Below are 60,948 nucleotides of genomic sequence, written 5' to 3' on the forward strand. Positions count from 1 at the left end.
GACAGGATAAATAAACTAAATAGCATGCAAAGTATTAATCTTCTGTTAAAGTGCAGCTTGGTGGAACTTGTTAGCTCTTTCTGATCACAGGTTCCATTTGCTTAGCTTTCCTTAGCTCAATTATAGAGGTTTGTAATGTTGTAGACAGGGTGAATGCACAGAGTCTTTTTCCAGGGCTTGGAGAATCAGCAACTAGAAAGCATAGATTTAATGTGAGGGGGGGGGAAAGATTTAAAAGAGACTTGAGGGGCAACTTTTTTCACACAAAAGGTGGTATGTATATAGACTATAAGACAGTAAGACCATAAAACATAGGAACAGAATTAGGCCACTTGGCCTATTGAGTCTGCTCTTCCCTCTTAACCCCATTCTCCTGCCTTCTCCCTGTAACTTTTGATGCCCTGAATAACCAAGAACATATCAACCTCTGCTTTAAATATACTCATCTGTGGCAATGAATTCCACATATTCACCATCCTCTAGTTAAAGAAATTTCTCCTCATCTTTTCTAAATGGACGTTCCTCTATTCTGAAGCAGTGCCCTCTGGTCCTAGACTGCCCACTATAGGAAACATTCTCATCACATCACTCTATCTAGGCCTTTCAACATTTGGTAGGTTTCAATGAGATCCTCCTTTACTCTTCTAAACTCCAGTGTGTACAGGTCCAGAGCCATCAAAGGCTCCTCATATATTAACCCTTTCATTCCTGGAATCATTTTTGTGACCCTCCTCTGGACCCTCTCCACTGCCAATCTTTTCTTAGATAAGGGGCCCAAAACTGCTCACAATGCTCCAAGTGCGATCTGACCATCATCTTATAAAGCATTACAACCTTGCTCTCATATTCTAATCCTCCTGAAATGAATGCTAACATTGCATTTGTCTTCCTCACCACCAACTCAACCTGCAAGTTAATCTTTAAGGAATCCTGCATAAGGACTCTCAAAAATCTCAAGATTTTTGAATTTTCTCCCCTTTTACAAAATAGTCTACACCTTTATTCCTTCTACCAAAGTGCATGACCATACACCTCCCTACTCTATATTCTATCTGCCACTTCTTTGCCCATTCTCTAAATCTTTCTAAGCCTTTCTGCAGACTCCCTGCTTCCTCAACAGTACCTGCCCCTCCACCTATCTTTGTATCATAATCAGTCTTGGCCGCAAAGCTATCATCCAAATACTGACATTTAACGTGAAAAGAAGCAGTCCCAGTCCTATCCCTGTGGAACACCACTTGTCACCGGCAGCCAATCTAGTGATTCTTGAAAGATCATTACCAATGCCTCCACAATCCCTTAAGCCACCTCTTTCAGAACCTGGGATATACACCATCTGGTCCAGGTGACTTATCTACCTTCAGACCTTTCAGCTTCCCAAGCACCTTCTCCCTAGTAATAGCAACAGCACTCACTTCTGACCCTGCCACTTTCGAATTTCCATGATACTGCTAAAATCTTCCACGGTGAAGACTGACACAAAATACTTATAAAGTTTGTTTGCCATTTTTGTCCCCTATTACTACCTCTGCTATCTCATTTTCTAGTATTCTGATATCCACTCTTGCTTCTATTTTACTCTTTATATACCTGAAGAAACTTTTGGTACCCTCTTTGATATTTTTTGTCTAGTTTACCTTCATACTTAATCTTTTCTCTCATGTTTTTGTTTCATTGCCTTCTAGTGGTTTTTAAAAGCTTCCTAATCCTCCAACTTCCCTCTAATGTTTGCGATATTATACACCCTCTCTTTTGCTTTGATGCTGTCTTTGATTTCCTTTGTCATCCACATTTGACTCATCCTCCCTTTAGAATACTGCCTCATCTTTGGGATATATCTATCCTATGCCTTCTGAATTGCCCCAGAAACTCCAGCCATTGCTGTTCTACTGTCATCCCTGTTAGTGTCCCCTTCCAATCAACTTTGGCCAGACCCTCTCTGACAGCTCTGTAATTCCCTTTACTCCACTGTAATACTGATACATCCAACTTTATCTTCTCTCTCAGAAACTGCAGGGTGAATTCTATCAGATTATGATCACTCTCTCCCAAGGGTTCCTTTACCTTAAGCTCTTAAATCAAGTCTAATTCACCAAACAACATCCAATCCAGAATTACCTTTCCCCTACTGGGCTCAACCACAAACTGCTCTAAAAATCTATCTCATAGGCACTCAATAAATTATCTCTCTTGGGATCCAGCACCAACATGATTTTCGCAATCTACTTGCATATTGAAATCCCCAAAGACTATCGCAACATTGCCCTTATTACATGCCTTCTGTATTTCACATTGAAATTTATATCCCACATCCTGGCTACTGTCCAGAGGCCTGTATATAACTCCCACCAGGGTCTTTTTTCCCTTGCAGTTTCTTAATTCTACCCACAAGGATTCCACATCAGGTCCTATGTCATTTCTTTCTAATGATTTGATTTCATTTTTTTACCAACAGAGGCACCCCATCTCCTCCTCCTACCTGCCTGTCTCTTCAATACAAGGTGTATCCTTGGATGTTAAGCTCTCAACTATTATCTTTTTTCAGCCACGTCTCAGTGATGCCCATAATGTCATACCTGCAAATCTCTAATTGTGCTAGAAAATCATCATCCTTACTCTCTATACGGTGTGAATTCAAATATAACACTTTTAGTCCTGCTACACACATCAAAGTTGCTGGTGAATGCAGCAGGCCAGGCAGCATCTCTAGGAAGAGGTACAGTCGACGTTTCAGGCCGAGACCCTTCGTCAGGACTAACTGAAGGAAGAGCTAGTCAGAGATTTGAAAGTGGGAGGGGGAGGGGGAGATCCAAAATGATAGGAGAAGACAGGAGGGAGAGGGATGGAGCCAAGAGCTGGACAGGTGATTGGCAAAAGAGATATAAGAGGATCATGGGACAGGAGGCCCAGGGAGAAAGGGGGAGGGGGGAAAAACCCAGAGGATGGGCAAGGGGTATAGTCAGAGGGACAGAGGGAGAAAAAGGACATTCTTTCTCTCACTCTCCTTTTGCTCCCTCTGCCCCTCTGACTATACCCCTTGCCCATCCTCTGGGCTTCCCCCCACCCCCTTTTCCTTCTCCCTGGGTGTCCCGTCCCATGGTCCTCTCATATCCCTTTTGCCTATCACCTGTCCAGCTCTTGGCTCCATCCCTCCCCCTCCTGTCTTCTCCTATCATTTTGGATCTCTCCCTCCCCCTCCCACTTTCAAATCTCTGACTAGCTCTTCCTTCAGTCAGTCCTGACGAAGGGTCTCGGCCTGAAACGTCGACTGTACCTCTTCCTAGAGATGCTGCCTGGCCTGCTGCAGTCACCAGCAACTTTGATGTGTGTAGCTTGAATTTCCAGCATCTGCAAAATTCCTCGTGTTTTCACCTTTAGTCTTGTATTCATCACCCTTTTTGATTTTGCCCCCATGTTACACTTCAACTCATCCTACTGACTGCAATGTTGTCCTGTCGTCTGCCTGTCTATCCTCACAGTCTTACTACACTCTGCATTGACTTGCATACGGCCATTCTTAGCCTGAAAACACCTGATCTTGGAAGCTGAGCAGGCTCAGGCCTGGTTAGTGCTTGGATGGGTGACTGCCTGGGGATACCAGCTGCTGTTGGATATATTATATTGTGTGTTGTTGCAACGTAGCAGCTAGTGCAACGCTATTACAGCTCAGAGCGTTCCGGAATATCCAGAAGAATTTCAAGGAGTGGTGCCCCAGTAAGGTAGCATCCATCATTAAGGACCCCCATCACCCAGGACATGCCCTCTTCTCATTACTACTGTTAGGAAGAAGGTACAAGAGCCTGAAGGCACACACTCAACAATTCAGAAACCGCTTCTTCCCCTCTGCCATCTGATTTCTGAATGGACATTGAACCCATGAACACTACCTCACTACTTTCTTATAGTTATTTTTGCTATACTTATTTAATTTAACTATTATATATTCACGACATATGACATATGGATCTTAAACCTGATTCTGATTCTGAGTTCAGAGTTCATTCCTAGCACTATTCTGTAAAGAGCATTTGGAGTTCTCCCCAAGGAATGTGTTTGTTTTCCCTGGGTGCTCCGGTTTCCTCCCACAGTCCAAAGATGAACTCGGTAGGTTAATTGGTCATTGTAAACTGTCTTGTTAGCTTCGGGTTAATCAAGGTTGTGGGATTACTGGGACAGTGTGGCTCAAAGGGTGAATGAGCTTACTCCAGGTTGTATCACTACAATAAACACCAACTACCCCATCCTTAGCCCTGTCACTCCAGTTTCCACCCCTCTGCCAAATTAGTTTAATCCCTCCCCAACAAGTCTAGCAAAATTGCCTGCAAAGATATTGGACCCCTCAGGTACAGGTGTAACCTGCCCTTTTTGTACAGGTCATGTCTTGCACAGAAGAGATCCCAATGATCCAGAAATCTGAAGCCCTGCCCCCTGCACCAATTCCTCAGTCACTCATTCATCTACATCATCATCCTATTCCTGCCCAGATTAGCATGTGGCACTGAGAGCAATCCAGAGGTTACTCCCTTGGAGATCCTGGTCTTCAGCCTCTTCCCTACTTCCCTACGCTCACTGTGCAGGACCTCTTTTACCGCTTTCTACACATATCATTGGTGCCAATGTGCACCGTGACCTCTGGTCCCTCTTGAGAATCTTCTGCAGCCACTCTGAGACATCCTGGACCCTAGCACCTAGGAGGCAATACATCATCCTGACGTCTCTTTCGTGGCCACAGAATCTCCTGTCCATTCCCCTAACTATCAAGTCTCCTATCACTATCACTCTGCCTAACTTTCCCCTTCCCCGCTGAGCTGCAGAGGCGGCCACAGTGCCACTGGCCTGGCTGCTTCTCTGTGCCCCAGCAGTATCCAAAGGGTTCACTTGTTCCTGAGGGGAATTGTCACGGGGGAACCCCGCACTGACTGTTTACTCCCCTTGCTTCTCCTGGTGGTCACCCATCTACTCTCTGAAACCTATTCTCAGAAGTCTGCTTTCTAAAGGTGCTAGGGTCCAGGATGTCCCAGAGCACCTCAGTAAAAGACTCATCCATGAAGTTTTCAGCCTTCCAGATGGTCTCCTGTGCATCCAGCTCCTGCTTCAGTTCCTTGACCTTGTCAGTCAGAAGCTGAGATTGGATGCACTTCCTGCAGATATAATCATCAGAGAGACCATTAGGTACCCTAAAAGCCCACACCTCACAGGAGGAGCATTCCATTGTCTGAACTACCATCCTGTCTACACGTGTTATGCCCCTAATTTCTCAAACTTAAGTTCTAGCCTGCACCCGTTCTCCCCAAAGCCTGTTGAGTCAAAGTCTGACCACTCTAAGACTGTCTAATCACACAATGGCTGCTCTGCTCAAACCCCGCTTCTTTTTATTGCTCCTTGCTAATTAACCCTGGTTTCTATTAACCCAAGCAATCTCCCACTCCACAGACAAGTCCCAAAGGGCCCCGCTCACTTTTTAAAACTGGCGTGTAAAGTCCACAAGGAACTGTCTCCAACTCGCTCTGTGGTCGCCTACTCCACAGAAAGGTCCCAACAGGCTCCATTTGCTCTTTAAAGCTGGTGCATAAAGTCCACAGGGTACTGTCTCCAACTCACTCTGTGAAGGTGTAGGAAAACATAGAAGATATAAGCTATTTGGCCATTAAGTCTTCACCATTCAATCATTGCTGATTTTTTTTCAACCCCATTCTTGCATCTTCTCCCTGTAACCTTTAGCCCCTTGATCAATTAAGAACCTATCAATCTCTGCCTTAAATACACCCAATGACTTGGTCTTCACAGTCATCTGTGGCAATGAATTTCACAGATTCACCACACTCCAGCTAAAGAACTTCCTCCTCACCTCTGTTCTAAAGAGACGTCCCTTTTTATCCTGAGGCAGATATGGAGTGGGCTGCCAGAAGAAGTGGTTGAGGCAGGTACGTTGACAACATTTAAAAGGTACTTGGACAGGTACATTGGTAGTTAAGGTTTAGGAGGTTATGGGCCAAACATGGGAAAACGGAACTAGCTTTGAAGGGAATCCTGACCTGCATGGACAAGTTGGGCTGAAGGCCTGTTACTGTGTTGTCATACTCTTTGGCTCTTCAGTGATTACTTGGTTGAAGCAAATTGTCAATTCAGTATGAGGTCATCCTCAGCTACAGTATTGTACAAAAGTCTTAGGCACATATAGGGTGCCTAAGGCTTTTGCACAGTACTGCATATTGTTAAAATAGAAAGGTGGTTGTGAAACAGAAATAAAAGTACTTAGCTTTTATTAGCTCAGTTGTATTAAGTGTTACTTGGTAACTGGAAAGACATAATATACAGTAGTGTGCAAAAGTCTTAGGCACCCTAGCTATATACAAAATATGTGCCTGACTTTTACACAGTACTGTATATTATGCTAATTGAATTGATGTTTCAATGTTCATGTGACAAATAAAACTAATTTTTATCTATCCTGATCTAAGTTTTCTGGATATTGGATGGATCAAGGGATACGAGGATAGGGCAGGAAAATGAGACTGGATGTTGTTGAGTGCCAGAGCAAGTTAGTAAGGCTGAATGGCTGACTCTTTATCTACTTCTTATGTTTTAAATAGGTCACAAAAAAACTGCATTTGTTGCATTCTGGCAGAGGAAGAGGGCAGATACTGTTACAGCAAGAGATTTGATCTATTCTAATTTGAGATCATTGTGCTGATTGCATCTGAATTCTTTGAGCTTATTTCCTGTTCCTCTGCTGGACTGATGTGATGAAAGACCGTGGGTTTTGAGCATTGCCATTATTGCTCAGGATAAAGAGCTGCAGATGATTTAATATTCGTGTTATAAATGTCACTGGACAAGGTTCAGTGGAGTTGTAAATTGTGTCAAAATGTCTAACAGCAGAACAACTGGGAGGCCCTGCACTCTCTTGTCCAAAAGGCCTGATCCAAGTCTCATTCCATAAGTTTTCCAGAGAACAGCTGCAATGAGCAAATATTGAACTTACAATGTCCGGAAGACAAAGCAACAAGAGCAATTCTTTCCGTTGTGTTTACAGAAACATTAGAACTCTGTTCAAGAGGTGAAACCTTCCCATTTTCACTATGACCCAGAGACCAGGGATAAATCTTCCCAATGTGCTTACAGTGTCACTGAGACTCAGCAACGGACAAGATTTACTGTGTTTACAGTGCCATGGACAACAGCAACCAGAGGAAACCTTTACTCTGTGTTTCTAACATCAGCAAGTCACAGTAAATAGAGTGAATGTTCAAACTGTGGTGATAATGTAAGTAAGACACAGTGACCAGGGTATTTTCCACTGTGCTTACAAAGTGGTCATAAGGGATGGAAATTGATCGAAGAGACAGGAGATTTTTAATGCAAGGGCAAAGCACACATTTGCAAGGTAGGAGGGCGTGTACACTAACTATTTAAGGATAATAGATGATAGAAGAGCTTCAACAAAGCCCAGTCACAAAGTCCCATGACCAGTGGGAACCTTCAGAATGTTTTTTTTGAAGACCTCAATGCTTTTATGCTTGCTTTGACCCTCAAAACATGGATAAGCCTTCACCTATCCCACAGCCCCCGATGACCCTGTGATTCCAGTCTCTGAGGCCAATGTGAGAGCATCTTTCAGGAAGGTGAACCCATGGAAAGCATCTAGCCCAGTCAGAGTACCTGGGCGAGTACTGAAGATCTGTGCTAATCTGGCTGGAGTGTTCTCTGAGATCTTTAAACTCTCACTTTGGCAGCCTAATGTACCCACCTACTTCAGACAGGGTTAATTATACCAGTGCCCAAGAAGAACATGGTAATCTGCCTCAATGACTATCATCCAGTAGCACTCTGATGAAGTGCTTTGAGAGGTTGGTGATGAAAAATATCAACTCCTGCCAGAGAAGCGACTTGGATCCACTCCAATTTGCCTCCTGTCCGAACAGGTCAACAGCAGATGCCATCTAATTAGGTCTTCACTCAACCCTGGAACATCTGGACGGTGAAGATGCATACATCAGGATGCTCTTCATTGACTACAGTTCCACATTCAATACTACGATCCCCTCAGAACTAATCAATAAGCTCCAAGACATTGACCTCAATAGCTCCTTGTACAAATGAATCCTTGATTTTCTCACTTGCAGACCCCAGTCAGTTTGGATTGGCAACATTCCCTCCAAAATCACCATCAGCACGGGTGCACCACAAGGTCCCCTGCTCGACTCACTTTATACTTATGATTGTGAGGCTAAGCACAGCTTCAATGCTATATTTATGTTTGCTGATGACATTGCAGTTACTAGCCAAATCAAAGGTGTGATGAATCAACATATAGGAGGAAGACTGAAAATCTGGCTGAGTGGTGCCACAACAACAACCAAAGAGCTGATTATTGACTACAGGAGGAGGTAACCGGAGGTCCTTAAGCCAGTCCTCATCCAGGGATCAGAGATGGAGAGGGTCAATAACTTTAAATTCCTCAGCATTATCATTTCAATGAATCTGTCCTGGGCCCAGCACGTAAGTATCCTTACACAGAAGGCACAGCAGCATCTCTACATCTCTACTCTCTTAGAACTTCTTGAAGATTCAGCATGTCATCTAGAAGTCTGATAAACTTCTATAGATGTGCAGTGGAGATTATATTAGCTATTTGCATAACCACCTGCTTTGGAAACACCAATGCCCTTGAACAGAAAAGCCTACAAAAAGTAGTGGATACAGCTCAGCCCGTCATGGGTAAAGCCCTCCCCACCGTTGAGTACATCTACATAAAGTGCTGTCACAGGAAAGCAGCGGCTGTCTTCAAGGACCCCACCACCCAGGCCATGCTCTCTTCTCACTGCTGCCATTGGGAAGGAGGTACAGGAGCCTCAGGATTTGTACCACCAAGTTCAGGAATGGTTATTACCCATCAACCATCAGGTTCTTAAACCAGAGGGGATAACTTCATTCAACTTCCCTCACCTCAACACTGAACTGTCCCCACAACCAATGGACTCACTTTCAAGGACTATTCATTTCATGTGCTTGATGCGTATTGCTTATTTATTCATTATTATTATTTTGTTTGTTTTTTTTCTTTTTGTATTTGCACACTTTGTTGTCTTTTGCACGTTGGCTGTCCATCCTGTTGGGTGCGATTCTTCATTGAATCTATCCTGTTTCTTTGTATTTACTGTGAATGGCCGCAAGAAAATTTCAGAGTTGTATATGGTGACATATATGTACTTTGATAATAAACTTACTTTCAATTTTGAACTTTTTTTCTAGGACATGAGGTTCTAAAGATCAAGAGAGCACAGGAAATACAGGAAGGTTTTGACAGGACCGGTATGTCTAGCCATGACAAAAGATTGGAAAAGCTGAGGGGGTACTTAACTAAAGTGTATACCTTCTTGAAGGCTCTAGGTAGAGTAAATAAGATCTAATTTCCCTTCGCTGAGGGGCCCAAAACTTAGTGGCACAGAGTTGAACTAAGTGGTAGAGAGATTAGAGAGGTGATTGGAGGGGGTGGGGTTGTGGTTCAGAACTCACTGCCAGAAATGGTGGTGGAGGCAGAAAATCCACATTAAGGGATAAGTGGTGGAAAGGATGAGCAGCTTCAAGTTCAGCACTGTCAGCATCTCAGGGGATCCATATTGGTCCTACATATTGATGCAATCGCAAAGATGGCACACCAGCGGCTCTGCTTGGTTGGGAGTTTGAGGAGGCTTGGAATGCTGCCAAAGACTCTCACAAATTTCTGCGTATGTACCATGGAGAGCACTCTGATTGACTGCAGCACCACCTCATGCAACCTCTGCTGTCTACCCAGCCCGCTCCATCACGGGCACAAGCCTCCCAGCCATCGAGGACATCTTTAAGAAGCGGGGCCTCAGGAAGGCAGCATCCATCACTAAAGACTCTCACCATCCAGAGCGTATCTTCCTCTCATTGCTACCATCAGGGAGGAGGCACAGGAGTCTGAAGACACACACTCAACGATTCTTCCCCCATGAACATATGAACACTACCTCACTATTCTTCTTTTGCACTTTTTTATTTGATTTTGTAACTTCCAGTAACCTTTATACTTTGGACTGTACTACTGCCGTGAAACAGCAATTTTCATGACATCTGTCAATATTAATAAACCTCATTCTGGTTCTGAAATACTCATCATGTTGAACCGGTACTGACAGGCGTACCTCAGGCATGACTTGCAGTGCTGCAGACCCAGTGTAGGAAGGTGTGGTTATGCTGCCTGCTTCCTTTTCAATCACAGGTACACTGAGCCACCTGGCCCTTCTTTGCTGCAAATTTTCCATGATGTTATGAGCAAAGAGAATCTTCAGAAGGTTTTTCCAGTGTCATCTAGATGCCCAATAACCACACTGAGTGTGCAACTCTTCAAAGAGGTAAAGATGGGGAAATTTAATACTAAAGAACAGTATTGACATCAGTATTTACCAAAGATAAGATGTGGAGGATAGGCATATTAATAAACTGGGACATTTCAAGGTAAAGGAGGAGGTAGTGTTGGGTCTCTAAAGGAGCATTAAGGTGAATAAGCCCCCAGGACTTGATGGACTGTGTGGTTCACCCAGATGAAGCCAATGGTGGTACGGCCCGAGGAAGTAGTAAGAGTGATGGGGACCCCCAAATTTCCCCGAACGCCTGAGGGCAAGGCCCTCTTAGCAGACACTCCAGAAGACCACGAGGGGGAGTCGGGGTTTCCTGCTGGGGTACTGGTGAGGCCTGAATTGCAGAAGCCCTCGGTTGTACAGGCGAGCAGAATGGCAGTGATCGTCAGGAACACTACGAAGAGGGAGGTCACCTTCAAGCGGGAGATGCCCCTGGCGCATCTGTTCCCGGTGATGGTAATGTCTGGTGACCCTGTGAGACGCGCCGGGGAGAAACTATTGGAAAAGGGGGGAAAGTTGACTGCTGAGTCATTCAACTTCGGGGACTCCCTGGTTCCTGCGGGTTAGAAGAGGAGGTTGGTAGAGAAGATGTTGAAGCTGGAAGGTGTCTCTTCCACTGATGAGTTTGATGTGGGTTGTTCCAAGAGCACTCGTCACACTATCCGGGTGACCAAGGACATCCCGTTCAGGGAGAGGTCGCGGCGACTGGCCCCTGCAGAGGTGGAAGACGTTCGGCAACATTTGTGTAAGTTGAAGGGAGCTGAAAAAGGCTTATGAATTAGCTGGAGCTGCGGCTGCCAAAGCAGAATCGTGGAAATAGAGATATGATCAAAAGGTGAGGTTTTCCCAACTCCCGCCGGGAACTTGGGGCTACCTGAGAAGCACAAGTTGGCTGACCACTGGGTGGCCACACCCTATGTGGTGGAGAGTCTGACGCCAAACCTACCAGTTTTCCGGGTTAAACCAGAGGATGAGAATGGGCCTGTCAAGGTTCTCCATCGGAACCACCTGTTGCACCTGGGACAAGAGGTGCAGGTTGACCCAGATCCTGACCTGGAGCCTACACCTAGTAAGAGGACTCTGCAACAACGTGGAGCAACTGAAGGGCCAACAGCAGGAGAGGTTAAGCTGGCCCCTACCCCTGAAAGGGATACTGATTTGGAGGATGAGGACCTGGAGGTGTGGTATATGCTGCCTTTTGCTAATTCCCCATTGATTGAGGAAGAGACTCCCAGCCCTTCTCTCGCTGAGGCAGATGAAATTGGGGGGGCTATCTGTGGACAGTCTGGGTTGCAGCGAGACGCTGTAAGGGATGAAGTGGGGCTTAGCCACAGGACAGAGGGGTCTGAGTTGCAGATGGGCACGAGTTGCCTCGCCCAGTAGACCAGAAGTATCCCCAGTAGCGTCGGAACATGAAGAGGTAGCTGAGGCGGGTACGGAGGTCTCACAGAATCAGGAGACCACCCTATACGCTGGCCTATGTAACACCGGGGGAACAGAGTGTAGCCCCTACTGCTTTGGAGAGCTATGTCACTGCCTTTTATACCTGGATTGGACTTTGTGTTTTGCAGGAAGGGTTGGCAAATTATCTCAAAGTCATGAGGACTTGACTACATTTGGCGGGGGGAAGAGTGTAATGACGTGGGAAAGGTTTCACTGCTAATGTAATAGTTTCTCTGTAGCAGCAGTGTTTGGGTTATGACTAGAGATAACAGGGGCCTTGGAATGTGTGCTGGCCAATGGGGAGGGGTGTTTTTCTTTCTTGTGGGCCCGAGTGAAGGTTTTGCGGTCTTTTGCTCGGCAGAAGATGGAGAGAGAAGATGCCAGAACAGGGAAATTGTAGACTGCAGGACAGAGTGGACTTGGAATGGGGTCGGGAGTTGACGACGCCTGGGGGAAATCAATGGAGAATGAACAGACGGGAAAGCAGTGAGCTCCAACATTGCACATTAGACTGTTTCATGAAAATGGGCCCTTTTACTTTTTTGTTTCTTTACTAACCCTATAGTCAAATTAAGAAGTTTGAAGCTCAATCCTTTAATTGTATATTGTGTACTGTTTGTTATTTCATGGTACCGATTTGTAACAGGGGACACATCATGCAGCATCCACCCAAACGAGATTTCTCAAGTTTGACTGGGCCGAAGGCTGTCTTCCCCTAGATTAACGCTGCTAGCCTAACCTGAGGGTCACACAGGTTATTGAGAGAGGCAAGAGATCAGATTGCTGGGGCCTTGACCAATATCTTCATGTCCTTTCTAGCCAGAGCCAAGGTTGCAGAGGACTGGCAAATAGCTAATGGTCCAGGGAACCAGGCATAATCTTGAAAACTATAGAACCATGTCTCATGACATAACATGAGTTGCATGTCAGTGGTAGGGAAGTTACTAGAGAGAACTCTTAGGGATAGGATTTATGAGCACTTGGAAAACCATGACCTAATTAGGAAAATGCAGCATGACTTTGTGCGGGGCAAGTCATGTCTTCCTGAGGTGACTGAGTATTTTTGACAAGATGACAAGGGTGATTGATGAAGGTAGAGCTGTGGATGTTGTCTACATGGATTTTAGTAAGGTGTTTGAGAAAGTCCTTCATGGTAAGATCATCCAGAAGACCAGGCATGGGATCCATGGTGAATTGGGCGTTTGGATTCAAAACTGGTTTGCCCATAGAAGGCAGAGGGTAGTGGTCATTAGGACTTACTTTGGCTGGAGATCTGTGATTAGTGATGTTCTGCAGTGATCTGTACTGGGACCTCTGCTGCTTATGATGTATATAAATGACCTGGATGAATATGTAAATAGGTGGGTTGGCATGTTTGCAGATGATACGAAGGGTGGTGGTGCTGTGGCAAGACACTTAACAGTGTTGCTGAGCAGACGGATCTTGGGATCCAAGCTCATGGTTCTCTGAAAGTGGCTACACAAGTTGATAGGATGGTTAAGAAGGCATATAGCATGCTTGCCTTTATCGGTCTGGCATTGAGTTCAAAAGTCAGGAAGTTATGTTGCAGCTTTATAAGACTCTAGTTAGGTTGATCTGGAGTATTGCAAACAGTTCTAGTTGCCCATTATATGAAGGATCTTGAGGCTTTGGAGAGGATGCAGAAAAGGTTCACCAGGATGTCTCCTGGATTAGAGGGCATGTGCTATAACAACACATACAAAAAAATAGAGCAACACATTAGGTCAGGCAGCATCTATGGAAATGAATAGTTGTCATTTCAGGCCGAGACCCTTCTTCAGGACTGAGAAGGAAGGAGGAAGATGCCAGAATAAAAAGGGAAGGAGGCTAGCTGGAAGGTGATAGATGAAGCCAATTGGGTGGGAAAGGTGAAGGGCTGGAAAAGAAGGAATCTGATAGGAGAGGAGACTGGACCATAGGAGAAAGGGAAGGAGGTGGGGACCCAGGGGGAAGTAATAGGCAGGTGAGGAGAGGTAAAAGATCAGAGTGGGGAACAGAGGAATTGTGGGGGGGGGGGGTGGATTTGTTTACTGAAAGGAGAAATCGATATTCATGCCATCAGGTTGGAGGCTGCCCTAATGGAATATAAGGTGTTGTTCCTCCACCCTGAAGGTGGTCACATCATGGCACAGAAGGAGGCCATGGACGGACATGTCAGAAAAGGAATGGGAATCAGAACTAAAATGTTTGGCCACCTGGATGTCCTGCTTGTGGTGGATTGAGGGGGTGGGGTGTGTAGGTGCTTGAATGGTTGACTACATTAATGGGACTGTATTACAGACCACCCAACAGTCCGAGGGATTTAGAGGAACAAATTTGCAGAGAGATAGCAGACTGTTGCAAGAGATGTAAAGTTGTTATAGTAGGTGATTTTAATTTTCTGCATATTGCCTGGGAATCCCATACTGTAAAAAGATTAGCTGGGATAGAGCTTGTCAAGTGTGTTCAGGAAAGATTCCTTCATCAGTACCCAAAAGTCCCAACAAGAGAACATGTAATACTTGACATGCTATTAGGGAATGAGACAGGGTAGGTGACAGTATTTGCGTAGGGGAATACTTTGCATCTAGTGATTACAATACCATTAGTTTCAAAGTAATTATGCAAAAGGATAGGTCTGGTCCGTGGGTTGAGAATCTAAATTGGAGAAAGGCCAATTTTGATGGTATCTGAAATGATCTGACAAGTGTGGATTCGGACAGGCTGTTTTATGACAAAAGCGTACTTGGAAAGTGGAAGACCTTCAAGAGTGAAATTTTGAGAGTACGATGTTTGTATACGCCGGTCAGAAAAACAGGTAAAGATAACAGGTGTAGGGAAACTTGGTTTTCAAGAGATATTGAGGCCCTGGTTAAGAAAAAAAAAAGGAGGCGCCTAGGAGGTATAGGCAGGTAGGAACAAATGAGGTGCTTATGGAGTATAAGAAATGCAAGAGAACACTTTAGAAAGAAATCAGGAGGGCTAAAAGGCGGCAGGAGGTTGCTCGAGCAGACCAGGAGAAGGAGAATCCCAAGGGATTTAGGGGAAATCTTAAATAATTTTTTTGCATCTATATTTACTCAGGAGGTGGGACAGAGTCCATAGAGGTGAGGCAAAGCAACATCAGCTTCATGAACCCTATACAGATTACAGAGGAGGAGGTGTTTGCTGTCCTGAAGCAAATCAGGGTGGATAAATCCCCAGGGCCTGACAAAGTGTTCCCTCGGACCCTGCAGGAGATAAGTGCAGAAATTGCCAGGGCCCTAGCAGAGATATTTAAATCACCCTTAGCGACAGGTGTGGTACCAGAGGATTGGAGGATAGCCGATGTTGTTCCGCTGTTCCAGATAGGCTCTAAAAATAAACCAGGAGACTAGAGGCTGGTGAGATTGACATCAGTAGTGGGAAAGTTATTGGAAGATATTCCAAGGAACTGGATATACAAGTATTTGGATAGATATGGACTGCTTAAGGATAGTTAGCATGGCTTTGTGCATGGTAGGTCATGTGATCAATCTTCCAGAGCTTTTTGAGGAAGTTACCAGGAAAGCTGATGAAGGCACGGCAGTGAATGTTGTCTACATGGATTTCAGTGAAGCATTTGACAAGGTCCCGCATGGGATGTTGGTCAAAAAGGTTCAGTTGCCAGGCATTCAAGATGAGGTAGGAAATTGGATTGGACATTGGCTTTGCAGGAGAAGCCAAAGAGTGGTAGTAGATGGTTGCCTCTCTGACTGGAGGCCTGTGATGAGTGGAGTACCAGAGGGATCAGTGCTGGGTCTGTTGTTGTTTGCCATCTATATCAACGATCTGGATGATAATGTGGTTAACTGGATCAGCAAATTTGCGGATGACATCAAGTTTGGGGCTGTAGTGGACCCAGCAAGGAAGGTTATCAGCAGGATTTTGACCAGCAGGAAAAATGGGCTGAAAAATGTCAAATGGAATTTAATGCAGATAAGTATGAGGCATTGCTCTTCAGTAGGACCAACCAGGGTAGGTCTTACACACTGAGCACTAGGGCACTGAGGAGTGTGGTAACAAAGGGATTTGGGAATACAGGTCCATAATTCATTGAAAGTGGCATCACAGGTAGATAGGGTTGTAAAGAAGGCTTTTGGCACATTGACCTTCATAAATCAAAGTATTGAGTACAGGAGATGGGATATTATGTTGAAGTTGAAGTTGTATAAGACATTGGTGAGGCCTAATTTGGAATATTGTAAGCAGTTTTGGTCACCTGCCTACAGGAAATTTACAGAGATGTTGCTGGGTCTGGAGGGCCTGAGTTATAAGGAAAGATTGAATAGGTTAGGACTTCATTTCTTGGAACATAGGAGATCGAGTGGAGATTTGATAGAGGTATACAAAATTATGAGACGTATCGACTGGATAAATGCAAGCAGGCTTCTTCAACTGAGGTTGGGTGGGACTACAACCGTAGGTCATGGGTTAGGGGTGAAAGGTGAAAATTTTAAGGGGAACAGAGGGAAACATCTTCCCTCAGAGGGCTGTGAGAGTGTGGAATGAATTGCCAGCACAAGTGGTGCATGCAAGCTTGATTTCAATGTTTAAGAGAAGTTTGGATCAGTACATGTACAGTAGGGGTACAGAGGGCTATGGTCCCGGTGCAGGTCGATAGGAGTAGGCAGTTTAAATAGCTCGGCACATACTAGATGGGCCGAAAGGCCCCTTTCTGTATTGTAGAGTTCTGACTCTATATAGACTGTATATTTGCCAAGTAGGCCCAGAAAGAAATGCAAGTTTCCTGTGCTGTACTTTTCTTTGACTCTATAAAAGAAATCAGTTAACAGGCTTGTCTCCAGAGATGATCAAGAAAGTGGATGTACGTGTCAGAGATGGACCAAGTGAATTTAATGGCAGGGTGGAAGTTAGAGGCGAAGTTAATAGAGTTGCTGTACTCAGCATAGGTGCACCAGCGCAGTCGACCACGTAGCTGGAGACAGAGGCGAGGAAAGAAGAGCTCGACATCATTGCGGGTGCAGAACTCACCAAGGTGCGGACAAAGGGGATGAAGGTGATGCCTTTTGCTGAGGACAGAATGTTTTACCTCAGAGAGAAGGTTGGAGGGAATTGTAAAGACATGGCAAGGATTAGAGCTGGAATCTGGGGGTGGGGGGAGGGGAGAGGGGAGAAGAGATAGTTGGTGGAGTTGGTGGTGCTAAAACAAGGTTGGACAAACTTGGGTTATTTTCTCTGGAGCATCAGAGGCTGAAGGGAGATCTAATAGAGATTCATAAGATTGAGAGGCATAGGTAACGTAGGTAGAAACATCTGATACCAAAGGGCATGCAGGGGCAAGTTTGAAGGAAATGTGAAGGAACTTTAAGAGAAATTTAGATAGACACTTGAATGTGAGAGAATTGGAAGGGTATGGATATTGTGTAGGCAAAAGGGATTAGTTTAGTCGGCTATTTGATTGCTAATTTAATTGGTTCAGCACAACATTGTGAGCTGAATAACCATTGTGTTCCTGTTCTGTGATGTTCTATATTTTATGTCCCAGTACTAATAAAGATAATTTTAATTAAGTTTCGGGAGTTAATATTAACTGAACTTTAACCTGGCTTCAAGTGTGGGTACTGCAGGGTTGGTGAGCTAGAAGCCCAGCTTTGGCTAATGTTAAACACAACAGATTCTGCAGATGTAATACACACAAAATGCTGGAGGAACTCAGCAGGTCGGGCAGTATCTGTGGACAGGAATGAACAGTCAATGTTTCAGGCCGAGACCCTCCAACCTGATGAAACATCAACTGTTCATTCCTCTCCATAGATACTGCCTGACCTGCTGAGTTCCTCCAGCGTTGTGTGTGTGTTTCTCTGGCTACTGTTGCCACTTCAGAAGGCATACTGTTGCTTCCTTTGACTGAGTCATCACAAGATAAAGCACCACCCTTTCCACATAGATTGTTGCCTCCTTCCTGGTGGACATTCACTCTCAGGGAAAGCCTGGCACCTTCTGAGGCAATTGCCTTGTTTGGGCCACTACACATCGCTCAAAAACCAGACCTTGAGCAACATGCTTCAAAAGAGTGTGGCAAGATAATCACTGGCTTCTTTAAATTAAAGTTCAACCTCAAAGGCTCTGAATATTTCTTCAGCCAAACAATTGTTCAGTCTGTCAAATGTTCATGCAAAGGCTTTTGGGTTTTTATTGTACATTTATTTCCTGTTACCAGAGCGAAAAAAAAAGAACATAAGCAGGTCATAGAAAAAAATTTCCAGGAATCTCTTGAACAGGAAGCTGCAGTGAGATACAAGTCTGTAATCTGCAAGGCTTGTAACTGGTGGAAAGTTAGTCCACAGCTCAGTGGAATACACCGCTGACAGACACAAAATCACTTGGCCGAAGTACCAGCGTACATGAAAAAAAAAGGAAACCTATTCCAGCATCCAAGACTCTGTGTGGCCACATTCACAAGTACTGGTCGCAAATTCTTACTCTATGGTTTCCAGGAATTACAAGGATTTGCACTGTCCAAAATACAGACATGCCAAGCAAAAAATAATTTTGACTTTATGAATAATTTAATAAATTACTCTTGGGGATATGAAGTAGTACAATAAATTATAGTAGTAGTGATTGGCTTATGATGTCTCTGATGTGGAGCACCCTTCAATTGTGAACAGTTTTGGGCCTCATCATAGAAGAGATGTGCTGGCATTGGAGAGGGTCCAGAAGAGGTTCACAAGGATGATTCCAGGAATGAAAGGGTTATCATACTACTGATGGCACTGGGTCTGTACTCGCTGGAATTCAGAAGGATGAGGGGGGATCTCATTGAAACCTTTCCAGTGTTGAAAGGCCTAGGCAGAGTAGATATGGAAAAGATGCTTCCCATAATGGGAGAGTCTAGGACAAGAGGGCACAGCCTCAGCATAGAGGGGTGCCTTTTCAAAACAGAGACGCAAAGAAATTTCTTTAGCCAAAGGGTGGTGAATTTGTGGAATTTGTTACCACAGGCAGCTGTGGAGGCCAGGTCATTGGGTGTATTTAAGGCAGAGATTGATAGGTTCTTGATTGGACATGGCATCAAAGGTTACAGGGAGAAGGCCGGGAACTGGGGTTGAGGAGGAGATAGAAAAAAACGATCAGCCATGATTGAATGGCTGAGCAGACTCGATGGGCCAGATGGCCTAATTCTGCTCCTATGCCTTCTGGTTCTTATTATTATGTGTACCAAGATGTAGTGGAAAAACTTCCTTGTGTGCCATCCTTGGTGTCCACATTTCCGATGATCTCACCTGGTCCCTGAACTCCTCCATTCTGATCAAAGAGGTGCAACAGCACCTTTATTTCCTGCGGAGCATCAAGAAAGCTCCCTCTGTCCCAGGATACTGATGGACTTTTACCGCTGTACCATTGAGAGCATACTCACCAACTGCATCTCAGTGTGGTATGGCAATCGTCCTGTATCGGACCACAAAGCACTCCAGTGGGTGGTGAAAACTGCCCAGCGGATTATCAGCACCCAATTGCCCACCATTGAGAACATCTACCATAAACGCTGCCTGGGCAGAGCGAAAAGCATTATCAGGGATGCATTTCACCCTAACCATGGACTTTTTAACTCTCCTCCCATCCGGTAGGCGCTACAGGAGCCTCTGCTCCTGCACCAGCAGGCACAGGAAGAGCTTCTTCCCTGAGGCTGTGACCCTGCTGAACCTCACATCACAGCACTAAGCAGTATTGCACCCATATTGTACTGTCTCAGTACTTTTATATTTGTGTGCTGTAGCACTTACTTTATATTCAGAGTTATTTTGTAAATAACACTAGCATCTGACCAGAAATGCAAAGAGTAATTACATTTCATTGGCTTTGTATCTGTGCTCGGCGCAGTGACAATAAAGTTAAATCTAATCTAATACACAAGTATATCAAAGCTTTAATCAAAAGAATATGGAGTTACAGTTAGAGAAAGTGGAGTGCAGGTAGACAAACAAATTGCAAGGGTCACTACAAGATAGACTAGGAGACCAAGAGTCCATGTTATCATACAGGTTTGTTTAACAGCAGGATAGAAGCTGGCCTCATGTCTGATGGTACCTGCTCTCAGATCTTTGATTATGCTTTACTGAGGCAACAGGAGGTACAGGTGGAATCTATGGATGAGAGGCTGGTTTTCATTCAGTGCTCATCTGAAGTTACACGAATTGCAAAAAGAATCCCTGCCAGTACTTCCTCGCCCTGTATCAAGACACTTATAAATAGCTCCTCTCTGAGCACTGCAGCTGCTGGTTCTTGCTGTCCGTGTACTAACTCATCGCCAGACCACATCCTCTCCGTTGTTTCATCAGCCTATACACCTGGAACAACAGTCTGCCACTCTACAAGTGCTTACGCTCACTCTGCCCCCATGTCAATTTGTCCAGGAACTAAGCCACTTGCAATCTAACACTAATAACTGGTTACAAAACAATTGCTCTGACTAATTGCAAGTCAAGCACTGCCATTTCAGGACCAGATGCTGTGGTTCTTCACAGCCATATGGAGTGGATACGGGTTGATGAAATGAACAAAATGCTGAAGGTTTCACTTCATGTCTTCAACCCCCCCCCCCCCCACTGTTGAGTCACCTGATTGAAGAGGACTTCACTTCCAAAAATCACTACCCCTTCGTCCTCATGTGTGACTGGAAAGAACACAGCAGCAAATATTCCTCGGAAGATTTCAAAACTTTTATTGTCAAATCTTGTATTTTACAGAGAGTTTCAGAAATCTGAGTTCTGTCACTGCTTTTAAATGAAAACTTTTCATACAACTTATCACATCATAAACCTTAGTAAAATACATTAAAATAAATATTAAGAACATTAAACAAAGGAAAAAAGATATTTACAAAATATTACAGAATTATCTGCATGATAATAGTGACATTATGATTTGAATAGATTGGAACAGAAATTATGAAGTAAAACTTGGAAATTATGCCACACAATTATTGTACAAGTCCTTAGCTATTAAATTCTTTCCTTTGATATAAAGGCTGAAGACACAGAGTCTGATATGAATGTTTAACAATATCATAGTCACGGACAAAACAAAACATCAGTCCAACATGCAACATTACTGAAGACACTGGGGTATAAACTCAATAACATGGCCAATCAGGCAAGATCCTACTCGGTGGCGGTTGCATGCCAGGGAGGAGGGTGCCTCATACCTCATCAGAATAAATCAGCAAAGCCACAAGGGCCGATTCAGTGCCCTGATTTTGCCAGCCAGGGCTTTTGCCCATGCTGTGAGGATTATGAATTGAGGGAGAGGGAAGACAGGGGTGGAAGGGAAATGCAAGTTGAGGGTACCTTCATTGGGCCTTGAAGCCAGAAGAGTCATCCTCAAAATGCAATGTGCTGGAGATTTAGGATTTTTTCTTCTCTGATTGGCCTGAGTGATTTCTCCACAGATTACTGATTAAACTGCGATAAACAATTGAGGCTCCTGGGTTCCTTTCAGGCCACCTCCAATAGCAGCCAAAAAAACTTCAACCAATTTAGAATGTCCCCTAATTGGTGTGCCATAACTAATTTGGCCATTACTATCCATAAAACAGGGCCCAATGTTGACTTTACACCCCACTGCTACAGCATGTGTAAACTGAACATTTGAATGTGACTTAATTGAAGGCTCCCTTCCCTTGTCACAAGATTTACAATTTTAAGTAACACACTTTATTTTACTAAAATGGAGATTTCAATGTTCAAATTCCACCCCACCCTCCAGTGTAGATGTTGCTTGTTTATTATGAAACTGAGCCTCAGAAACAAGATGTTGCTCGGAACACACTGGAGATTGTTTCCACGGATGCTGCCCGACCTGCTGAGTTCCTCCAGCGTGTTGTGAGTGTTGCTTTGACCCCAGCATCTGCAGAGTATTTTGTGTTTAAGATGTTGCTTGGGCTCTCAGACCTATTCTTCCATTCGTTACAAATCATGGCTGATTTTTATCTTAACTCTATTTACCCACCTCGGCCCCATGACCCTTACCTAAAAGAAATCTGTCAACTGCTGTCGTAATACTGAATTGAGACCAGCTTCTTCTGTAATTTTCTTCTTTGCACAATCTGAAAAGGGCTGCTAAAATAGGTACAGTTGGTAGGGCGTGGCGGCAGTTCAATTAAAACAAGCACTCTTCTTCAAGAGAAAACTGATCACATATTGTCAACCCTAAGCCGGATATTCAACAAACCATACCATGTCACAAGACACCCAATTTTAACCAAAGCCTAATATCACACATGCTTTAAACAGGTTTAATAATGCAAGCAGACAGCTACATTTTGGAGGAAAGCTTTAATCTTGTAATTAGGTTCCCTCTTTGCTTTCAATTCAACAAACATTTCATAGGTTGAGTGACCCTGGGGCTTTTCTCTTTGGAGGGAAGGAGGATGAGCAGTGGTTTGATAGATATGTACAAGATGATAAGAGGAATAGATCAATTAGACAGTCAAAGATTTTATCCCCCAGGTCCAAAATGGCTAATGAGGGGGCATAATTTTCAGATTACTAAGTATAGGGGGAGGGGACATGTTGGAAGTAGGCCGGACACACACACACACACACCCCCAAGAGTCAGGGATGGTGGTGAAGACAGATACATTAGGGCCAGTTAAGAAACTTAGCAGCATACGAATGATGCAGGAGTGAAGGATTAGGGTTAAAAGGTCAGCATGATATTGTTTTAAATTCCATGTCCTATATATAATATTGCAGTCGGGAGATTGTTTCTGCTTATGAGGGTGAGCATTATAGCAGTCACTGATGGTTCATTGAGAAGTTCAGGAGAACTTTATCTGGAACTTGGGAGTGGTTGAGGTGAATGGGGGAAATACTTGTGGAGAGAAGGAGAAAGGAATGAAGGATATGCTGATGGAGTGACACAAGATGGAATAGGATGAAGCTTCTGTGTGGGACCGAAGCATCACCATGACCCATTCGTGGTCAATAACTTGCTTCTGTTCCATATAATGATCTCCAAGAAACACAAAACGGCATAAGATTCTTGATTAGTTAGGGCATGAAGTGGAATCAAAGGTTATGGCGATAAGGCAGGAACTGGATACTGATTGTGGATGATCAGCCATGATCACAGTGAATGACGGTGCTGGCTCAAAGGGCCGAATGGCCTACTCCTGCACCTATTGTCTATTGAAGGGATAATGGGCAGAGGGGAGGCAGGAGATTGGGGCTGACAGGAAAAATGGATCAGCCATGATGAAATGGCAGAGCAGACCTGATGGGCCAAATAGCTTAATACTGTTCCTATATCTTAGGATCTGATAAAACCATGGGGAGATCCGTACTCAGACCCACCCCACAGGGGAAGAGGTAATGCTCATGTTAGCTTATCTGCCTCCAGAAGGTTGAGCAAAACAAGTAGGAGAGAGAACTGGGAACAAACCCATTGCAAAAGGCTTCCCCCCCCCCCCTTTCAAAATAGGCACAATTTAACTTAGAATGTGCAAAGCAAGGATGCTCATGGAAATTTTAACTGAGATTGTGAAGGAAAATTGGATAAATAGAGGGCACAACATTTGTTATTCAAAATAGCCCTGGAACAATGCAAAACAGAAAGAGCCTTTGATGTGGTTTGATAGCACTGCCATCATGCCTAGAAGGCACAGAGGCATTCTGGACCCTCTAGCACAGAAAGGGATTGGACTGGCCTCGTATCAACAACTTGCCAGGCACAAATAATAGGGCCAGACAGTTAGCTAATTACATCTTCACAAATATAGACAGACCTTGCATTTACTTTGCGCCTTTCACAACCTTGAGCTATCCCAGGTGACTTCCAACCACTGAGCTGCTTTTGAACTGTCGTCACCAGTTGGAATTAAGAAATGCAAAAGGCAATTTATGCACAGCAAGCTCCCACAAACACCAGCGTGACAAAAAAAAAGTTTTACTGACACTGCTTAGAGGGACATACACTTAGTGGCCACTTTATTAAGTATGCCTGCACATTGATGCAAATGTCTAGTCAGCCCAATCATGTGGCAGCAGCTCAGGGCATAAAAACATGCAGACATGGTCAAGAGGTTCAGTTGCTGTTCAGGCCAAATATCAGAAATGTGAACTAAGTGACTTTGACCATGGAATGACTGTTGGTGGCAGATGGGGTAGTTTGAGTATCTTAGAAACTGATCTCCTGAGGTTTTCACACTTAAGTCTCTAGAGTTTACAGAGAATGAAGCAAAAAACAAAAAAAAACATCCAATGAGTGGCAAATCTGTGGCTGAAAATGCCTTGTTCATGGGAGAGATCAGAGGAGAATAGCCAGATTGATCCTAGCTGACAGGAAGGCGACAGTAACTCAAGTAACTACGTATTACAACAGTGGTGTGCAGAAGAGCATCTCTGAACGCACATGTCAAATCTCGAAGTGGATGGGCTACAGCAGCAGAAGACCACACTGGGTTCCTCTCCTGTACCTAACAAAATGACCACTGAGTGAATATCGGCCAGGATAACTCCGCAGTCCTTTTAAAAAATGCCACACACTCATCTACACAGAACTCCCCTCTCCTGGATGTGCAATCTAGAATTTGTACTCAAGTCTCTGAAGTAGGATTTGGCCCTGTAATGTCCAGATATGCTCATAGTGCCTCAGTTAAGATCACCTCCTGGGTCTTTCTGACATTGTCTGTAAAAGGTTACTCTGGGTGTCCCTAAACAGTGAAACACACTGAAATCTTGTGCCAACATTTGCAGTAAGAGGGCACCAGGTTCGGTTTTGAGTTTCTTTCCAAAAAAAAAGTTGGGATTAGTTACTTGCGTGACCTTCTATTGGCCCATCTCAAAAGGTCAGCGCATGTCAGCCCTTAGAAACCAAACATAATGGAGCAGAATGCGCCTCTCGGGTTAGCTGTACTCGACAGGATGTGACTGCCCTTCAGTCCGAGCATTGTTTGGTGTTGCTGCTTGGCTTCCTTTCAGCCGAGCCCTTGCTGTTTTTAGACTGTTGCATATGATGCTGGCACCCACCTAACACCCCCTCCCCAAACCATCTTACTTGCTGTTTTAACTGTGCTCAAGTTGTGGAAGATTCTGGTTGAAAACCTGACAGCTTCCACACATGTATTAACAACAATATAAAGCTTTTCAACATAACCAGTGTCTGCAAGCCTTTGCAGTTGCAGAATAAAGCCAATACCAAGAAACTATTTAGAGATCAGTATTCAGTGAGGCAATCAGTTTAGACCTGCAGTAAAAGGCTACTTAACGAGGCAGTACCCGGTCTCTTCAATTGCTATTCCTTTTAACCATTCAGTCCCACAGGATTTAAGAATTTATTATGTTTCGACCTGCTGTTCAGTCAGATCGAAATGAACGAAACAGTTCTAAGACCCTTGTGAAATCCCATCAAATCAGTTCTATTACGTGAGCCAAAACAAATTTGAGTGACAAACTTTAAGCATTAATGCTGTGCGGGGGGAATTCAATTACAGGCAAACTCTAGTGGATTCTTTCTCTGGTCACCTTTGGGATACAAGTGGCTGGAGGCAATTTCTTCATGACAATAATCATGAGGGTGGCAGAGTCCTGGAGTGCTACGACTGACCTCATTACACTGGGGGCTAGGCAAATGGGAAAATCACCCCAGGAATTTCATGTGGTTTTGTTCTTCACTGAACCTTTCCACACAAGGTGTACTCCTGACAGTTAAGACAACAAAGGCCTTGCATTTTCAAAGAATAGCTCTCAACGACCATGTGACATCCTGAAGGAACAGGAGTGTTCAGGAGTGTTGCTATTGCTGTAATGCTGGAAACACAGCCACCAGCTTGCAGGCAGCAAACTCCCACACAAGCCAGAGATAATCAGATAATCTTTTTTTTAAAATATAAAATGAGTCAGGGAAAGCATTAGCCAGGAGAAATCCCTTGTACTGTAATAGCTTAATGGGATTTTTTCCTGCTAGCATGAACCAGGAGATAGTTTAACATTTCTCGACACAACAAGACCAGACAGTGGAGCAGTCTTTCAGAATGTCTAGGCTGTCATGAATTATATTCTTTCTCTTTCAATTTTGCACTAACTTCATGTTTATTATGTTGTTTATTTTGCACATTTGCAGGTATAATATTAATTTATGTTTATCCTTCTCTTATAATGCACTCTGCTGCTGCAAAAAGCTGATTTTAATGATACTTAATGACATATACCCTGGGCATGTATGGCTATAACAATAAACTTGAACTCTCTGCCTTAAATCCACAGTTTTCTGCTAAGTCAGAGATCACAGACAAAGGTTTGACTGTGGAGCTCCCACAGATGAATTGTTCTCACCACTTAAAGAAAACATGAAAACTGGCCTTTTGACTGGCCTATGATTCTAGGTTGGAAGTGGGAGATGGGGAAGAGAGGGTCTGTCAATATTAGTGGCATAAATTTTTGCTGTCATTCACCAGTTAAACTGTTATAACACCTCACCGCCTGACTTTCACTCCATGGGAAGGGGGGTGGGGGAACAAATCAGCACTACCATCTCCAAAAGCAAAAAAATTTATAAATGAAATTTGGGCAATAGCTGTGTTATTCTAGCAAAACATGATATCAAAGAGCATTGCCCGTGAGACTTTGCTGTGTAAATTTTTACCCTTGACACAGCTGAGATTGGAGAAATTAGCTTTGTCACATGGACATCAAAACATACAGTGAAATGTCTCATTTTGCATCAAATCAGTGAGGATTGTGCTAGGCGTACCACAAATGTCACCACTCTTCCAGCGCCAACAGAGCATGCCCAGAACTCACTGACCCTAACCCATACGTGTTTGAAACCCGAGAACGTACAGTGCGTGCACCTGACAGACGAGCAGATGGAATCGAATGCCGGTCTTACAGCTGGTGCTGGAAAGTGCTATGCTGGCTCTATGCTAAAGTTAAAAGAGCGACGCTGTGAGGATTGGCTGCACAGAGTTTTACCCCGACACAGCTGAAGTTTAATCTCGTTGGAATGTGCAGTAGGTACACCACAGCTAGTTGGGCATCTTAGGCCACAGTGTGGAAAGATTGGACTCAGACTGGGAAAAGAAGTTTGGTACAAAGTCTGAGAGCTGTGGACTTGGACCTGGCTTTAAGCCACTAATTCAGACATTCAAATTGGTTGAATAACTCAGGGGTGCCATTTGACACCCACACAGAGACTTTGTGGAACCCCTTCCTTCCCTGCAGCCGCACCCCACCAAAAAAAAAAATGCAGCCAAGGCTGCAGCCAGTTGGAAGCAGCTTCCCAGTTATTCCCTCCTTACAGCTCACTTTTTTGACTGAGCACCCTCACGAACTTCACCCACTTCTGATTTGCGCCATTGGAAGTGCGCTGGCAGCTCTGCAAGGTCGTCCTGCGATACGGGAGAGATCACTTAGCAGCAGCCAGTGCGAGAAGACTAAATGGGCCAAATGGCCCAATTTTGCTCCTAATAAAGGGGACGTGGCAGTCGTGAGAGGACAAAAGGAATAAAAAAACCTGTGTGCTGTGACCACGGGTAGCATAGCCACTAAATATCAAGTTCCTTTACCACAAGCAGAACTAAGAGTGAGGTCAGATCAGCCAGAAACCTCAAGGCAGACTGTTCACAGCTCACCAAACAATGGAGCTGTAATGGAAACAGCTTAAAGGTCAGTCACACCCACCCTCAAAATTCAACATAAAAAAAAAGAACGTGGACATCAAGCAGCTAAAGTGGCAAGAGCCAAGCTCGGCAGATGAACTTAATGTATGTGGGCTGGAGTGTTGGAGTGCTCAGGTCAGGAAGGTACACAGCTGACTCTCAAGCTCACTGGGGTAGTTTGTGTTCAGTGAGAGCACTCCAAGTTAGCTCAGGTGCCTGATCTCTGTATGACAAAGGCAGTGTTGGGATTGAGACCAAAACGCGGCTCTGTTTCACCGTCCTGCTCTTTGGAATGCCGTGAGGCCACTCCTTTCCCGCACTTGAGCAACACTGCTACCACCTTACCCGAGAGGAGGGAGAGCGATCACAGGGTGAAGCAGCATGGGCGCCCATCAACCCCTCAAACTTGGCCTCTATATTGATCCCAACCCCTCTCCTTCCCACGGAACCCCGTAACCCTTGACTACTTCCTCTGCCTCAGAAGGTAGGACGGACTGCAAAGTGTTAGAATGAAAGCTTGTGCTTCCAAAGGAAAAGCGTGGAGAAAGCACAAACGACCACTGCAGTCTTATCGGACTTATCCCAAAGCTCAAAAGCCATTAAACGTATCTCTTACCCTCCCCTCAGTCACATCCTTTGGCACAGACACTGTCCAGCTCACTGTTGAACTTGCTGATCCTGTGCAGCTCCAGAGAGTCCTCAGGTGCATCTCCCCTCTTCTGGCACCCAGTCCGTAAGACTTCCGGTGGCAGCAATTAGCGTTGAGAGTAGGAAATTTAATAAATAGATGCACAGCCACATTGCCTACAAATGGCTTTCTTCCTCCTCCACTGACCGGTTCAGTCCTGGGATATACTTGAGCAGTCTCTTCCGCAGGCTCTTCCTCCTGGGCTTCCTCGGAAATGTCCCGAAAGCAGCTTGGTTGTTGCATTTCTCCCAGGAGGTGGAGGAGCCATTGTGCCCAACCCTGGCGCTCACACTCCGTGTCAGTGGTTTCTTGGCAAGGACCACCTCGTTGCTGTGAGTGCTGTGGTTGTCTTCGCTGCTCATCTCTAAGGGGTCAAAGACACAAGTCTGATAAATGGGCTCGTCGTTGCCCTCCATGGTACTGGTGCTGCTGTGGGTACTGCCACTGGAGTGGCTCTGTCTTTGGGCCCCTGGGCTGGAGTAGAGGCCTTGACCATAAAGGCTGGCTCTGACCGATTCGAAAACGTCATAAACACTTGGATCTTTTGACACGACCCCTGGAAAGAGGGCACAAACACCAGGTGGTAAGGTCGACAGACTAGAAGGCTTGCCACACCTACGCTTCCAATCAGGCTCCAAAACACTGGCATCATTTTACCCGCGTGCCTTCCACTCTTGCCACTAAATCCGGCGCTTTGGGTGCCAGTGCGTCAGCCACTGAGCTCGTCCGGCAAGGAACCGAGCAATGGCCCGATGGGCATAGTGACCATAGGGTATGGGCCTGGCACAGCCAGAGGCTCGGGAGCTGGAACCTTGCCTGCAAAGAATTCAATCCATCTGCGGAGTTCAGTGCTGGACATTACCTAGGTCCGCTTTGCATGAAAAATAAGAGTGAAAGCAGTCATCAGGAGGCATGGGAAGGGATGCTAATCTCTGGTACCAAATGAAAGAGAGCAATTGCTGGGACTGTGTTTGGAGAGGAGGAGGAACAGTGGTCTTCTAAGAGGACTGTCCCCGCCACTTAAACACTTCTACCTCATTGCAGACAGCCGCCTGTATTGGACAATTTGCCAACACCGCAGGCACTGGGTGGCAAAGGCAGTCAACGCGTGTTAAGCGCGGCAATTTTTTTGCGGACTGTTCGAGCAGCTGTTCGCGCTTTGTTGCGATGTGGCTGTGCCCTTCAGTAGGCAACCTCCCCCCTCCTCCCACCAAATCTCCAACTGCACAGGCTGCAGGCTCTCTCTCCCTTCTGGTTATTATGGGCTGTGGGATGAATTTCTGGCCAGGCCTCCGGGAAATGTTTCTGGCCACATCACTGCTATGCACAGTGGGCACATTGCACCAGCCCACCACAGGCCACAGGGAGCGTACCCAAGCCAATGTTAAGACAATGGCTGCCCACAATCTCACCATGTGTGTATGCATTTGTCTAAAGGCAAATGCACATTACATCCATCTTGACCAACAAACCTATGGATAAATGTGAGGAACTACAAACTAGACATCCCAGGTGAAAACTCAATCCCATCAGCCTGAGCGCCAAAATGACCCTGCTTCACATCCTTTATTTTACAACCACGGTTGTGCTTGCTGCCTCTTATGCCTCTCGGTTAAAATTGGGATTAAAGCACAGTTGACCAGAAAATCCTCACACTATCCGACTCGAGCTACAGTTACCCAATAGAATCAGCTCCCAGTGCCTGGCCTCACCAAGGAGGAGATGCGGAGTTCACCTACCATGCACCAGTCTCTGTTCCTGGGCCATTAGGGATCTGTACTCCTCCCACTTCTCCTGCAGTGTTTGCTGGCAAAGAACAACAATAAAATCTCACATGAGAGAAAACAAATAAGCTTGCTACAAATGCAACACTAATTCATCTCCCAATCTACCTCACTGTGCCCCCTTGCACTTTATCTGTCGCCTCTCACTACACTTTCTCTGGAAGTGCACCACTGCATTCTGTATTCCTCGTTATGACCCTCATCAGCCTGAATGGCATGCAAACAAAAGTTTTTCCACTGCGTCTCAGTGCCTGTGACAATAATAAACCAACTATCAACAGCAATTGGTGAGCAAGTCACCATAGAGAGCCAAGAGGTGAACGGAGGATGGAGGAAGGGGAATAGGAAGAGTGGGGTGGAGACAATGGGGGAGGGATGCTGAGGTTCTTCAAATAGACATGACAGCTCTGGCAAAAGGCCCAGTGTGACGAATCAAGGAATGGGAAGAGGCCCCTCTACAGACTATGTCCAATCCTGATTTATTACAGAGTCTACCTGGTCTACTTATTACCTCTGGTGTTCAGAGAGGTGAGACACGGAGAAGTGGATGTTGAAATGATCTCAGCTTGTCTGCCATTAGGCTTTGTCACTACCCAGTCTCAGACTAGATCAAGGGATGGACTTAAGGGCATCACACTGGCACACAAAGTTCCTGACACCAAAGTGTCCTTGTGCATCAATGTGCCTACATTGTGATGCTGTTCCATGGGCAAGTGTGAAACACACTGAACCAAGTCAGTATGGCTGGGTCACAGAACCAGGTTCTGGCGGGATGTTGGAGGACCTATTAGAAGGCGGGCCTGTTCCTCAGTCACCTCTACCTTGTGCATAGAATGGCACTGAAGAGGTGAGATCCAACAATCACTGACCTTGGAAGATCTAAGCACTTTCAAGATCAAGAGGGAAAGAACTTCTTGAGATTTGATGAGAAATCAAAACAAACTCTACGTCCTCTCGCCGTACAAAACTTTACGACCCTCAATCTCACAGATACTAATTCAGGTCTTCCTCTAACCCTGCTAATGCCAAATAAATACAGGATCCCATAGTCTCCAGAGTTTGCCCTCATCTCAGATCCTGTTGGAAATGTGATGATATTGTGTGTCGTGTCTCCTAATCCAGCCTTCACATGGACAATATTCCATGGCCCACAGATAGAACCAGGCAGAAAGCGATTTACCTTCAGGTATTGCAGTCTGGTTTCCAGCTCCGCTCGTCTGATGGAAGCTCCGTACACAGTTTCAAGCCTGGCAGTGGAAAGGTACCAGTCAAACACTGAAGGGCACATATTCCAGATATTACCTTTCCACACCAATTTCTTCTTTTGGCTATTTCTTTTGTGACACTGTCTTATTGCTACCATGGACCCGTGGTATTCCTCTAATAGGCCACTCCCAGTTCTATCCTGCTGCTCCTCTACAATCAACTATTGGCATACAGAGAACGAGGTGGATATCTACATAGTCACTCCGTGCCTCCCATCCTTAGAGGAGCACTCTCCCAACCCATTCCTCCCTCTGATGGCCCAGTAAGCCATTAGACAACGAGACATAGGAGCAGAAATCTGCTCCACCATTCAGTCATGGCTGATTTATGTTCCCTTTCAACCCCATTCTCCTGCCTTCTCCTTACTATCTTTGATGCCTCCAATAATGAAGAACCTATAAACTTCTGCTGTAAATATATACACTGACATGGCCTCCATAGCCATCTGTAGCAAAGAATTACACAGACTTCCTACCCTCTGGCTAAAGAAGTTCCTCCTCATTTCTGTTCTAAAGGGATATCCCGTCTCTTGCACCGAGGTTGTCCTTCTGCTCTGAAACTCCACTACTATAGGGGACATCCTCTCCACATCCACTCTATCTAGGCCTTTCAATATTCAATAGGTTTCAATGAGATTCCCCATCATTCTTCTAAACTCTGGCGAGTACAGGCTCCAAGCCATCGAATGCTCCTCATACATTAAAACTTTCATTCCCATGATCGTTGTCCTGAACCTACTCTGGACCCTCTCCAATGCCAGCACATCCTTTCTTAGATAAGGGGCCCTAAACTGCTCAACACATTATGGTCAAAATGAAACACATTAGAAAATTTGCTGAGTGAGGCATCAGTGTCATCCAAGAGGAGATTGACTCATTGCTTGAAACAACTATATTAAGATAATATCAAGGGTTTCCATGGAAACATACTGTATGAGGAAGTATATCAAAAATTTAAAAAAAACAGAAGAGACCACTGGGGTTAGAAGTTAGGCCTCACTTGCATAACACTTAACAGTCTTGGGCTCCCTTTGCAAAATTTGGCCTTATGGAAGGCAAGTGTTAAACTCAATGACTGCAAAGTGTAACCACGACAGTAAAACGCCAGAGGAACTCAGCAGGTCAGGCAGCATCTATGGAGAGGAGTAAACAATCGACAGTTCTGGCTGAGACCCTTCATCAGAACTGGAAAAGAAAAGGGGAAGAAGCCAGAAGAGAAGCTGAGAAGTGATAGGGAGAAAAGGTGAAGGGCTGAAAGAGGAATCTGCTCGGAGAGGAGAGTGGACCATGGGAGAAAGGGAAGGATGAGGGACACCGGGGGATGGGCGTGTGGGGAGAAGGAAAAGGGATAAGAGGGGAGTCAGAATGGAGAATGGAAAAAGAGAGAAGGGGGAAGGGGAGAAATTACCTGAAGTTAGAGAAATCAATGTTCATGCCATCAGACTGGAGGCTACCCAGACGGATTATGAAGTGCTATTCCTTCAAACTGTGAGTGGCCTTATCCTTCTATCTTTGCAATAAAAGTAACGCTTCAGATTATGTGAATAGGAGTCAAATGGAGCACAGGCCACCCTGAGATTGCACTAGTGACATCAGTAGCCTTCCTCCAATCAAGTGCCTTCTATTGATCTAAACCTAATGGAAGATAATTGTAGACAGCTTTAGAATAAGGATCAGCACCAATCCTTGTGTTTAATTACCTCAGGCAATTCCCAGATGACTTGATAAGATCCACAATATCTCGATGGCGGAAACCGTCAACAGATGTCCTATTGATGCTAGTAATGGTGTCACCTGGAAAGAAAGCACACAGCTAGTGAGTCTCAAGGCAACTGCCACTTACAACTCTGACAGAACCTCAGATGAAACACTCTCCTACTTGTCCGTCAAGACAGGAACTCAGCACAAGAAATACGTCAAGGAGCAGGTACAGCTGAGAAAGTGAGAACTTTTATACAGAGATGACAGTGATTGAATTGAGCTTAGCTGGTTAATTAAATTGCCCCATGTGGAACTTAACCTACACAAACTAAGAAGGTCCCAGGAGCAGTCCTTGGTCTGTGTAAGAGTCAGTATATAAACAACAACAACTGTTCCTGATAGCCCTTGGGCTGGACAGGACAGTATCCTGCTACAAAATTATCTTTCTGCATGCCGGGTGCAAAATAAAACTTTTCTTGTCAAGACACCAAAGACTGGAGATGCTGGAATCTGGAGCAACACAAAAGACGTTGGAGGAATCTGGTAGGTTGGGCAGCACCTGTGGAAGGAAATGGACAGTCGACATTTCAGGTCAAGATCCTTCATCCAGACCACTGACTATCCATTTCCCTCCACAGATGCTGCCAAGCCTGCCCAGTCCTTCCAGTCCCTTTTGTGTTACACTTCCATGTGTCTTTATAATGTTGCGTCTCCATTCTGCCTCACAGAGGGCTCCTGTACTCTGTCTCCTCAGAGGGAGAAATTCACCCACTCTAATTTCAGTCGGGGACAGTGGCATCTTAGGCACTGGGATTTTTCCACCAGTGCTGGGTTCCCTGGGATCCAGATTGGCCATTGACCAATAGAGATCTCCCAAATAACCCTGACCTTTCCCCCAACAGGAATGTTTTCTGGGCCTGTAGATCACCAGGAGAATTTCCTGATAGTTAGTGTCACATTTCCCAGAGGCACTCGTCACTCCCCATTCCAGTGGGAGTCCACACAGTCAGGCATTCCAACTGCCCGAAGGGACAGATCCCAGCGGACAAAGGCTTCGCTCTCCTGCCCTGGCTCCTTGCTCCAAGGTGCTGTCTGTCCACAGAAGTACAGTGCCAAGACAAGAACCAGAATCTTTGTGAAGCACCACTGGTCTCCTCGAGATGAGGTTCCGGAGGCTACACCAGTGCAATACCGCCCCATTGTCCACACCCAGCTGCCTGATCCAGAGCCTAAGGCCGGTGAAGTGGATCCCGCAGAGGAGGGGGAGCAGGAGGAAGAGTAAGTAGGGGGGACATCCCTCATACAATCCACAGATTTTCTCCCACTCATCACAGGGCAGGCAGTGTCCACATGGGCGGAAGGGACTTCCTGTTCGAGTGATCCTGAGGAACCACAGCCCCCCCCCCCATCTGCACACCCCAATCATTACCACTAGCATACTACCCCGAGAAACTACACAGGGGAGCCTGAATAGGTACAAACCCCCTCCTATCCTGATGTACAGGTCCACCTACACTGACCACAACACCTCAGTGAGTCCCTGCTCCTGTTCGTTCCTAATGACTGGCTGCAACGTCCCTGTCACTCCTGATGAGTGACACCTCACTTGAAGAACTGGGACCCCCACAGGCAATACATTCCCTGTGGGTCCCCACTCTACAGGGGTAGACAGGACACCTTAGACATTTACTTCAGTGTAAGCCCAGTGCATCAAGACTGTCACTCCTAGAGGAGACCACTGCAGACATCTCCTGCCAGGACCTCTTGATGTTGGGCCTGTTGAATCTCAAGGCCCCGTCCCTCAGGACCTCTCTCCCCTGGTCTGTCTTCCACCATACAGGACCCCCAGGTCCCTTTGGTTGAATACGGGAGCAGCCCCATTCTCCCCCACAGCCTCCCTTCATCTCTATGTGCGATTGCTCCTCCTGTGAAGACTGTGCCTTTAAGAACTGGTCTGGTTCCTGTGCAACACACTGTCAGGTGATGCACAAAAACTGGGGTCAGACCAATCAGGAAACGTGCAGGTCCTGGTCCTGCTCCAGTCCAGTCCAGGTTTCTAGGTGTAAAACCCCAAGGCCATTTCAGACTGAAGTGTGACCAATTCTGTGAGATTTGTAGGGGATCCAGTGGTGTTGTAGTTAATCATAGCCATGTTTCAGCACAATGAAGAATGGACACAACCCAATTTCTAGGTAGGTGTTTCTGACAACCAGAATCAGATAGTTAAGGGGCTCAGTTTTAAGTTTTCTCCAATGTCTTTATTAACTTTTTTGGGATTAGGCGTTGCTTGTAAGACCAGTATTAACTATCCAACTCTAATTGCCTTTGAACTGAGAGGCTTGCTGGGCCATCTCAGACTGACCCACTTTGAGGCCAGGCTGGGTAAGGCTTCCTCCCCTCAGGAAGAGTTCGTGAACCAGCTGGGTTTATACGGCAATATGCTCGTTTTGTGACTTTGTTTACTTCCTTTATTTTCCACAGCTGCCATGGTGGGATTTGAATTCAGGTTTCTAGATTGTTGGCCCAGGCCTCTGTATTACCAGTCCAGCAACTGAACCGGTGAAACCACTGGAACAAACAAGTTCGTTGCATACCCACGTCCCCAGTAACTGTGCCAATAGGTCGGCCTGAAATACACAATTGGCATCCAGTTTGAGGCCTGAACTCATGATCTGCTGTTGTCATTGAACAGGATCCACGTCCTGCAGTGGACATAGTAAACACCTCAGCACCTTGCGTTGTGTGACTTTTTTTTAAGCTAGCTTCATTAGAGCGAGATCATTATCAGTGCTACACCATTAGTATATAAAGGCTTGGTTCCTTGCTGAATGGAAACTTTAGTAACAGATTTTGAGTCTGTGAGAAGCAGCCAGCTTATCACGCTCAACATCCTCACCACCAACATGCAGCCCATCTCTTCTCACCTCTTAACTGTTTTCTCCTCTCCACCCCTCAGTGTGCTAACTGGCTACATTATTGTTCCAGTGTTGCTTATTGTCTCTTGCCGAATGGTACTGAACCTTGGTGGAAATCTGTGTCATGGGGAGCTCGCCACCAAGATTTGTGGCCCTGTCAGCTGAAGGCAATCTACATAGAATCAGATCGATCTCTCTCAGCTGCTGGTGGCTTTGCAGTGCATTTCCAGTGCCGAACTCTGCAAGCACTTATGTTGTAGAATCACTGAGTTGTTTGCAGACAACAGCCATTTGGGATAGCAGCCAACAGCCCTTCCGGGATAGCTCCCGCTTGAGCAATAATCCAGTCTTCTGCTTGTTCCCCATAGTCTCCACTAGTTTTGTCCAATCATTTACCTTAAGCCATCACTTTGACAAATAGTTAACGTTCCATCAGATACAAGTCCACCGACTTCTATTTAAGAAACTGGATTGGCCAGATGAGGTCTTCTACCCAGAGAAATAAGGTGAGGCTGTGACCCTCGGTGTGTGTGTGTGTGTGTGTGTGTGTGTGTGTGCGCGCGCGCGTCTCTGTGGGATGGTCTGTGTCAGCAGCACCAGTCAGTCTGCCTCAGTGACAGGGTCAGAGTGTGAAATGGAGGGGGGCGGGGGGGGGGCGGTGGAGAGAGAAAATCAGAAATGTTCTAGGTTCAGTTGTTATTCAGACCAAACATCAGAATGAGGAAGAAATGTGATCCAAGTGACTCTGACCATGGAATGATTGTTGGTGCCAGACGGGGTGGTTTGAGTATCTCAGAAACTGCCGATCTCCTGGGATTTCCACACATAACAATCTCTAGAGTTTACAGAGAATGGTGTGGGGGGAAAAGAAAAATCCAGTGAGCAGCAGTTGTGTGGGTGAAAACGCTTTGTTAATGAGAGAGGCCAGAGGAGAATGGCCAGACTGGTTCAAGCTGACAGGAAGGTGACAGTAACTGAAATAACCACACGTTACAACAGTGGTGTGCAGAAAAACATCTCTGAATACACAACATGTCGGACCTTGAAGTGGATGGGCTACAGCAGCAGAAAACCATGAACATACACTCAGTGGCCACTTTATTAAGTACAGGAGGTACCTTATAAAGTGGCCACTGAGTGCATTTATTATACAAAAACAAGGTAACAGGAAACTGGATTTCACGTCTCCTCCTATCTATTAATTACCTTGCCTCAATCCACCTATCTGCGCTGGGCTGTTCTCACGGACCCTACATACAAATGTGCACATCTCCAGCGTGTTCTCGTCTCGGTGATGTAAGCCATACGTCTGCAAGCAGAGCAGAAAAACAAAAACATGCCTCTGAATACAAATACAACAAAATACCAAAGAAACATACAAGGGCATGGCTGTTCACAAGGGGCAGGGAGAGGGAGAGGGCAGAGGTTTGCAGGAAAAAGCGGCTACATGTGGCTGTCTGACACCATGAACTCCAGAGAGTCGACTGTAGGAACCACAGTCAAGTTCACCTCCTCTCCTCAGAGGATACACCAGATGCAACGAGAGGAACGAAAAAAAGGGCTTAGAGATGGCGGAAAGTAAAATGAATCATACCTGAATTTCAAATCCAAAGGCTTCATCATCTTGCTTTTCTAAGGTAATAATTCTCCTTAAGACAGATGAGCAAAAAATGAACACCGTCCATTAAAAATATGGCACACTTTTATTTTTATGATATCTTTTACACCCTCCAAAATTTCTTCCTTCCCACCACCCCAACTACCAGCAACTGTCTCACGGGGTGTGATCCCTATTCAAGAATACTGGCAGGTAATTTAGCAAACCTGATCCCGCCCTCACTCAAACATCCCTCCCGCATGCATTATGCACCATCTAACAGTCATTGATGGGTGATCTGAGCAACCTGACTGGCCGTAGCCCTTTCTCCCACTCCGCCAGCCTTGAGGTTCCCTCCTGCCAGTCAGAGCATCATACAGCACAGAAACAGGCCCTTCAGCCCATCAGATTCCTGCCAACGATGGAGGTGCCCATTTCATTCTCATCAACTCATCCCAGGTCCTATCCATCAGCCATGCACTAGGCATAATTTATCTGCCAACTCTCACACCTTTGGGATGTGGGGGGAAACCAGAGTACCCTGAGGGCACCCACCTAGTCACAGGGAGAATGTAAAGACTCCACAGACAGCACCCGAGGTCAGGATCAAACCCAGGCTTCTTTTTAAAAAATATATAAATCAAAACAAACTTCATTCATAGTAATAAAAAAACAAGAACAAACCCAGCAATGCCTTTTTATTCTTACACTCATAGTCAATGTTTCCAGTACAGTTCTATAATTGAGAGGCTTCCTCACCCAACTTGACCCATTCCTTTCCGGTAGTGGAAGCACCCTATACCTGAGTCCCAGGAGTTGTGAGGCAGTGGTGCTACTTGCTGCACTGGTATACTGCCCCAAAGTCTGATATTATCAATAAGCTTACTCCTCTAAGGCGCCAGCTCTGAGATCTTCCAGGCTGGACCCAATCTCAGAAATAAAGGTGCATCTTACCTTTCATGCTCAGAAGCGTCCGTCAGCGTTTTCCATTTCATTAATGACCTCTGCAAGAGAAGTCAGACCTTTAGATTTCAATGAGCATTCTTCAACTGTTATTCAATGAGCTGCAGTTTGGAAATGTCCTGACCTTGATGTACTGAATGAACTGGTGCCTATGCCATGATGTCAAGAATGGACTTGTGGTCAAATGAGCTGAACTGAATATGCCTCAACTCAACTCTTTCAATTGTTTTACATATCGTGTTTATGCTCTTTTTTTGTCGCTGTTTGCTTGATATTTTTTCCCCACATGAGGGGGAGGGTTTGATGTTTTTTTTTGAATATGTTCTATGAGATTTACTAGGATGCTGCCTGGATTAGACAGCATACCTTATTGGGAAAGGTTGAGCAAACTAGGGTTTTTCCTCTTTGGAGCAAAGGAGGATGAGAGGCAATTTGATAGAGGTGCATAAGATTATAAAAGGCATAGATTGAGTGGTGAGCCAGTGCCTTCCCCCCCGCCCCCCCCAGGGCATCAATGGATTATACTAGAGTCTTACCTTTTTAAGGTGAGTGGAAGGTGGCTTAGTGGAGATGACTGACACACACACACACACAAAATGGAGAGTTATGGGCTATGTAACAGGGAAGTGTTAGCTATTCCATGATTAATTTTTGTATAGGTTGGCAAAACATTGTTGACCAAAGGGCCTGTACTGCATTACTAACTTATTAATTGTAGGAAAGGAATAGGGTTAGAGTGGATAAAAGCTCAAAGAGTCCTTACACTTTGTACCTTGACTCATACCTCACAGTAATTTATGACTATTCCTTTAGCCACAGCTCCAGAGTGGGGCTACCCTCTCTGGTTGGACCATTTCACCTTCTAATCTTTCACCCCCAACATTCCCGCCAACATTCCCATCCTCATGGCCCTCCAACCGTCTCTATCACTTGGACCATGAAGACATTCTTTGGATGTTTACTGAGTTCTATTCAAAAATCTCTTCTCACATCTTTAATATTTTCAAACCGTTCCGTCTGTTATTAGAGAACGCATACAATATACAACCTGAAATACCTGTCTTTGCAAACATCCACAAAAAAAACCCAGAAGAACCTCAAAATAATGAATGATGGTAAAAGCAGAGCCCCAAAGCCCCCTCTCCCCGGCTTCAGCAAAAAGTGTCAGTACCCACCACCCACCAAGCAACAGCAAAGCACCCAAAGAGAGACCATGATCTGCAGTCAACAGAATCTATTATTTACCCAACAGGTCAACGTGCCACAGACTCTCTCTCACTAACAAGGGACAGAGAAATATCACCCATTTTCACAGCGAAAGGGGAGATGGACAGTCACTGTTACGATGTTATAGTCTGCTGTGTCGCTTTTTATTCCGCGATGAAATTCATGAACACAAATAGCACAAAGTTAAAATGAGGAGAGGAAAAACTCTCTTTTTGACATGTCTTTATTTTGTCTCCCAAATTGCTAGAGCCAGTGTCACAGCAATCAGTCCATAATTCCTGGAAACTGGGATTTATTGCAACTTCTGTGGGGTTAATACATCAAGTCAGATCTCCACAGTACAACAGCCCTTATCTTTTCACAGGAAATTCTTTAGCTCCTTCGTCAGCTCAACGTGTTTCCTGAATGGGTCTTTGGTCTGGCCCCGAGCTCCAGCTTTAGTGACATTATACATAGTCAACCCCTGGTTTCTATTTGTTGTAAAGAATGGAATCATTTTGTTGATTGTCTTGACTGGGACAGCAATGGAGCCAGGTCATTCCAGCGATAGAAATTGCTTTCATCTTCACAACGACTGGCATTTCAATTAAACCACAACTGATGCATCAGCTCCAAGCCCCATCTACCACAATTTTATGAACTCAGTTGACACATGCACACTTTGGCTTTGTTATTTAGCCAGAGGGAGCTGGGCTGCAGAGAAACAGCCCACCTCCTGCTGGGGCTGACAATTTGGGCTTCTGAACTGGGCCAGATGGAGTAAAAACAAAAAATAAATCAGCCCTTGTTGACCTTTGCCCGGCACTGCCCAGCCTGAAGCTACGCGTGATGTTGAGATTGAACCGAGTTCTAATTTTCCTGTAGGTGAATACCACATTGGCCTTTGCTAACTGTGGCATCCCAGCAAGGGCACCTAGTATTGTAACCCATTGTGTCAGGGTCTTCCAAGAGATGCCAGGATGAAGTTTCACTGTGAATATACAGCAGCTGACCATTCAGCTCCACAGTTCAATGCTCCATGCAAGCCTTCCTCCATCAGCTAAACTTTGTCTTTTGTGTTCTTCGTCATCCAGCTTCCTTTAACCTATAGCATTTACCACAACTACTCCATGTAATACTGTTCCACATTTTGGAGTGAAAAACATTTCTCCTGAACTTCCAGTTAGCTATTTAGTGAAAAACCACACAGGCTTAAATGCCTTTCAGTCCCACCCACAAGCACAATTCCCAAATGCAGGAAGTTTGAAACTGGCTGCCTCTTCCTTGATTTAAAAAAAATCCTCTTCCCCCACCCCCCCCCCCACCCCCGTAGGATTCGGTGAGCAAAAGTAAACACAGATCCGTGCACACCGTTTATTGTGCACCAAGACTTGGCGAGGCTAGCTTACCCTCTGCCGGCACGTCACATCATTAAGAAAAAGGGCTGAGCTGAAATCAGTTACAAATGCGGACTGACTGTTTTGCAGCTTTCCTGCTGAAGCCAAGGGGCCCAAGTCACTTGTCAGTCACTCTTTGCCAGTGCAATTTTGTGCTTTTCTTGACTCAATGATTCACCATCACAGCGTAGTCAGAAAAGCAGAGCAAAGTGGAGCTACAACAATGAGCGATCAGCAAGACTTTGTGCGGCAGGCGCTGTGAATGGATGCCAACAGCTGGAGAAGCAGCACCTGGCACCAGAGCAAAAAAGGTGGTACCTGGGCATCCTCATGGACCCCTAGGTGGAGTGCCATCCACCAAGTCACTATCAGCACATTATTCAAGCTTGGCTTCTGAACAAGTGGATTAGTTCAAAGTAAATTTATTATCAAAATACACATATGTCACCATATACTACCCAGAGGTTCATTTTCTTACAGGCATTCTCACTGGGGCTGGCCAGTGGTGCAGTGGCATCAGCACCGGACTTCGAGTTGGACAGTCCCGAGTTCCAAACCAGCTGGCTCCTTGCATTGCACACTTTCCATCGAGCTCGGCTGAGCATCGAGCTAGCAACTTGGCCTCGTAAAAAAAAAACTGACAAATGCTACAGAAGCAGCAAAAGGGCTGCCTGATGCACCTCTAGGTGCAAAAAAAAACCATTCACAATAGAACAAAGAAATACAATAGAATCAATGAAAAACTACACACAAAGACTAAACAACCTATGTGCAAAAGACAAACTGTGCAAATAAATTAAATAAATAAATAGTACTGAGAACATGAGTTGCAGTGTCCTTGAAAGTGAGTCTATAGGTTGTGGAATCAGTTCAGTGTTGAGGTGAGTGAGGTTATCCACACTGGTGCAAGAGCTTGATAGTTGAGGGGTATCAACCGTTCCTGAACCTGGTGGTGTGGGCCCCAAGGCTCCTGTACCTCCTGCCAGACGACACCCTGCTATAACACAGAAGGATTTCACGGCTGTGTCCACTGAACCCGCTGCAACAAGCAAGTTGGCAGAGGTCTGGGCAACAGCCGCTTGCTCGACTGTTGCACCTAGTGCCAGGAAACAGCAAAGCAGAGTGGCAATCCTGACCGATAGCTTTCCTCTCCCGGGGCTTCGGCTGCCTTGGCCAACTAGGACACTTCCAATCAAGTCCGGCCAACTCGGGACAGACAGACCTGTCTGGCTCACGATCGTACCCAGCAGTGCCATCGGTAACGTTCTTAAAGGAAAAGCGTGGGTGGCTTAATCCAGTGCCGACCTTTTAAGATCCCAGCTCACCATATGTAGCAAACATGTTGCAGCTGGAGGCTGCAACACCAAATTACCAGTCAGCTTCAAAGGAGAAGGCGAGGGAATGTAATTACTGCTTATTCCAGTCACAGCGTTCCATCTATATGGCAAGGAGCTTAACGTCAGGAAGAAAAACAACTGCCAGCTACATTAACATGGCCAGGGACTGATTAACCCTGCAATAAAGACCTGAGGCTAAGTGGAGTGTTTATATCTGGGCTGCTCCTTTGGTGCTCAATTTGCATCACTTGACACAAATTTCCATCATGATAGGGTTTTTCACTTGTTAGTTTATAATAAACCCTTCTCTAGAGGCTCTGGTGAAGGGTGTCGGCCCAAAACTTCAACTGTTTATTCCCCTCCATAGATGCTACCTGACGGAATGAGTTCCTCCAGCATCTTGTGCGTTGCTTCTCTAGAGGTTTTGTCACCTCCCAGTCTCTTTCACCATCTCCACCCTCCCCTCCTCCATCTGCCTATCCCCTTCTTCCTCACTTGGATCCACCCATCACCTGGCAGCTCTTGCCCCACGCCTTCATACTGACCATCTCCCCTTTACTCTTTCAGACTAGATGAAAGGTCCCGAAACGTCAATTGTCCATTTCCCTCCAGAGATGCTGAGTTCCTCCAACATATTGTGTGTTGATCAGGATTTCCAACGTCTGGTGCCTCTCCCATCTCCCCCTGCACAGGCTCCATTCACGGCCCAACTGTGATGAGATAGAGACTGAATGCTTGATCCAAAAGATAAGCTTCATGTTCTTAAAGGCAGTAGAAGGCATGGCCACCCATAGTGGAGCAAAGAAAGCACGAGGGGTCAGAATCAAAGGAATGCAAATACCTCAGCGAATTCACAGCAACTGAGAGGGTTAAGGTTTGAAGCACAAGGACAAAAAGATCGATGCTTGGGCTTATGAAAAAGTTCACTAATATTCCACAGAGGCAGACATCTAGAGACAACGGGGAAATGAGTTTTTTTTAATTCTCAAAAGGCTGCTGCACTGCAGTGTTTTGCTGGTGCCACAATATGGTTGACTACCAATCAGTTGGTCAGAGATCCAGCCCCACCCCCCCCACCAAATACATGGACTGAGTGTTGCTCAGTGGTAAATTCAGCCAGGAGAGCAACAGGAAGCTGCTACAGGAAATTACTGATACATTTCCATGCCCATCGACAACCCGCAGAAGGCTGCATATGCTGACAAAATTTCTACCTCTCTGTCAGCATATACCTAACTGGGGCACCTGCCTATGCTTTCTCTCTGGAACAGGTCCATGTGCCATGCTCTCCTGCCTTTGAAGTCTACATGATCTAGTTCATGATGCACTGCGTAAGACCATAAGACACATGAGCAAAAGCGGGCCATTCGGCCCATCGAGTATGCTCCACCATTCAATCATGGCTGATTTATTTTCCCTCTCAACCCCATTTGCTTGCCTTCTCCCTGTAACCCTTGAACCCCTTACCAATCAAGAATCTATCAACCTCTGCTTTAAATATACCCAATGTCTTTGCCTCTGCTGCCATTTGTGGCAATGAATTCCAGATTCCCTGCCCTCTGGCTAAAGAAATTCCTCATCTCTGTTCTAAAGGGACATCCTTGTATCCTGAAGCTGTGTCTTCTGATCCTAGACTCCCCCGCTATAGCAAACATCCTGTACACATCCACTCTATCTAGGCCTTTGAATATTCAATGGGTTTCAATGAGATCCTCCCTTCATCCCTCTTGGCCAGTGAGTACAAGACCCAGAGCCATCAAAAACTCAACTGTTTCATCCCAGGGTTCGTTCCTGTAAACCTCCTCTGGACTCTCTCCAATCCCATACATACTTTCTTAAATACGGGCCCAAAACTGCTCACAATACTCCAAATGTGGTCTGACCAACAACTTATAAAAGGCTTAGCAGTACATCATTGCTTTTTATATGGAGGACAATTAACTTAGTTACTTCAAAGCAAAGTCCTCTCCTAGACTGACTATCTCCAGTAGCTTGAGTGAAATGAATGAGTTCTTGAAAAATGAGCAATTAACACAGTAGTGTAGAAGTTCGTGTAATACTATTACAGCATCAGCACATCAGCAAACGCGGTTTAATTCCCGCTGCTGTCTATGAGGGGTTTGCATGTTCTCCCTGTGACCACGTGGGTTTCCTCCAGGGGCTCCGGTTTCCTCCCACATTCCAAAGGCACCTGGATTCGTATGATAATTGATCACACGTGTGTAATCGGGTGGCATGGGCTTGCTCAGCCAGAAGGGCCTGTTACCTTGCTGTATCGCTATATAAATAAAAATTAGCAAATAAAAAGATTTAATCAGAAATAATCATTAGGTGCACTTGAAGTACAGGAAGTACTTGCTGTATCGCTATATAAATAAAAATTAGCAAATAAAAAGATTTAATCAGAAATAATCATTAGGTGCACTTGAAGTACAGAAGCTTCTCAGAGAAGCTGTGGCACATGAACTTCTTGCTTCTGGACAGGCTGTGTGGAACCAAGGGCTTTTCCAATCCACTGAAAGCTCCATCCTTCATCCTCCATCAATCGGTATTTAAATAGAGCCTTTAACTTAGTGATATGCCCCAGACACTTTACAAGGGCACCATGAGGCTGTGGAGGAGGTATCAGCGCACAAGTTTGGCCAAAGAGTGAAAGGCAGTGAGGAATTGCACAGCGTGCAGCTCAGGCAGGTGAAGACATTGAAGAAATGGGATCGAGTAAGAGGGCAAAATGAACAAAAGATTTCCCCCCGGATGCAATGCACGTCCCTCCCAATCTCAACTTTGCTGTGAATGAGGGTTGGAATCTGGGGAGAATAAAATGGGAATCGGGGTAAATAGGTGGTTTATGGTCAGCACAGACTCAATCTAGAACAAGGGTTCCAAATCTTTTTCATGCCATGGACCAAGACCATTAACAAGGGACCTGTGGGCCCCAGGTTGGGGACCCCTGATCTAGAACGATGACCTGAACAGAAGCTTCAGGATAAGCACTGGAGCCAAGTGTGCCAAGGAGCAGAGGTGCAAGAGCCAGAGCTGAGGTCACACTAACAGTTCCACCCACACCGTTGGAGACTGGATCCCCGAACCTCTGAAAGCTGACCACAAGGGCAGTTTCCTCTCCCGAGGCCGGAGCAAACGGCGCCGAGTAGAATGGGGAAAGGCAACTCCATGGCCAAACTGCGGATTGCCTTTCAATTAAAACCAGGCGCCAATAATGTAGCAGCTGTGGCCTCTGCGGATGGGTTCAGTGTGTGGATTGCAGGAATATTTCATCAGTCTGCGCAGTTTCATTTCCTGCTGAATGTCTTTCCTGATTGGTTGCGAATGAGGGGAATGATTTATAATATCATAAATGTTCCCGCTTCTGGTTTCCATTAGATTTTATTTTAACTGGCAGCAGATTCAAATCGGCACATTAAAGCCTCCGTCTCTCTTGAAGAGCCAAAGCAATTTCCTCATTCCTTGGTTTCTAGACAAAACGGTCCCTCGACCCCCCCTGAACATCCTACCCGACAATGCATCTCCCCGCTGATCCTTGCCAGAATTAGATCTTGCTCCTCCAGAACTCTTTGAACTGGTGGCGTATGTAGCGAGCTTCAGCCCCAGTCACACTGTACACGCAGCAAGAAGGGATTCTGCTTTGGAGCGAGAACTGGCTCCAAACTCCCGCTTTAAATCACTAAGGAGCTGGAGTGTTGTGCGGGCTTGGGACATGGTGCTTTGGCAGTGCCCTGTGTGGTACAGGGCAATACCCCCATTCCCAGTAGAGCAGCAGCTGAAAGTGAGCCCGGGTTTGGGATGGCAGAGGCATCTCACACTTGCCAGTAACTTGTACCTTGCCAAGGGCACTTCCCTACCAAACAGACTCCTTTTGCTGAACTGAGCTCAAAGCTAGGGCAGATGCACTCCAGTCACCCACGGTACATTTGATGTAGAGCAGCCTGCACGTTGCTGCAATCTTCCCCAGCGCTCTGGCTAAATATGGGCACATTTCCAGAACTGTAACGTTACAGCAGAGGGAGGGAAAGCCGGGCAGAAAGCACTGGGAACCTGGGTCACTTCGATTACATGTAACTGAACATTACCACAGTCTCAAACTGTCAAGACAAGGATCATTCCAATTCTTGTGCAAACTTGTGCCCTTATTAATAGCATAGAACTCTTCTCCATTCCAAGCGTGGTGTGTCGCACTGTTGTACACAGCCACAGTAGTGGCAGCCTTGAGAAATGCAAAGTATCTTGCCTCCATTTTGCCCCATAAATGCGCAAAGAGAAACTCCAGAGCACAGGCACGACAGTCTGGACGAACTCAGCAGGTCAGGCAGCATACAAAGGAGAGGAATAAACAGTCAATATTTCAGGCTGAGACCATTCACCAGAAAGGGGGAAAGAAGCCAGAATAAGGTGGTTGGGGGAGGGGGAGGAATGGTGTACAAGGTGATAGGTGAAGCCAGGTGAGGGGGAAGGCAGGATGAAGTGAGAAGCAGGGAGCTGACAAGTGGAAGAGCCAAGGTCTGAGGTAGAAGGAATTTGATTAGAAGGTAGAAGAGAGTGGACTATGGGAGAAAGGGAAGGAGGGGCACCAGTGGGAAGTGAAGGTCAGAGATAAGAGGGGAGACAGAATGGGGAAATCAAAAAGAGAAGGGAAGTGGAGAAAAATTAACAGAAGTTTCAGAAATCAATGTTCATGCCATCAGGTTGGAGGCTACCCAGACAGAATACAATGTGTTACTCTTCCAACCTGAGAGTGGCCTCATCGTAGCAGTAGAGGCGACCATCGACCGACATGTCAGAATGGGCAGTTGGACAGTTTACATCTGGAGTATCACCCTCTTCACATGCCCTCTTTGTGTAAGACAGGCACATGATGATGTGGTTATGCCCAGAGTCTGAGAACTCATTCTAAACTCACTTCAGACGAAAGATTTTCATCTGAATGGGTACTAACTGGATACAAGCGCTGGTGCTAGAGGTGATGGGACAATATGTACAGTTTAATGTGGAAGGTGTGCAGCTGATATCTCTCTGGAATAAATGCACTTTTCAAAAAAAAGTTCATTCATGTTCTGTGCAGTGAGCACCACTGGCTATCGCCCATCCCCGATTGTCCTTGAGAACAAGGGGTGAGTAGCCTTCTTGAACCGTTGCGGTCCATCTGGGCATGTGTGACTCAGAGTGGTGGTGTTCCCATGTGCCTGCTGCCCTTGTCCATTTTGATGGTAGGGGTCCAGAATTTGGGAGGTGCCTCTGAAGTAGCCTGGGCAAGCGACTGTAGTGCATTTTCTGTGCCGATGATGGAGGGACAGAGTGTTTAGATGGGGTGCCAAACGAGTGGGTGCTTAGTTCTGGGTGGTGTTGAGCTGCTTGAGAGTTGCTGGAGCTGCACTCACCCAGTAGAGAGCATTCCATCACAGGGGTATGGGTCATGTGGGTGGCTCGGTAGTGTAGCAGTTAGCACAACGCTTTACAGCCCCAGAAACCCAGGTTCATTCCCTGCCGCTGCCTGTAAGGAGTTTGTACGTTCTCCCCGTGGGTTTCCTCCAGGTGCTCTGGTTTCCTCCCAGAGTCCAAAGACTTACGGGTTCATTGGTTGATTGGTCACATGGCATGGAATAGCCTGCAGCTTAAAATAAAATTATAATAAATATGCAGGCAAATGCAAATTAGTTTAATTTGGCACTGTGCATGGCATGGACATAGTGAGCTGAAAGATCTGTTCCTTTTTGTATTGTTCTACATTCTATGTTCTTAATCCTCACTTTGGCCTTGTAGATGTTAGCAAGGCCCTGGCACGTCACGATGCAAGTCACTCACTGCAGGATATGTAACCTCTGACTTGCTCTTACAACAGTACTTGTGGTCGGTCCAGTTGAGTGTCTAGTCAATGGGAGAGCTCAATGCTGGTAACGCCCTGGAAAGTCATGGGGAGGTAGTTAGATTCTCTCCTGCTCAAGGTGCTCACTGCCTGGCAGTTTTACAGGATGAATGTTAGTCGACACTTACCAACCCATGAGCGAGTGTTGTCCGCATGTTGCTGCATGCAGGCAGTCTGCTACATTTGCTACGATGTGAAAATATTAGGGAACATCCCCACATATTCCCACCAGCTTGCCAATAGCCTTTGAATGTTATGGACTATCATAGTCACTCGTTGCATGTAAAAAAATAAAGCTGTACCACAAGCATTGTAGATGCTTTGCACATACTGGAGTAGCATTGCAATCTTGTTGTCTTGAGCAATGACAACATTCTATCCTATTCAAGGGACAAAAGACTATTGTACATCCTGCTGTCCATCCCCAATATAAATACAGACTCACAGTTATTAGTGTGTGTGATAGATTTCACTGCCCTTGCATAGGGTGGACAAATGGTGGTCCCTACCAGGAAGTCTGCCCTCAGAATAACTTCATCGTATTTGAACACATTGATCGAATCAGCTCTCTCCAGCCACTGGATTTGCATGTACTTTTGCTGGCATGATATTGCTGACTAATTTCAGGGTTACCTTCTTCCTCCAATCTTCCAACATTTACAGAGTTAAGGAAAATATTACCTCTGGTTGATAAGGACTATTACACTACTGGCAAAACTGACAACAGTGACATTTCCCATTTTGTAGCCCACAAATTGCAGGCAAGGCATTAAAGAGGAGGAATTGAAAGTTGTCCACCTTTCATGCAGAACCCAGCCTGTTTTGCTCAGTTTCCACGATGCCATTTTCAAGCAATTGCTGCTAATGTATCTTCTGCTCAGAAAAGTCAACTGTAGCTCAGAAGCATTATTGATTGAGACTGAAATGCATTTGGCCACAGAGCAAGGGGTGTTTAGGGCTTTTAATTCTGGATTTGTGTTTAGATTGCCGTGTTGAAATAAAGACAGAAGTGTTGCCATAATGACATGTTTTCAGATGCTCTCAACATCTGATAAGAGTCTGCTTCAGAAGTAAAACGCTACAGTGAAAAATACTGCAGCTCTCTTACTTTATACAAGAAGCATCTGTAGTGCAAAATGTGGCTGAAACTCCAGAATTATCACTACCCCCTGCATCACCAAGTACCATGTAGTTCCTCACCCACAACAGCGCCTCCCAAATCTGCCAAGAACATGGACAGCAGGTGCATGCGAACACCACCAACTGCACCTTCCCCTCAGGGCCTCACACCACCCTGACTTAGAAACATCATCGATTAGACACATTGGAACTCCCTAAGTAACACATACAAAGCACAGGAGGAACTCGAGACAGGCAGAATCTACGGAAAGGGATAAACAATCAGGCCAAGACCCTTCATCGAGGCTGGACTCGATACTGCCAGATTATTTAGCTCCTTGTCATCTGGCAGTATCATGAACAGTTGTACCTCAGAGATTTAACAATCATTTGACTGCCAGCTTTGCCAGGGCACCTGGGAATAGGCATCACTAGCACTGACAATATCTGGAGAATTAATCTGAACATTGAGATTGGCAATTGGGGTTTGGGAATACCCATTGTACTCCCCATAATGATCCAGACTTTCTGACCACAATGAGCCAAAGTTCCAGTGATCGGCATGTTCGCAACCTATTCTGTTATGCATCTCATCTCCTCCTCTGCTGTGGTCTCAGCACCGAGTCCCAAGGACAGCTCTGGACCTTATAACATTACACCTGGACTCTCCGCATTACGAATGGTGGACAAACAGTAATACTATGGGGGAGGTCAAGAACCTTCATTAAACAGGTAACCTGGCTTCAGACTGTGTTCATTTTTACTTAACTTTATTTTTAATGTTTTAATTAATTTACAGTGATGTAATTAATTTACTGGTTGCTATAGCCAGAGGTGGTAGTGGGATAAGCTCCCAGTGGCTTGCATCTCATATAGCCTCTGACAACCAAGTCTAGCTCCTGGCCCTCACGTGTTGCTTAACTACTAAACCTGGAGGAATTGTTCCTACTGACAGGAGGAGGGGCAAGGGCAGGTCACTGGCACCTTAAAACCACTCGCTTCAGGCAGATGGGGCTCGTCAGCTGTGGTCGGCAGCTCACCTAGAAGGAAAGTTCTGATCTCAAACCTCCACTGCCTTGCGGCTATACCCATTCATGGGTGAGGCTTTGGGAGTAAACCCCGAGGGGAAACCCCAGAGCTGGTGTTCCTAAGGCAGTTCTACGCCGACTGGCAACTCCTTCAACACCACTGGTGCCAAACTGCATCAGTCTCTGCCATTCCTCGGGATTCAACAGCTGCCTGGAGGGGGGGAGTTTGCTACATGGGCAACAGCTTGCTCTCCATATTGTACTGTGCTGACTTGTGTATCACGTACACAGCTGGGGCGCAACATCCATGGCTGACCCCAACCAGAGGGCCTCAATTAATTGAGCCACAATTATTATTTCCTCTGCAGTGGAGGCCAAGTCATTGGGTGTATTTAAGGCAGAGATTGATAGGTATCTGAGTAGCCAGGGCATCAAAGGTTATGGTGAGAAGGTGGGGGAGTGGGACTAAATGGGAGAATGGATCAGCTCATGATAAAATGGTGGAGCAGACTCGATGGGCCGAATAGCCGACTTCTCCTTTGTCTTATGGTCCTATCTTATGACAATAGGTTGAGCGAGCTAGGGATTTTGTCTTTGGAGTGAAGGAGGACGAGAGGTGACATGATAGAGGTGCACAAAATGATAAGAGGAAAGGTCCACCAGGTCCAGGGACAGTTATTACCTTTCAACCAGAGGCTCCTGGACCAGAATGGATAACTTCACTCAACTATCACTGAACTAATTCCACAACCTATGGATTCACTTTCAAAGACTCTGCAACTCATGTTATCAGCATAAATTAATAAATTATTTATATTTGCAGTTTGTCTTTTACATATTAGTTGCTTGTCAGTCTTTGTGTGTAATTTTTCATTGATTCTATTGTATTAATTGTTCTATTGTGAATACCTGCAAGAAAATTAATCTCAGGGTGACATATATGTACTTTGATAATAAATTTAATTTGGACTTTGTACTAAATCAAGCAGACAGCTAAAGACCTTTTTCCTTGGGGGAGGGGGAAAGAGATGGCTAATATGAGGGGGTACAATTTTAAGATGATTGGAGGAACATATGGGCGGGACATCAGAGGTATTTTTTGAAAAGCAGAGTGATGGGTGCATGGGAACGTAGAGTCAGATACATCAGGGACAATTAAGAGCCTGTTAGATAGGCACATGGATGATAGAAAATTGGAGGGCCATGTGGGAGGGGAGAGGTTGATTGATCTTAAAGTAGGTTAAAAGGTCGGCACAACATTGTGGGCTGAAGGGCCTGTACTGTGCTGTAGTGCTCTGTGTTCTATGTTTGCCATGGGAGCTGTTAGACCCACTCCAAGTAATAATGAGAACTGCCTGCACATGTAATAGTCCAAGAGGCGAAGCAGTATCAGGGAATGCCAAGTCACGCCGCGAGATATTTGGACAGATGGAGTTGGGTGTTAAGGGAAATCTTAAAATGAGGACAGAGATGCAGAGAAGTTCCAGAGAATTGGGACTTCTCATCTGAAGGTTTTGGCTTCCAACGTTCATCTAAATGTCATGCAGCACCTTACAGCTAAAGCAGGAAGTGGGATTAGTGTAGACAACAACAAGGGGAAAAAAAAAAATCAGTATCACACAAAGTTGCTGGTGAATGCAGCCATTTTGATGTGTGTTGCTTGAATTTCCAGCATCTGCAGAATTCCTCGTATTTGCGAAAAAAAAATCAGTATGGTGGACAGAAGGGCCTATTTCCATGCTGTACGCTGCACCACTCTCCAACTCCCGAGTGTTGGTCCACAGCCATCTCTGCCTTAATCATTCAAGTGGATATCTAGATATTTCTTAAGCGAGCGTGTCTGCCTCCACCACCCCCTCAGGCAGTGTGATCCAGATTCTAACCATTCTCCGGGGGCGGGGGGGGAAGAAGAGAGATTTTTTTCTGGGAATACATCGGAGAACTCAAAATGAGATCGGCGATCACAGAGATCTATCGGAGCTTTGAAAAACAGGAAGGTGACCAGTGACTTGTTTTTCCATACCTACTGCTTCTTTTTAAATGGGTGATAAGAGAAGGGAAGGACAGGAATGAATCTGAACTTAGTCTGCAGCCAGACGTATGGAGGCTGGCATACACATGGAGCAGAAATACCGTTCCCCCTCCCCGCCAAACACTGTACACCCCCATACATCACACGCTTGTCCAGCTTCAGCTGCAACCCAACCAAGTTGCAACTTGCACATAGGTGGATAGGTGGAACGGTCCCAGTGAGGTACACTGATTTGAGATCAAATGGTGCCTACAAAGAGGAACAAGATTAGTGTGTGTTAAGAGGTTGAGAAGCAGCAGGCAACCTTTCATCTCACACACACACACACACACAGTGCTACGTCAAAATTTACACAGCAGGTTGATTCCTTCAAACTCTCTTCCACGAAGGGTTGCTGAGATGGAGGGAAGGTCCTAAACCAAGGATAATGGGCTTTGGCCTGGATCTTAAGGTATACATGGGAAGGGGCAGAAGTTAGATCACCACAATCCTATTAAATGACAAAGATTCATGTTTGTTCCAATGTTCCTCATCTGCTTTCATGTTTCAAATACCTTATTTTCACTAAAACTTCAGACACTGGCATATGACAGAAATACTACCACCAATGACCGATTCCTTGGCTCACAGTGTCTTAAGGTTCTTGCCTTACAGAAATCAAGGATACAGGTCTGCTCTCTCATTTCCACTGCAATAGTGATTCCTGCTTATTAATTTTTCTTACTATAATACAGGTAACTCAAGTGGTGATATGGAGCCCAAGAGGGTGGGAGATGGGGTAGATGGGGACACCCTGCATATATCCATGGGCGGAATCTAAACAGTGACACCCCCTGCCTAGACAGGTGAACCTTAAAACATTTCCACTGAATTCTACCTTGATGTGAAGTCCCAGCTAACTAGCCCTGAAGGTCCAAAACAACTCTATAACTCAACAGACTGTTATAGAGAGAGGCTATTTGGCTCTGCTTGCCATGCCAGCTGTTTGGCTGAAGTACCTCATTCCAGCATCCCCTCCCAACCTGCCTCCCACCATTCCTTCCCACTTGCCTTTTGCATATTTATCCAATTCCCTTTTGAAATTTAGCAGATCCATTTCTCTTCCACACGATGACTCACTCTGTAATGAACCATTTTGTTATGTTGGCTCCAGTTCTTTCATTCGACATTAATTCTCTGCCCTCTGTTTACTGTACCCAGCTGTTGCTAGTCAATGGACTATCAAAATCCTTCACTAATTTTAACAGCTTGGTAAAAGGTCCAATTCCCTCTACCCAAACAACAAGCTGTGTTCATATAGCAACTTTTTGGTAGCAAAAATGACAAAAGGCTTTGCAGGAACATTTTCAAACAAAACTTGACACCGATTCACATTAGGAGGGTCAGGTGTACAAGATAAGAAGCATAGATCCACATGAAGTTTCTCCACACCCCCCCCCCCCAGCTAATACAGGGGGTATAAGTTTCAAGGTGATTGGAGGAAAGTACAGTGGGGTGGTGTCAGAGGCAAGTGTTTTTTTTCCCCCCTACACAGAATAGTATGAGGAACATCCTGCCAGGGGTGATGTTAGAGACAGATACGTGTATCAGGAGCATTTAAGGAACTCTTAGATTGGCACATGGATGATAGAAAACTGGAGGGCTACGCAGGAATGAAGGTTAGATTGGTCTTAGACTAGGTTAGAAGGTTGGTACAGCATTGTGGGTCAAAGGGTGGGTCACTGTGCTGTAGTGTCCTAAAAAACACCTGGAGGGATCTGGTTTTGAGGGCTGATGGCAAGGTCACCAATGGTGGAACAATTAAATCCAGGTATGAGGGAGACAGAAGGAGTGCTGAAATCTGGACTGGCCGCAGGGATGGGGATTTTGATTCCATGGATAGGCTGCCGAATCTGGAGCTGTTCTTGAAGAGCAAAAGAGGTTTAGAGCAGGTGTATAAAATATTGACAGGTGGAGTTGGGGTAGACAGCGACAATGAACAGAGGGCTCAAGAACGGGAAGAATAAACACACAAGAAACTCTGATATCTGAAGCAAATAACAAGACACTGGAGGACCTCAGCTGGTCAGGCAGTATCTGTGGAGGAAGCAGGCAGTCAATGTTTGGGGTCGAGACCTTTCATCGTAGTTTGACAAAAAGATCCAGGCGCGGTGTGAGGATTTTGTTTAGCACACTGAGCAGTTGTACCCTGGAAAGCGGTGGATGCAGGTTCTACTGTCGCTTTTGAAGGGGAGGTGGATATGTATTTTAATTTGAATTTAAGATCGCTGGGCAATGGAGAAAGAAGAGTGCGAGATTGGGCTTGCTTGGATTGTTCCAAAGAGGCAGCATAGACGGGATAGGCCGAATGGTTTTCTCTGTGTGTAACATTTCCACAGTCTCCGAGCTGTAGGACTGGACATAATGGAACAAGATCACAGAGCGATCTGAGAAGATTCACGGTGCTGCTTAGACTTGAACCGAAACCGGGGAGGATAATGGTAATAAGCGTTTACACCCGCTTTCCAATTGAAACGAATGCATCACGGGGCCGGAGGCACTCCATAAAGACGCCCCCAGCTGAGTTCTCATCAACTACGCCGAACTAAGGGTTAAACGGCTGAGCTTTTAAAAAAACTAGCAATCGTTTAATTGGCCAAGCCGTGCTAATATAGGAATCACAATTACATAGAGGAAGCGCACCTACATGAACTGTGTGAGCTGTTTTATTCCACAATATACCCCTTGTACAATTCAAAAGTTTCCCTTCATATTGATGTCATCTCGCTTCCACAAAACTTTGAATTCGTTGACTCTCAATGTTCGGGGGACAGACTATCATCATGTTAACAATAGGTTGCAAGTTAAAATATTTCGCTTTAAACTAACTGCTCCCTTAGAAAAGATTTTAATTAAAACTTAGAACGCCAAATATTGAAAATAAAAACAAACTCCCTAATCCAAAATTAAACTTTTAAATACAAGCATTTAAAAGTTAGGAATGCCCCACTGGTGCCGACTTCTGATGAATTCCATCTATTGTATCTGATTACTTAAACAAGAGCTCCCGGACCTTTCATCATTCCCGAAAGCACACGTCTGCTGTGCCTGTATATTTACACAGCATAGATATACCATTTTCTGAACAATGGGCAAAATAACGACGTTTACAAAATAGCAAATCGTCCTCGTCAAAAAGTTGTGTCACGGTTCAAACAGCGCGCCCGCCGATATACCGCATCATGGATAAATTCTCTTATTACCTAGCCAGTTACTGAATGTTTCAATTTGGATAATTTGCAAGTGAACAGAATATTTCATTTCAGTCTTTCTGAAGTAGAGGTGCCAGTGTTATTCTTTTTAAGCGTAACTTTCAGCGTGTTTGGTTTTGCTAGCTGTTTCCGTACCTGCTTGTGACTACGAGGCAGTGTGCCTCCGGAGTAGGCGAGAGTCTTGTACAGTTCGGACGCCTTGTAAGTTTCCGCGCCGGTTTTATAAGTTTCGCTGGTACTTTTGTAAATCTCGTTCTCAGCCACACAAGATGCGGCGTAGTCGGCGCTGCCGTAATCCTCCTTGCGACTTAACCTTTTCACTCTTCGGAAAGTCATTTTCCAACAATTTTCATTCTAATTTTCTTTTAATCGGAACAACTACTCTGCCTCCCAAGTACCACAGTGGAAGCTGCTCCCTGACACGAGTTTATTAAAGCGTCTAGTCTAGACGGATATAACAAACCCGCCCCCTCCCGCACGTGGTCGAGGTGTGGTTATAGTTTCATTTCCCCCTCCAAATTGATAAGAATCTGCAAGGAACAAAACGCTTTTAACTGTTCTTTTTAAATTTCACTGCCGCCCCTAAAAAAAAAGCGACGTAAATCCGTCTTTACCCTGTATACAGAGTTTGCAGTTTATATTGGGAAGGCTCAGTTATATGGATGGTTCTGATGTCGACGTTACGTATCTCGCAGGGGCCTTGAAATCGACCAAATTTTACCCACATCGTGAAACAGATGAAATTTAAGCGGCGTAATTTTAATTTACTATGACATTAATAGGACTATCTTAGATGGGTGTCAAGTCGGCATGGACGAGTTGGGCCGAAGGGCCTGTTTCCGTGATGTATAACTGACACACCCAAGCAGCCTGCGATATAATGATACCTAAATACCCACAGCAAAATGACGGTGAAAAGACGCCTTCTGCTGTGGTGGAGTGGTGAGAATTACAAGTCCATGAATCACAAAAAGTGACAGCATAGGATGGTGAAGAAGGCGTACGGGACCCTGGCCTTTATTGGATTGATCATATACTATATAACGACAGGGAAGTCATGGTATAACCTTATAGAACTGTAGTGTGGCCACACTAAATTGTATTCAACATATTATTAAAGAAAGGAAGAGACTTTCAGTTTCTTTCCACGGATATGGAAATAAGAGTATAGGCTCTAAGCTCTGGTTTTGAAAGGAGGAAGAGCTCATTGTGGCTTCCATGTGTGGGCCCAGGTCACACGGACTGGCTGCTCTGACTTTGCCCCATCAGATCTTTCCTTGTATGTTCTGATTGGTGAATGAGGGTTGTCTCAATCAGTCCTGGGCGGATCACTTGTCGCAGTTTCATTAGTGTTGGGGTTGTCTCTCACCACAGTCTTCAGCCTCGTGGAGATGGGGAGATACTGTCATCGGGAATGGGAAGGGAAGGGTCAGATCAGAGAACTACTTTCATTGGTTGCGGTCTACCAATGAATGTCCAGGACAAAGGAGCAGGCAGGAAAAATCATTGTGGCAAGTTGCCTTTTCCAAAAGCTCCCTTCTGGAAACCACTGTTAACCACTATGGCTAATAGTGGCTACTATGGCTATTAAAACAAAAACTTCATACCATCTTAAAAGTTTTCTTTACCCCGGGTAGTTAATCTGATCAACCATTCCAGTTAGTCCCCCACATCCCCATCTATTTACCTCAATCACTGTTCTGTAAACACTTTAAACCACTTTTTATTATGCCACATATATTGTAAATATACATTGCTATTTATGTATTTATGCACATTTTATTCCATGTCCGTACTTTAATTTCATTTTTATCTAATTCTTTATCCTTATAACGGTTGAATGTTTTATTTTGTTTGCATGTCCCAGTCTGACCAACACACCACAACAAAATCCTAATGCATGTCAATGTATATGGTGAATAAAGCTGATTCTTGAACATGACTGCAGGGAAGGGACACAGAGGTAGAGGTCCGGAGGTTTAAAACTTCTCCACGCATCTGCCCTGAGCTGCATGTTAATAGGACGTTGATAAGATTCACGCAGAGGTGTGCTCTTCATTGTTAACACCAAGGGTTTGAGTGCTTTTCAATACAGGGCAGGATCGCACCCAGATTTGAGTGTGAAGGGAGGGTTGTCCTCCAGAGGGATGTCTCCTGGAGAGAAGGAAGTCCAGAGTTTTGAGCTCCTGGAAAAGACTGGGTTTTGGAGATGCTGGAGAGGCTTGTGTTCAAAGCATTGAGGAGACAGTGGGGAGGAGGAGGAGCACTTTAAGTCCCACCCCACTCGCACTCTGACCTCTTTGCCCTGTTAAAATCTGGCCCAATACACACTTGAAGAGCAACACTTCATCTTCCACCTAGGAATGTTTCAGCCTTCTGGAATCGGTGTCAGATTCCTGAACTCCAGGTAAATCACCGTCCCTGCCTGTGTCAGAACTGGCCAGTTCTGCTGTCATTCATCCATCTGTGACATTGGCTCAACTGTTCTCTCTCCACTAGCACAGACTGACCTGTTGGGTATTTTCTACAGCTCTGCATTTCACTGCAAAAGACTGTGGCACCCCTCCCAAACTTAGAGCTGCTCACAGAACTTTTTGGCTACGGAAGTATTTTCAAACTGTAGTGCACTTTGCAAAATAGGAAAAACAGCAACCAATTTACATACACATGACTCTCAAGTAGTTTGCCCTCGTGACATTGACTGAGGGATAAATGTTAGTCAGGACACCTCCAGTTACCCTCAACTCAGCCTTAGCTTCATGGTCCCTCTGAAGGATGGTCCATCTGACAGAGTAGTGCTCCTCAGTATTGTCCTGCGACTGAGGGTCCAGTGTTTTCATCATCTCTGCCTTCTTCCAATTTAGTAGGAGTGTTTGCAACTGAGCTGACAGTGACCAATAAAATGAGGGTAAAGATACTGAAAGAATCTCTCCAGGTGTGGGGTGACACACTCGAAATGCTGGAGGAGTTCAGCAAGTCAGGCAGCACCTGTGAAGAAGAATAGACAGTTAACGTTTCAGGCCGAGGCCCTTCATCTGGCCTGGAAAGGAAGGGGGAAGAAGCCAGATTAAAATGGTGGGGGGAGGGGAAGTTGGCAGGTGATGGGTGAAGCCAGGTGAGGGGGATGGTAGGTGGGTGAGGGAGGGGGGATGAAGTGAGAAGCTGGGAGGTGATAGGTGAAAAAGGTAAAGGGCTGGAGAGGAAGGAATCTGATAGGAAAGGAGAGTGTCTCCAGATATGGGAGATGTATTCTTGGATAGACGTTTCAGGGAGTTTGCAAATTTTCTGAGGAAAAGAAATGTTTGGCACAAAAAGAGAAAGCTGAACATCTGGGACACAGATTTAGCTTTGGATGAGATGTGAGGATTCTGTTTGGAAGGAGACAAGATAGCGGGGCCCACAGAGCAGCAGCATGAATCAGAAAGCATCCAGCAAACAAAACTGGGAGTACGTTTACCCTCATTATTGTGACGGGTGATGGCTTCTCATTTTCTTCCGTTTTCCAAGTCCTTCGCCAGATTCTGATCTTGCCAAAAGGAATGAAAAGCATTGGGCCCAATTCCAAAGTCATGATGCACAGGCCATGAGTTTCCAGGGGTCAGAGACTCACTTCCAACTGGGAGGGTAGGAGGTTTGTGGATGAGACTTGAACAGGTCCTGTAGGGAAGGGGAGCACGGGAGGAGCTGTCCCTTCCCACTCAGCCTGTGTGATCTGGGAGCAGTGGGAAATTTCGGCAAAGCACTGTCACAGGAGGCCGGCTGCCAACGCCTGGACAAGGGTTCCACTTCCCAGCAGTGCAGTGAGTGTCCTGTGGCATGTTGCACAGGAGGTGTGGTGAATGGCTGGGAGGCTCTACCCCAAGGAGAGGGAAAGGATCAATCTTACTTTAGTGAGTCATCCTTCAGGCCAGCACCTATTGCCCATCCCTAACTGGTCTTGAGAACGTGGTGGTGAGACACCTAATTGAACCACTGTAGTCCCTCTGGTGAAGTTGGTGTTAGGGAGGGAATTCCAGGATTGAAGCCCAGTGCTGATGAAGGGCACAGGCACTATATTTCTGAGTCAGGGTGGTGTGAGGCTGCAGGTCTTGGTGATTCCCCGTGTCTGCTGCCCTTGTGCTTTTTGATGCTAGGGGTGGTTCAGAAGATGCTGTCAGAGTGGCCTGGATACGATTTTGGAGACGGTGCACTATGGTGGAGAAAGGGAATGTCAAGGAAGTGAATGGGGGATGGGGACTGTTTTGTTCTGGATGGTGCTGAGCTTTTTGAACATTGGTGACTGTTGGTCTGTTAGCATTGTCATGCTGCATGCTCTTGTAGAAAATACAATTGTTTGTCGAACATCTGGTACCAATGAAAGTGCTCCTTTAAGCATGGCTGCCCCTGACCCTTGCAACTATACTGCTAGCCAATGTATGGGACAGGTATTGGGTGGCGCAGTGGTGCACTAGTGGAACCGTTCTCTCACAGCTCTGGAGACCTGGGTTCGATCCCGACCTCCAGCGCTATTTGTGTGGAGTTTGCACGTTCTCCCTCCAACCGTGTGGGTTTCCTCCTACATCGAAAAGTCGCGCAGGTTGGTGAGTTAATGGGCTGCCTATCGTGTGGGTGAGGGGTAGAAGGTGGAGGGAGCTGATGCAAGTGTGGAGGGAATAGGTTACAGGGGAGGTTGGTGGGGAATGGGATTGCTCTGTGAGCTAGTTTAGACAAGAAGGGCTGACTGTCTTCCTTCTGTGTCATCAGGAGTTGGGAGAAAATCTGTTTTTTTTAACTTACAGAACCACCAGGTTCATGACCAAACTGTGGAAAACAGAGTCTCCCAACTACAAGTTACCTCTCCAGTAGAAAGCAGTGAATGGAGGAGTGTGGAGATCATTGCCCTGTCATCCTCAGCAGTACTTGTTCAATGCTTCAGGCACTAATGGGTTGGAATGACCTATCATAGATTCATAGAATCACTCAGCATGGAGACAGAGCCTTCAGCCCAACTTGTCCATGCCAGCAGGCCAGACCCATCTGCCCATGTTTGGCTTATCACCCTCTGAACCTCCCTTATCCATGTACTTAGTTAGATGGCTTTTAAATGTTGCTAATATGCCCATCTCTTACACTATTGCTAGCAGATCATACCAAAGCTGCACCACCCTTTGTGTGAAGAAGCTGCCCCCAGTGTTCCTTTTCAATCCCTCACTCTTGATTGTAAATCTCTACCCTCTTGTTTTCGCACTCCCCCCCCCACCCCGGGAAAAAGACTATGTACTTTCACCCTGTCTATATCCCTCATGATCTTATGTACCTCTATCAAGACACCCC

General features: G+C 45.5%; 1 protein-coding gene across 1 annotated transcript; it reads right to left on the minus strand.

The window, feature by feature from the left end:
- Positions 1-21,847: 21,847 nt before the first annotated feature.
- On the minus strand, positions 21,848-56,060 carry tamalin (trafficking regulator and scaffold protein tamalin). Its single transcript, XM_072248782.1, has 8 exons — positions 55,771-56,060; positions 38,379-38,428; positions 37,422-37,476; positions 37,034-37,136; positions 32,912-33,005; positions 31,127-31,193; positions 29,902-29,968; positions 21,848-28,718 (listed from the first exon to the last, which is right to left on the minus strand). Exons 1-8 carry the CDS (start codon positions 55,969-55,971, stop codon positions 28,279-28,281), a joined length of 1,077 nt encoding a protein of 358 aa, XP_072104883.1. The 5' UTR covers positions 55,972-56,060; the 3' UTR covers positions 21,848-28,278.
- Between the last annotated feature and the right edge of the window lie 4,888 nt (positions 56,061-60,948).

The sequence above is a fragment of the Mobula birostris genome, chromosome X, assembly GCF_030028105.1.
Source record: "Mobula birostris isolate sMobBir1 chromosome X, sMobBir1.hap1, whole genome shotgun sequence".
Lineage (NCBI taxonomy): Eukaryota > Metazoa > Chordata > Chondrichthyes > Myliobatiformes > Myliobatidae > Mobula > Mobula birostris.

Coding starts and splice junctions, on each gene's coding strand:
- tamalin (XM_072248782.1), bottom strand. CDS start 55,971: ATGACTTTCCGAAGAGTGAAAAGGTTAAGTCGCAAGGAGGATTACGGC. Junction 38,429..55,770: donor TGCCTCGTAGTCACAAGCAG/GTACGGAAACAG, acceptor CTTCTCTTGCAG/AGGTCATTAATGAAATGGAA. Junction 31,194..32,911: donor TCATCTGGGAATTGCCTGAG/GTAATTAAACAC, acceptor TTCCACTGCCAG/GCTTGAAACTGTGTACGGAG.